Below are 55,906 nucleotides of genomic sequence, written 5' to 3'. Positions count from 1 at the left end.
TAAACTGTCATCATTCAGTGAAATATGATCAATAATCAGTCAGTTTCTCCTCACTTCACAGCCAGCAGGGGGAGCCCTGCAGGGAATCCATTCCACTGAACGGCCTCGTCACTGGGAATCCAGTCCAGGTTTTCCCCCTGACCTTAGACTCAGTCCCTGCTGCTGTCATGAGAAGAAGAGCGTGAACTGACTGATGAAGAATGGATATTTTAACCGCAATAAACATAATTTATGTTGTTGTTCGTTGCTCATATTTCTGATTTTTTTGGTGTTGTTTGTATTTAAAGCCCTGTGACGTAGGAATTTTTGTTCCGTGTGTTGCTCGTCGGACTGTTCAAGAGGGGACACATGCATGAGCACGGAGGTATGGAGGGTGAGAAGTGTGGCGTTTCAGTTTTTTCTTTGTAAACGGTCACTTCTCTTTGGAATAAGGACTTTTCATCAAGTATTCTCACACCTGCACGAGCTTTTAGCAGCCAGAGAGGAATTTATTGACCTTTATGTTCTGTTAAGTTGTTCATTTATTGAATTTTCTGAGGTCTGAGGAGGAGAGAGGGGGGAAGATGGAGCAGCTCGCTCCTCTACAGGAGACAGAGACACGGGGCCCAGACAGGTGAAGCTGGACAGATTCCCACAGGATCGTCTCTGGATGGACTTTAACAGCATTAAATCTTCCTCACTTCAGGCGCTGTCCGTGGTGCTGAAACCCCAAAACACTCAGAAGGGACCTTTCGTCCAAAACCTGCTCCCTCTGACATGACAGGCAGTGAAGAGACAAACCGACTCAATTCAAGGAGGCAACGATTGTTGAACCTGTAATTCTGCATCGTGTTATTGGAAAGAAATGGCTCCATCTTAACGAGTGGCTCAGAGAAATGACGTCTCGGAAAAGTTAGATATTCTAACTGCATCGTCTCGCTGTGAAACCTGCTCTGTGTCTCCAGGGATCTCTGCTCCGCCGTGAGGAAGAACCAGTGAGTTTTAATCAGCCTCAATGTTTCACTGCGTCTCCAGACTTTAGAGCTTTTAGATTCATTAAAACCTTCAAACTGGACGGATGGGATCGATTTGATTCTCTGTTTCACATTTGCTATGAATTTGTCATGTTTGGTTTCCTTTATTTGGTTTTTCTCTCTGAGAACGGGAAAGTCAAATTTAAAAAACACGGATTAAAAGAAGTTTTTTTTCTTTTTTTTTTTTGGGAGGTGGGGGGGTCTGTAAATGTTGCTGGGCTGATTTTCTTTTTGCAGTTTGATTTGATACAACTCGCATGAGCTCTGCCCTGTTATTTAAATTAAAGGATTACTAAAAAAAACAACAACAAAACTTTGTTTTTCCTGTTCAGCCTGCGTCCAGGTGTGTGTGTGTGTGTGTGTGTGTGTGTGTGTGTGTGTGTGTGTGTGTGTGTGTGTGTGTGTGTGTGTGTCCTGATCCTTGCTGCTGTTTTCTCTCTCAGCTGACTGAAGATGTCTGGTGTGGTTGAAGAGGAGGACGGATCAGAGTGTGAGGACAGGTCAGAGACATCAGCTGCTGTTCTTTCTTCTTGTTTCCCTCAAAGTAAAGAGTCAGTTGAAATGTTTGCTGTCATGTCTGGAAGTTCTCTCAGCGTTCCTCTACAGGTTGGACATGTTTGTCTCAGAGTCTAATGAATGTGTGTAAACTGTAAAGCATTGAGTGTGTTGTGACAGATTCTCATCCAGTCAGAATGGAGACACTTCGTGACTGAATATGACTTTGAGAAAACTCCCAGAGTTCCTTGAGCTCCTCACCAGCTGCTGGTAAAAGTCCATCAGTGATTCAGAGCTGCTGCTGCTGTCAAGCAGAGTCTCAGTGTGACTGACCTGATGGAGAGTTCAGCAGCCACCCCAGAGCCCAGATCTGCCCCCAGGCAGACTCCCAAGTGCCGGTCCAGAAGAGGGCAGAGGAAAGCCCCAACAGGGACCCCCGGCAGCCCCGGGGGCCTCAGAGCCAAGACCGGCAGAAGCCACTCCCTTCCACCCTAAACCCCCGCTCCCCCCGTCCAAAGGCAAAGGAACACCGAACCCCACATCCAGCATGGTCCAGAATTCTTTATAGAATTCTGCTGGATAGCCATCTGGACCTGGAGCTTTATGATTGGGCATATGCTGCAGAGATTTATGGAGTTCATCCGCGGAAAGAGGAGAATCCAACACTGTTCTATTTTCATCTTTCAATTTTGGAAGATTGATATCATTCAAAAAGTATTAATTTCCTCATCTGTTATGTCTAATTGCAATTGGTATAATCTTTGATAGAAATCTCTAAAGATGTTATTGATCTTGTCTGGGTCATGGCTGATGTTTCCTTCTCAATCTTCAACAGCTGAGATTGTGTTTTTCTCCTTGTTTGTTTTTAACTGATTCGTCAGGAATCTTCCAGATTTATTACTGTGCTCAAAGTTCTCTGCACGGAGTCTTTGCACCAGGAATTGTGCTTTTTTATCGTTTTTGGATTGTTTATCATGTTAAGGGAATTAGAACAGTTGGCAAAAAAACAAGAGAAAATGCTGTGAAAGGGGGAGAACTTCCATTCCACTCCCATCTATCTAAGATTTTTACCCAAAGTAATCACAAGGTTTGTCACATCAAACTTCTTCATCCAGATTCTATATTAAATAAATGATATTATGACAGGTAAAAGGAAAAATGTAGGATAATGAGACCCAGTCATGAATATCAGGCCAGAACTGATCAATGGTTTCAGCCTCAGACAAACAAAACCTGGAAGGATCAACATCAAACTGAAGCCTTCATTCATTGGTACCAATCATTGGTAGGTTATATAGCTGACGCCTTTTTAAAATAAGATTCCTCGAATTTACATTCAGTCCAATCGATTGAGATCCTCGACCTTTAAGAAAGGTAGAGTCAAAGAAAACTATATCGTACTTAGAATCATTCTGACGATCAGGATATTTAGTCAGAGTTTCCTTGAAGAGCTAATTTTGTACTTTCTGTGAAAGTTTTCAAAGGAAAGCTAAAGACCCTCTGAATCCAGTAAATCACAAACAGAATTAAGACCATTTTTAACCCAGTCAGCTGGATTCAAAGATTTTATATTGATAGTAACAACCCTGTTGTTCCATATGAGAGAACTTTCATGAGAGAAGTTGTAGGTAAAGATCATTTTTCATACATTAACACCTGTTTTTGGAAGTTAGAGAGCTTTATAGGGCTTCTGGACACTTCAAAATCACATCTAAACTGGAAGGTATTTCCCCCTATTTTATCAAACCACTCATTAGGGATCTGGTACCAGATTGAGAAATACAGTCTTTGAGCCATTTGATTCTAAACGCTCACGTTAACGCCTGATAAAATGTTTGTTGGCGTTATGGAAGCAGTGCGTTAACTTGTTAATGTGCCCAGCCCTAGTTTATATGAAGCTGAATATTTGTGTCTTTGCTGTGTTGTGTTGCTCAGAGTAAATGTTGCTTGGTGTCCACAGAAAGAGGAAGAGGAGTGATGTGTGTGAGGAGCAGCCAGAAAGATCCAGAAGCGTCGCTGCACCAAGTAAGAGTGGACATGTGTCTCTGAGGGACTGGTTTGTCTTCACTGAACTTGTTGTTGTGTTGTAGACATGAAAGCTGGTTGTTTGTGTGCAGTCTGACTGTTGTTGTTGTCTTTGAGCAGGTGTTGGTCTGCAGCAGCTTCTAGAAGAACATAAGAAGAGTCTGAGGAGGCGATGTGAACGTGTGACTGAAGGAAGTGATGAAGCAGGAGGAGGAAGCCTCCTCAACAGGATCTACACTGAGCTCCACATCACAGAGGGACTCAGTGAGGAGCTTCAGAGGGAACCTGAGCTGAAGCAGCTGGAGACAGCTTCCAGGAAGGAGAGCCTCCATCACACTGCCATCAGGGTTCAGGACATCTTCAAAGCCTCGGCCCAGCAGCTCAGACACATCCGAGTGGTTCTGACCAGCGGCGTGGCCGGCAGTGGAAAAACCTTCTCGGTGCTCAAGTTCAGTCTGGACTGGGCCGAGGGCCTGGAGAACCAGGATGTCAGTGTGCTGGTGGTGCTCTCCTTCAGGGAGCTGAACCTGCTGGGAGAGCGGCCGTACAGTCTCCTCTCACTGCTGGCTGTTTTCCATCCCACGCTCCTGAAGCTGACGGCAGAGGACCTGGCTGTCTGCAAGCTGCTGTTCATCTTGGACGGCCTGGATGAAAGCAGACTTTCTCTGGACTTCAGCAGCAGCCAGCGGCTGCTTGACGTCTCCCAGCAGTCTTCAGTCAGCGTGCTGCTCACTAACCTCATCCGGGGGGATCTGCTGCCCTCGGCTCAGGTCTGGATCACTTCCCGACCGGCGGCCCATCAGATCCCTCCAACATGTGTGGACAGACTGACAGAAGTGCGAGGCTTCACTGACGCCCAGAAGGAGGAGTACTTCAGGAGGAGGCTGAGTGATGAGGAGCTGTGCAGCAGAATCATCTCCCACATCCAGACCTCCAGGAGCCTCCACATCATGTGTGGAATCCCAGTCTTCTGCTGGATCACTGCTACAGTTCTGGAGCACATGTTGAGCAGCGAGCAGAGAGGAGAGCTGCCCCAGACCCTGACTGACATGTACTCCCACTTTGTGCTGGTTCAGACACACAGGAAGAAGCTCAAATACCATGAAGGACCTGAGACGGGTCCACAGGAGCTGACAGAGGCTGACAGGGAGCTTCTTCTGAAGCTGGGCAGGATGGCCTTTGAACATCTGGAGAAAGGAAACATGGTGTTCTACCAAGAAGACCTGGAGCAGTGTGGTCTGGATGTGACTGAGGCCTCGCTGTTCTCTGGAATCTGTACTCAGATCTTCAAAAGAGAGTCTGTGATCTTCCAGAAAGTCGTATACAGCTTCATCCATCTGAGTGTTCAGGAGTTTCTGGCTGCAGTCTTCATTTTCCACTATTTCACCAGTGGGAAGACAGACGAGCTGAAGACCTTCATCAGAGAGGATGTTAAAAATAATGATGAGGATGATGATGAAGATGATGATGCTTTCCAGTCTCTGGACAAATTCTTGAAGAAGGTCCTTCAGAAATCCCTCAGAAGTCAGAACGGCCACCTGGACCTGTTTGTCCGCTTCCTTCATGGCCTCTCTCTGAAATCCAACCAGAGACTCTTAGAAGGTCTGCTGGGTCGGACAGAGATCAGTCCAGAAACCATCCAGAGAGTCATCAGGAACCTGAAGGAGATCAACTATTATCAAATGTCTCCAGACAGAAGCATCAATATCTTCCACTGTCTGACGGAGATGAAGGACCTCTCAGTCCATCAGGACATCCAAGAGTTCCTGAAGTCAGAGAACAGATCAGAACAGAGACTCTCTGAGATCCACTGCTCAGCTCTGGCCTACATGCTGCAGATGTCAGACCAGGTCCTGGAGGAGTTGTACTTGGATAAGTACAACACATCAGATGAGGGACGACGGAGACTGATCCCAGCTGTGAGGAACTGCAGGAAGTTTAGGTGAGTCCACATGTCCTGATCAATATCTCAGTGATGTTTGTAGGAAGTACTTCCTGTAGTTACTCTGTGGAGATGTTCCTCATTGATGGAATGGAATGCTACTTTATTGTCATTGCAACAAGTTACAGAAGTTACAAGTTACAACGAAATTACTGGGGTTTAAAGACACTTAGGCAGCCAATTACCGCACTCCATCTTGAAAAGGAACCGAGTTAAAGGAACTCAGACAGAATTGGGGGGAGGTAAGGATGCATCAATTCAGTTCACTGTTCCAAAGGGAGTCATGATTAGAAGTGAGACACCAAAAAGAAAAAGCCAACCTGTTCACATACATAGATAGCAAGATGCATAAGACTATTGCTTCAGTCCAGCAGATCAGCGGTCGCAGCTTCATCATCAGAACACGTCATCACCACTGGTCGTCAGCAGAAACGTGTGGTGGAGACGTTGAGAGTGGGGGAGGGAGTGTGTGTGCCGTGTATGTGGCATTTCAGTTCATCAATACATGTATGTGTGTGTGGTTTGGCCCGCCTCCCCTTTGCACACCAACTCAGATAGTAGTTGCCGGGACGGCCTTGAACGCAGCAGTCCAAAGGTGATTTGAGTTGCAGCTGGGAGTGAGAGCTCGGGATAAATAGATAGATCGATAAGCAATCATTCTGACCGTCAATCTTTAGGGTGTGTTTAGAGTTCCTGGGGAGCCAGACACAATCAGAAGGTATCTTCTTTTGGTGGAAGGAGCCATTTGACCTTCCTTTGGTCGGTTCTCCACTTTTCAGACGTGGTGGCGGTCTTCTTAATCCTCCAGAGGATCAGGTCGCAGCACCGGCCAATCAGCAGCAGGCCGATCATCATAAATCCAGAAATGTAATCATCCACAATGTCCTTGACGGACAGGGGTGCCAGGCATGTGTGCATGCGCCACCCCCCGGAAACCACGGTCTACTTGTACGCTCTGGCCATGGACACATCCTCTGATGGTGTGAAAAAAGTATGTACTATATTACATGTCAAACCAAAAGATTTATGGCCCCCCAATAAACCCCTCCCCTCGCCATTTGTCCACCATTTGTCCACCGTATGTCCACTGCGCATTTGTCCCCCCACCCTCCCAAAACTTCCTTCCGTCTGAGGTCTTTTGAAGTTTTTACGACGGGTTAGGTGTTGACACATCTGAAGGGATGAGTAGGAGCTAGACAGACGGTTAGAGGGGGGTGAATTTATATTGCACTTAGAGATGGCGGAGAAACGTGTCATGAAGAGGTTACATTACAAGCCGAGTCATCATGGTAGTTTCGGTGGGGTAGAGCGGCTTCATAAAGCGGTTCAAGATGAGACGGGAAAGAAAGTCAGGGTGGAAGATGTGAAAGACTTCTTATCATCTCAAGACGCCTATACTCTGCATAAACCGGCTAGGGTACATTTTCCAAGGAACAGAGTTTTTGTTACAAGACCTCTCAAACAATTTCAGGCAGACCTTTGCGATATGCGAGCGTTAGCGGATGAAAATGACGGGTATAGTTATTTACACACGGTCATCGATGTGTTTTCGAAATTAGCGTACGTGCGAGCTTTGAGAAAGAAGACTGCAGCTGAGGTGGTGTCTGCCTATGAATCCGTCTTTTGTGAGAGCCAGACGCCTGAAAAACTACAGACTGATGCAGGAAGAGAATTTTTCAACAAAAGTTTCAAGATTCTGATGAGGAAACACAACATCATACATTATGCCACAGCCAGTGATCAAAAAGCCTGCATGGTTGAAAGACCAGAATGTGGAGATATTTCACTGCTAAGAACACGCGTCGGTACGTGGAGGTCCTACCAGACTTAGTGAAAGCTATAATAACACTCACCACAGCAGTATAAAATGCGTCCGGCTGATGTGACGAAGGGCCTTCAAGTGTTTCACAATTTGTACGGTACGCCTACACACGAGACAAGAGAAAAAAATAAATAAAGACAGGATTTAAGGTCGGCGATGTTGTCAGAATATCCAAGTTGCGAGGGGTCTTCAATAAAAAAATACGAAAAGAGTTTCACGGATGAAGTATTTACGGTGTCAGAATGCATTGTGCGTACTCCGCGTATATAAACTCAAAGATTATGACGGCGAAGTGATCGAAGGTTCATTCTGTTGAGCCGGAGCTGCAGAAAGGGAAAAAAATAGACTCATTAACATTTAACTCATGAACATTTCTCAATCATACAATTTTCAAACAGTCTGTTTTGATATTACATTTTACTCCAAACAGATAGGTCCGGTGTCTGTAGCACTTTAGATGGTTACATGACCTTTTTAAAGCTCTCCAGAGGTGAACCTAAAAATTATGATCTAAACAAGAAACTCAGGTTTTATCTTAACATATAAAGCAAATCATCAAAGTGTTACTATTTGTGACCTAGAAGATAACCAAATCTGCTCCTAACTTGAAATTTTAAGTTACTGCTCTCAAAACTTTGAACATGTCATGTCCTTGTGATAAGCATCGTGAAATTCTCTGATATTCCCAGTTAACGTGATCACTGTAAAACCTTCACATCCACCCAAGTTCTAATATATAGATCTGAAAATACAACTCAAAAGGAGGAAGGTTTTTTAAAAAGTGTATAAAATACAGAAAAGGTATAAATGAATAGTAAAATCATTCAAAGACAGAGTCTCATTCTAAATATTCAAAATAAAGCCACACAAACTTAATCAGGAAGCGTAGACACGCGCTTGAATAAAATCAGAAAAACTGGTTGATAATTTTCACAAACTCAAATTCCATTTTCTGTACAAGAGACAATAATGATGATGTTGTCGATGGACGCCAAACAAAACCGAGTCAGCAGGTATTGTCAGCTTTGGAAGCTGCTGTCTCACAGCTGCAGCGTAGACGGTTGGACTGTCTGAAAAAAAAAACAACAACGTTAATCCTGTAAAGCGATATTGTTGGGTCACAGAAGGTGAAACTAAACAAATCCTATGTATTCCTGTGTACAGCAGACACCAATACACAAACTGTGTACCATTTCGCTCTGGCTGCTATTGATACTAAAATAGCATAACATCTGGTACAACCGGAGTTAAAGGAATGATGCTGACATTTTTTTCTCCCTCGGATCCTGTGCAAATCTGCACTTCTTTGTTCCTGGTTTCAAACGGGATTTCTTGGTGTGGTGTTTGGAGACAGACATGACACTCCTCGTTTCAGCATTGATTGAACACTGGTCTGATCCCCAGTTCTTTTTCCATTGATAAGAGATACTGTTTAACTCAAACAGGATATTTCGCATAGTTAATTGTTGCTTGATAAGGTTCCACATCCAGCAATCCTGCATGATTTGCAAATACAGATTTTCTTCTCCTTTCTAACAAATCCACAGAAACATTACAAAAGAACAAAATATGACAAGCCCTGTAAGGGCAGCATTTATATAAGAACGAAGAAAGAACAAAATAAAGTGCTTAGGTTAAGAAAACAAATACAATCATCAGCATTACATACCTTTTCCTGCAGCAATTTCTTTTCTGAACAGTCTCAACCAGCTGCACAAGAAAACAGAATTTCAACTCAATATACATTTTCTCACTCTTTTTCTACTCTGACAGACAGTAATCACTCCGTACTGCAGTTTGCGCCACTGTTTTAGGTGGTGTAAAGATTAGTTGTGCTTCCACTCTTGCCTGTATCTTCTTGATAGCACTCCCTACATATAACGTGACTCTGTTGCTCGTCCGATACTTTAAAACTGAACCATCTCTGAATTACTGAGCCACTGTTTTTTTTCTTTTACTGAATGGGGTTTTTATTGGGGTGTTGTTTGGAGACACACAATGACTCCTCGTTTCAGCAGTGATTGAACCACTGGTCTGATCGCCATTTCTTTTTCCTCTGATCAGGGATACTGTTTTAACAAACAGGATATTTGCATAGTTAATTGTTGCTTGATAAGGTTCCATATCCCAGCAGTCCTACATGACTGCGTGCTGTGTCCATAATTTAGATGGAACAGACGCTCAACTGACGAGGTTGTAACAACACATCCAACTGAACTTCTGCTTTCGTTGTATTTTGCCAGGATTTTAATGAAAAAAAAAAAAGCAAGTGTCCTCATCATATACGACCAAACAATAAATTTTTAGTTGCTTCATCATCTGGGTTGTCTATGAAGAAACTGGAACAATGTCAAGCATTTTAGTCGCTGTCCCAGGGATCGTTTGTAACTGCACTTTGAAGGTTTTTACGATGGGTTAGTGTTTGAGGAATGAGCAGGAGCAAGACATACGATAGAGGGGGTGAATCTATATTGTACTTAGAGATGGCAGAAAAGCGTCCCTGAAGAAAGGTTAGGGTGGAAGATGTGAAGATTTTATCATCTCAAGACACCTATACTCTGCATAACCGGCCAGGGTACATTTTCCAAGGAATAGAGTTTTTTTTTTGTTACAAGACCTCTCAAACAATTTCAGGCAGACCTTTGCGATATGAAGACGGCTCACCTTTCCTCCTCTCCTCTCTTTCATCATCTGGTTGTATATGAGAAACTGTATCAAATGTCCAGCATTTTAGTCGCTGACTCCGTGATTCATTTGTAACTGCACCGATGAATGGTTCAATGTTTCCGTGCTCATCTTTTAATAATAACATCAGTCCCTCTGGAGAGAGACAAACAGTATTTGTGGACTTTCTACTAATTCATCCTTCTTCGCTACTCTGTCCGAGAATGGTTTATCTACTGGTCTGCTTGACAGGATGCTAATGTTCTGATTCCCTCTATTTTGAACAGTCGAGTCACAACATAACATTAGCAACCAGAGGCTGCTTTTTGCCAAACAGGGAAATACTGTCCTACGTCTGTGTAGTTTGGAATGTTTTCCTGTTACTCCACTCTGGAGCACAAATTCTATAGAATCTAATTTGATAGCATATCTTTTTCCTAATAATGAAAACATTTCTAAATCACAAACACATGTTGAAATTTCCAGCATCTCTCTCAACCGGTAACAGTTTTGACAGCGGTTCTCTTGGTGGGACACCAGAAATTGCTGACAGTTTGAACAGTGTCATTACTTCATGGGACAGTATATCTCCTGTTGATGAATACAAGAGAGAAATGCACCTACATTTCCGAGAACTTTTTTGGTTTCCCTTTAATGTTGAAACAAATCTTGGTATTTCTACCGGTGTATCTGAAACTTGTGCCTGAATAACCATCATTATTATTATTCGATCACCGTCAGCATCCCAGTTCTGTCGGCCTCTTCATTGTGTAGAAGTTTTTCTCCACAGAAAGGAAACTGCTCTCTGTTCTGGTGTAATGTTTGTCTTTGGTACTTGTTGAGTTTTGGCCTTGATTCAACACTTGTGGCACTCCGGAGGGTCTAGCTACTTTAGCTTCATCTCTTTTTTTTTTCCTTTGCTCACAGTCTCTGATCATTGAGGTTTCTTCACCCTTGCCAGTTTTTGATCATTAGTATTATTATAATAATGTTGGCCCCTAAATCGTTGTTGATTTGGTCTCATCCTGTCTCGTCCTCATCCTCTGAAGCCTGGTTGTGTTGATACAAACGGTCTATACTCTCCCAGAGTTGTGTATTGTACAGCACGAATCTTAGCTTTTTTTTTTCTTGATTTGCAAACAATCCAGTTGCATCTAATTCTCTAGTCCTTTTCCGTAATTCCACAGGAATCAATGAAAACACGTCTGGCGCTGCTAATTCTTTAAAGTATCAGCATCCTGTGTTCCCAGTCCATTAATGATCATTGACACAAAGAAGGGTTCAGCTTTATGCGACACTTTTGATTTTGCCTTTTCTTTCCAACATTTAAGAAATCTTTCTGCATATTCAGACACCTGTTCATCAGTTCGTTTCTTACAGTGAAGTACCCGTGTTATCACATCTGCTAAAGTAAGAAGCTTTTCCATAACTTGTCTGTATTCGTTCACCATAAAGTCCACTCATTTGAGAACAGGAATTCCAGAGTAGTTTTTCAGCATGATCTATTTGCACAGGGGGGGTTACTGACTCCATCGTAAGAATAAAGATTGCTTCACTAAGGAGCAGGAAATGGCTGTAGTACAGGCCTGCAAGAATGCCCCGGAATACAACTGGCCCCCAAAAAACAGCAACACGGGTCGATACTCAGATGCTTTAAAGAACATTCTGTGAGAAGACACGGAACGAGGGAATCTAATCGAACTTATTTTCTTTCATCCGTTTGTCACTTCTCTGATTGACCTGACCATACTAAATACACATTGGGAAAAAACTCTGTGGGAAAACCACAAAAGCGTCAATTGACGCAAACAAATGGCTTCAGCACCTCTGCATGGTGAGGATGTAAGGCCTTATTTGTACTCACTTCCAGAATCAGCACCTGTAGCGAGCTTCAAACACTCACAGCCAGACCGAGCGTCTCTACAGGCCTGATGTGCTTCTCACCTCCCAGAGAATCATCGTCAGCGTCCAAGTTCCTTCAACTCCTTAATCAGACACAAAATACGCGTCTCTCTGCTTTCTTCACCTGCAGTGATCAAATAATAATAATAATAACAATGATGGTTCTTCAGACACAAGTTTCAAATACAGCAGTAGAAAATACCAAAGATTTGTTTAAACATTAAAGGGAAACCATAATGTTTCTCATAAATGTAGGTGCATTTCTCTCTTTATTCATCAACAGGAAATATACTGTCCATGAAGTAATGACACTGTTCAAACTGTCAGCATTTCTGGTGTCCCACCAAGAGAACCGCTGTCTAAACTGTTACCGGTTGAGAGAGATGGCTGGAAATTTCAACATGTGTTTGTGATTTAGAAATGTTTTCAATATTAGGAAAAGATATGCTATCAAAATTAAGATTCTATAGAATTTGTGCTCCAGAGTGAGTAACAGTAAAACATTCCAAACATACATCAGACGGTAGGACAATATTTCACTGTTTGGCAGAAAGCAGCCTCTGGTTTGCTAAATGCTGATGTTGTGACTCGACTGTTCACAATTGAGGGGAATCAGAACATTTGCATTCTGTCAAGCAGACCAGTAGATAAACCATTCTCAGACGAGTAGTGAAGAAGGATGAATTAGAAGAAAGTCCACAAATACTGTTTGTCTCTCTCCAAGGGACTGATGTTATATTAAAAGATGTGCACGGAAACATTGAACCATTCATCTGTGCAGTTACAAATGATTCCTGGGACAGTAGCTGAAATGCTTGACATTTGTTAGCAGTTTCTTTCATAGACAACCAGAGGATGAAAGAGAGGAGAGAGAACGGTGAGCCCGTCTTCCTATCGCAAAGTCTGCTGAAATTGTTTGAGAGGTCTTGTAACAAAAACTCTGTTCCTTGAAAAATGTACCCTGGCCGGGTTTATGCAGAGTACAGGTGTCTTGAGATGATAAAAAGTCTTTCACATCTTCCACCCTGACTTTCTCATGGCACGCTTTTCTGCCAACTCTAAGTACAATATAGATTCACCCCCCTCTATCCGTCTGTCTTGCTCCTGCTCATCTCCTCAACCACCTAACCCATCGTAAAAACTTCAAAGTGCATTTACAAACGATCCCTGGGACAGAGACTAAAATGCTGACATTTGTTACCAGTTTCTTCACAGACAAACCAGATGATGAAGATAGCAACCATAATTTTATTGTTGGTCGTATGATGAGGACACTTTGCTTTTTTTTTTCATTAAAATCCTGCAAAATACAACGAAAGCAGAAGTTAATTCAGTTGGATGTGTCGTTACAACCTCCGTCAGTTTGAGCGTCTGTTCCATCTAAATTATGGACACAGCACGCAGATCATGTAGGACTGCTGGATATGGAACCTTATCAAGCAACAATTAACTATGCAAAATATCCTGTTTGTTAAAACAGTATCCCTGATCAGAGGAAAAAGAAATGGGGTCAGACCAGTGGTTCAAACAGTGCTGAAACGAGGAGTCATTGTGTGTCCCAGACAACACCCCAATAAAAATCCCATTCAGGAAAAGAAAAAAGCAGTGGCCCAGTAATTCGGAGATGGTTCAGTTTTAAAGTATCAGACGAGAAACAGAGTCACGTTATATGTAGGGAGTGCTATCAAGAAGATACAGGCAAGAGTGGAAGCACAAGTAATCTTTACACCACCTAAAACAGTGGAGCAAACTGCAGTACGGAGTGATTACTGTCTGTCAGAGTAGAAAAAGAGTGAGAAAATGTATATTGAGTTGATATTCTGTTTTCTTGTGCAGTTGGTTGAGACTGATCAGAAAAGAAATTGCAACAGGAAAAGCTAATGCAGAGCTGATGTTTGTATTTGTTCTCAATCTAAGCACTTTATTTTGTTCTTTCTTAATTCTGATATAAATGCTGCTGCTCTTACAAGGGGTTGTCATATTTTGTCTTTGGTAATGTTTCTGTGGATTTGTTAGAAAAGGGAAGAAAATCTGTATTTGCAAATCATGTAGGATTGCTGGATGTGGAACCTTATCAAGCAACAATTACTATGTGAAATATCCTGTTTGTGTTCAACAGTATCTCTTATCAATGGAAAAAGAACTGGGGATCAGACCAGTGGTTCAAACAATGCTGAAACGAGGGAGTGTCATGTCTGTCTCCAAACACCACACCAAGAAATCCCCGTTTTGAAAACCAGGAACAAAGAAGCATAGATTTGCACAGGATCCGAGGAAAAAATAAATGTCAGCGTCAGTCCTTTAACTCCGGTTGTACCAGATGTTAATGCGGTCTTAGTATCAATAGCAGCCAGAGCGAAATGGTACACAGTTGTGTATTTGTATTCTGCTGTACACAGGAATACATAGGATTTGTTTAGTTTCACCTTCTTGACCAACAAATATCGCTTTACCGGATTAACGTTGTTTGTTTTTTTTCGGACAGTCCAACCGTCTACGCTGCAGCTGTGAGACAGCAGCTTCCAAAGCTGACATTACCTGCTGACTCGGTTTTGTTTGGCGTCCAGCGACAACATCATCATTATTGTCTCTGTACAGAAAATTGAATTTGAGTTTGTGAAATTTATCAACCATTATTCTGTTTTATTCAAGCGCGTGTCTACGCTTCCTGATTAAGTTTGTGGGCTTTATTTTGATATTTTAGAATGAGACTCTGTCTTTGAATGATGTTACTATTCATTTATTACCTTTTTCTTGTACTTTTATACACTTTTTTAAAAACTTCCTCCTTTTGAGTTGTTATTTTCAGATCTATATATTAGAACTTGGTGGATGTTGCAGGTTTTACAGTGATCACGTACTGGGAAATATCAGAGGAATTTCACGATGCTTATCACAAAGGACATGACATGTTCAAAGTTTTGAGAGCAGCACACTTAAAATTTCAAGTTAGGAGCAGATTTGGTTATCTTCAGGTCACAAATAGAAACCTTTTGATGATTTGCTTTATATGTTAAGATAAAACCTGAGTTTCTTGTTTAGATCATAATTTTAGGTTCACCTCTGGAGAGCTTTAAAAAGGTCATATAACCATCTAAAGTGCTACAGACACCCTGGACATATCTGGTTTGTAGTAAAATGTAATATCAAACAGACTGTTTGAAAATTGTATGATTGAGAAATGTTAATGAGTTAAATGTTAATGAGTCTTTTTATCCCTTTCTGCAGCTCCGGCTCACAGAATGAACCTTTCGATCGCTTCGCCGTCATAATCTTTGAGTTTATATACGCGGAGTACGCACAATGCATTCTGACACGTAAATACTTCATCCGGTGAAACTCTGTTTTATCGAAGGCCCCTCGCAACTTGGACATTCTGACAACATCGCCCGCCTTAAATTTCTGCCTTTATTTTTGTTTCTCTTTGTAAAAATTCTTGAAAAATTCTCTTCCTGCTCAGTCTGTAGTTTTTCAGGCGTCTGGCTCTCACGAAAGACGGATTCATAGGCAGACACCACCTCAGCCGCGGTCTTCCTTCTCAAAGCTCGCACGTACGCTAATTTGGAAAAAACGTCTATGACCGTGAGTAAATAACTATACCCATCATTTCGTCGGCTCACGCCCGCATATCGCAAAGGTCTGCCTGAAATTGTTTGAGAGGTCTTGTAACAAAAACGCTGTTCCTTGGAAAATGTACCCGAGCCGGTTTATGCAGAGTATAGGTGTCTTGAGATGATAAAAAGTCTTTCACATCTTCCACCCTGACTTTCTTTCCCGTCTCATCTTGAAACCGCTTTATGAAGCCGCTCTACCCCGCCGAAACTACCAGGATGACTCAGCTTGTAATATAATCTCTTCATGAGACGTTTCTCCGCCATCTTTAAGTACAATATAAATTCACCCCCCTCTATCCGTCTGTCTAGCTCCTACTCATCCCTTCAGATGTGTCAACACCTAACACATCGTAAAACTTCAAAAGACCACAGAAGGAGGAAGTTTCGGGGGGGTGGACAAATGCGCGGTGGACAAACGGTGGACAAATGGTGGACAAATGGCGAGGGGAGGGGTTATTGGGGGCCATAAATCTTTCGGTTGACATATAATATAGTACAAAGTTTTTTTTGCTGTGCACCTGTTTCGTTACCAAGGAAACCAACCGCAGCCTCAGGTCTCAAAGAAAAGTAAGAGAAGAGACAATAAAACATTGTTAAAAGGAATTATGCACGCAGTGCACGTGAGATCCACACGTGAGTTCTTCACGCCCGGATCTAACCAGTCAGGATGAAATCCAAACTGGTGAGTTCCATACAGTTCAACTCCTGCTGCAAACCACATCCTGCCTCACCTCTTGCAGAAAAGCTACTTTTTACAGAAGCTCACAAGTTGGATTCCACTCATAAAAATACCTTGACAGTGAAACACAGTCAGCATGCATGAGCAGGAATATATGATAACATGTGATTAAATGAGCATACTGATATTACTGAAAACATCAATGAAAAACAAGTAAAAAGATAAAATAACAATAAAAAAAATATCCACTGTGGCCCGATATACAGCAAAGCTTTTTTATTCAGCAGGGTTCACGAGTGAGGAGCAGAGAGGAATCAGGAGGCTGAGCCATTCTGTTCTTTTATATACGCTCCAGGTCATTCTCTTCTGTTACTGACCAAAAGGAACTTGCTGGTTTCAGAGTCTGTTATTGATCCATGAGCTCAATCAGTTTGAGTTGAAAATGTTTGGAAACCTGGAAGTGTAGCAGGTTGGACACTACATGGTCAGATTTATTACTAAATGATGTTCCATTCAGGTCAGGATTGTCCTTCCAGCCTCTTTTCTGAGCAGCAGAATGTTTGAGGTTCTGTGGAGATTATTCTGGACAGTATTTGATCTGGTTCTGGATTGTGGCAACAACAGTAAACAGTGCATTTACACAAAAGCAAAGTATATTTGTCCACTCCCATGTTGATGAGAGTTTAGGACTTGAAAATGTTCCTTGAATGTCCATTTTAGAGTAGATAAAAAAATGTGTGATCAATTTGCGATAATCGAGAGTTAACTATGGACGTTCATGCAAATAATCGTGATTAAGTATTTAATTGATTGACAGCCCTAATGTATGCACTGACGGCTGACAGGAAGCACCTGTTCGCGTTCCGGGGTGAAACATCCTTCACCTTCGTGCTGAAATACTCCGCGCTGTTGTGATGGGCGCGGACTTACGTGGGACGGCACCTTGGAGCTTCAATAAAAGTATCAGAAAGGACATTTTCTCTATTGAAATCTTTATTTTTTAGTCCTTGTTCTCTCCTTCATGAACACATGAAGCCAAAGTCAGACCAGAGAAGATGAGCTGAAGCTCTGGGGCTCTGTTTCACACGCGTTAGTGCATTTCATCCAGCAAGCCAAACTGGTAGTTTGGTGGATCGGGTTGCATCGAGATGCGACCAGGCGGATGTTGTCGACAGGTTCAGCTTGGTGCAGTGACCATGTCGTGCTAAATCTCTGCATGGAAGGTGGGCTGAAAGCTCGCCGGCTCCGACCTGGTCTATTCTCGGTGGCAGGCAGAGTGCTGCTGTGGTGTTTTGGCGTACAGGCGTGCAGTGAGCACACATCACCAAACTCAAAGCCGGGTTTCCAAGTGCTCGTGTATTCTTTACTACTGTACAACATCGGACGCCGTGGACGCCACTTTGACCTCCTGGAGGAGACATTACAGGACTGAAGATGGAGAGAGGCTGATGCTGCAGGTCAGCAGGTGGAGCAGCAAGAGCAGTGATCGAGATCAGCTGACTGCACAGCTCTGCCCTGAAATGGGGAGGATGAGCCTCCTGTTTCTGCATGTTTTGGCCACAGTTTCCTCGCTCACATTAAAAACACCACGAAATCACCCATGGAACAAACACGTTACTTAAAGTGTCTCCTTCCTCCTGCTCCTCGAGCGCTCGGACTGCTGTTTGGAGGAGGAAGAAGGGAGCCTGGGGAGAGCCGTCCCTGCCCTGGTCCAGGCTCTCCACGGCCACCTGCAGCAGGCGGGGGGGTGGATGTCCCCAGTGGGAGGAGGCGTTCGGCTGCATCTGTCAGCCTGTAGAGGCTGGAGTCAGTGGAGGAGAGATGGACTTTCAGGTCGAGGAGCCGGGTGTCCGTGCCCTCGAGCCAGGCATTCAGAGTTCCGAGCTGCTCCACCAGCTACCCCCACCCCCCCCCGCCCTGGATGTTAAGAAAGGTCTGGTCCTACCTCTGGACGTGGGCCTGTTTCTGCTCGCTCCTCCCACCTCTCTGTACGATGACGAGCTGTCGCTCTGCCCCCTCCTCCTCCTCCTCAGTCCCCAGTTCAACAACCATCCTCCTCCTGTCCTGCTGTTCAGTGTCATCTATTGGGTTTGGACACAGAAGCTGGTCATGTTGCAGGGCAGGTGCGACACGCTTGGTCTATGAAAACAGTCCTTGATGTCAAACAGGACGAATCCAACACAGTGTCTCCTCTCATAGCAGCTTCCTGTCTTCTTTGTCTCTTTACAGAGTTTGTCGCATTGAGTTACGACACTATCACCTCTCTGATCCTGACTATCAGGTGATCTCCTCAGCTCTGAAGTCTGACCCCTCCCATCTGAAACATCTGGACCTGAGTAACAACGATTTGAATGATTCATCAGTGAAGATTCTGTGTTCTGGACTGGAGAGTCCAAACTGTAAACTGGAGACTCTGAGGTCAGTTCACTGTCTGAAGGTAGAATCTGTTGGAGTCAAAGAATCCAGAGTTGTCCAGTCAGAGTAAACTTTGCTTTGTTTCCTGGTGTTTGTTGTTAAACTCAGCTCCTGTGTGTCCATGAAAAAGAGCAGAAGTCCTCGGTGTGTAGCTGCTGTGTGAGCTGGAGATCTGAGATGTGTGTGAAAAGAGCTCTTCTCCTCCTGTTGGCTTCAGCTGTTTGGACTTTACATTTCTAAACTCTTCCAGTCTGATCCTTCTTCAGCTCTCAATGACTTCAACATCAAACTTTGTCCTCTAATCTCACTTCTTTCTCTCTTTATTCAGGTTGAAGAACTGCTGGATGTCAGATATCAGCTGTTCTTCTGTGGCCTCAGCTCTGAAGTCCAACCCCTCCCTCCTGAAACATCTGGAACATCTGGAACTGAGTGTGAACCCTGATATCCAAGATTCAGGAGTTGAGCAGCTGTGTGGTTTTCTGGAGAGTCCACTCTGTGGTCTGCAGACTCTGAGGTCAGACTCCATGTTTGAGTGTTTCAGTAAAGTTGTGTTGACTAAAGGTCAGACATCCGGCTGACGAGTACTCGTTTAAAACGAGTATTCGGCTCACCCGAATAACAATTATGGATGATGTCTGTTTTTTTAATCCTGTCCAATTCGTCATATTAGTCCAGTCTGAATCTGCACCGCAACCGAAGATACCGCCAGTGTTCTCTCATTGCTGTTTATCTTTTTTTCTGGGATGGGGATTGTGATGTGTTTGAAAGGAATTATTTCAGAGGATATTGATCTGGATGAGAACTAGAAGCACAATCTTAATTTAACTTCTATCTAAGCCCGGGCCACCCACCTCTGTGTGATGAGGGACTTAAAGAGCGGCGCTCAGTTGCTCTGTGTTTCCTGTCGGCTGATGAGTTGAGTTGGGACCGGTCCCAACTCGGTCGCCCGACTGCGTCCAGTCGGGCTTAAGTGGCTCTTTTTGGGGTTTTCACGTGAAGAAAGAGGTCCAGTCCGTCCAGACCAGACGCTCTGGGCTGCAAAGGGAAAGACCGAGCTGCCGGTGCAGCGTGGCTGGCTGCAGGGGAGAGCGGAGCTGTGGCGGCGCTGCGGTCCTGCTGGGTCTCGATCCACTCCAGGGCAGCTCCTGCCGTTCTGCTCGGCTGACGAGGAGAGGGAATCGCCGGTGAAGGGGAAGATGGATCCATTCCGTCGCGTCCCACCAGTGGGACGGTTCAGGCCTTGATTATTCCGTTAGTCGGACCGTGCGTCCACTTTGGAAAAAAACAAGAAGACTGCTGAGCTGGGGGGTCTCTCAGCCTTTTGACTGACGGCCTCTCAGCCAATCAGGTAGCGACCTGGATGGCCACTTCCGTTTTGGGAAGCGGCTCTCACGAGCGCTCTTCGTGAGGTGGGACAGTGGTATTGCATCACAATGCCAGGCTTTTCCCCGCTGTGGCTTGAGATGGGCGCCATGTCCTCCTTGTCTGGAGGAACAACACGGATGCGAGCACATGGTGGGGGAGGGAACAACCATTTTGTGTTTCTGAGAGCCACCATGGTGGTGGCCCCCTGGTGAGAGAAGCATCTCCTCTGTCTGAGCTTCAGTCCTGCCATGTGGCCATGGTAGTCCTTGTTCTCTGAGGAGGTCTGAGGAAACACGACTGCTTGTCATGTTTTAGCTGGTCTGTCAGATTAATGTTTTCACATCGATGAGTCCCCAACATTTGTAGTTCTTCACATGTTTTTACAACATTTAATCATCTTTATCTGTGTATGTGCTCAAACATCTTTTTAAACACATTTTTAACATCAGTATGTTTTTAACATCTTTTTAAAACACATTTTTAGCATCTGTTTTTAACATATTTTAACAGGGTTTTTTCATATTTTTTGTGTACGTTCGATTTCTGGCCTCTTTGTGCAATTCTGGAATCAATAATAAACGCTCAACGTCAGTCAGAGATGTTGTTATCATCACTGCGCACCAAGTACAAGAATGGGCTCTCACAGAGAGTGTCCAGCACCTGTTGCTTCACATCAGCTCCATGTCAGAGATGCGGCGCCGGATGGTGTCAGAACTCGGGTACGGCATCCCAGCTTGGCAGCAGCAGCAGCAGCTTCGCCCATTAGCACCGAAAACAGGGAGGAGCAATGTCTCTCCAATGTTGTGGGGTTTCTTCGCCTTCGCAATTGCGTAACGCTATGATAGGTATGATGCTTCGGTTTCCTGCTATTCACAGTGCCAAACGCTTCCATGACTTTCTTCTGTGACTGCAATTCATAAAGGTTCCGATCAAAAAAACTCCCACGACTTGGTTGTTAATACTTTGGTGCTTGGTTTCAATATGACGCCGGAGTTTACAAGTTTGCGCCTCTTTGCAGATAACACACTGGTTTATAGAAATATGGGAGAGAGAAGAACATCTGTGACCCTGCTGACACATCCCAAACTAAAACATAGAACAAAAACACACAGAGCGGTGTTCTGTTGAGTAGTCTGGAGACTGAGACTGGTCTTCAGAACTACATCACTGCCTTTCTCTGTTCAATATGAATCATTATTGATCATTAAACACTCTATAATTTGATTCCCCATCACTCCATCTGAGATGTGTGTGAAAAGAGCTCTTCTCCTCCTGTTTGGCTACAGCTGTTTGGACTTTACATTTCTAAACTCTTCCAGTCTGAACCTTCTTCAGCTCTCAATGACTTCAACGTCAAACTTTGTCCTCTAATCTCACTTCTTTCTCTCTTTATTCAGGTTGAGCAACTGCAATTTGTCAAAGATCAGCTGTTCTTCTGTGGCCTCAGCTCTGAAGTCCAACCCCTCCCTCCTGTAACATCTGGACCTGAGTGTGAACGATCTGCAGGATTCAGCAGTTTCTCAGCTGTGTGGTTTCTGCAGAGTCCACTCTGTCGTCTGCAGACTCTGAGGTCAGACTCCATGTTTGAGTGTGTTTCAGTAAAGTTGTGTTGACACTAAGGGCTCTAAATTGGTGAACTGCGCCCGGTCTATGCACGGTCTAGACGGGCTGTGGCGGGCTGTTCGGCGCAAGAAGTCAACGGGGCGTGTCCACAACATTTTGCCAATTTCGTGAACGGCGCAGAGCAGGGCAGTCACGCCTCCGTCCCCGCCCACCGGCGCAGGTGGCGCAAGAGGGAGGAGAGAAAGTGGGTTTACACCCAGCTGAGCACAATTTGACCACTCAAATGAACACTACTCCTCATTTTTAAATGCACTGCAGCAAAGCATCTGCTAAATTAACACGATGCAAATACATTTTATTTCCTGGCTGCTCGCTACATCCCAGACGATCTGAGAGGAATAAACTTATTTCTGCTTCTTTGTGTCACAAGTCAGGTTCAGATGCACATAAATAATATATGAAAAACTATCTGTCTTGCACCTTTAAAGACTTACTGACTTTATTGTATGCATATGTGTGTACAGATTACTTATTGATTAATATATGAATATGACACCCCCGACCCCCCCCCCCAGCCCCCCCCCCCCCCCCCCCCAGAAGCTGAAAGACAAAACAAAAAAAGAAATGAATAAGTAAGTGAAATAATAACTTCTTCTTGCTGCAGCCAGGTTCCCTCCTCCTCAAAATCACAGGGAGAAATGATGATTAACGTGCCCCATGCAGGGCAATCCACATAGAATCACACCGAAATGTCTTGTTTTTAGTTTTATTAGATAAATCCCCACAGTTCTTGACAATGCGAGATATCAACTGGATCATACCGAACTGCAGCAGAACAGAACGCCTTCTCTGTAATGCACGACATCCCTTCACCAACATGAACAGTCCGCCAGCGCTGCCAGAAGAGTGTCAACCTTTGTGTTTCGAAAAATGAAGTTTGAAGCTATGGAGTCACAGACAACTGACTCTAAAACACTTACTGTAGTTCCTTTTTTTCTTTTTTTTTCTTTTTTTTTTGCCTGGAGAAGACCAACAGCGGTGCAAACGTGGTGCTACAGAATGCGCATTTTGGGTTACTTTATTTTTTTCAGTTGGCCTCCTTTTGGTCGTTTCTTTCGTTTTACCATCCCTTATTATTTTATTTTCCCTAGATTTCGGCTTAGGCCATGGGCGAAAATGGTTAGAAGCACAGCCCTCTCTGTGTAAAGCTGTGTCTGTCAACACTAAAACAGCCAGCATTACACCCCCTCCAAAGGCCGCAGCGCCCAGCCAGACCGTCACACATTTGCAGTGTTTTTGCGCAGGAGAACAACAGGTTGTTTTTCTGTAATCTAATGTATTAAAAATGAAGATAAATAAGCAAAATATGAAGTCAAAAGGATCAGCAAACCTTTTAATGCCTCATGTCTGCTTTATTAATGCCTCAAATCAGGTTTTAAAATTATTTAAAACTTTATACAGTGCGCATTTCCGCAGCGTTACCTCTCACTCACATTCTGCGCGCTCGTTTCTCTGATAAACACACACACACACACACACACACACACACACACCACACACACACACACACACCACACACACACACACCACACACACACCACACACACAAAATGGTTGTATTATTAACCGTCAATAATAATCAAGAACATATTAAAATTAGTAAAATAAGTCTCCCCGGCTGCGCACCAGGACGGACACCTCCCCACACCGACCCGTCCTCACCCTGCTCATTTGATTCTGGGACTGCAGGCTCTACAGGACAAAGTGTGTTTTTCCGAAAATGCATTCGTTCTAAAATTAATTTTGGAAACGAGAAATACATGGTTTGCTGTACTTTGATGGAGGATATAATATTTTACCTGAATCTGTAACTGGCACCTCTGGAGACGCTGCAGTGCTCCTGCTGTCAATACCATGTCACTGTTGTGTTGAATTTTATTACATTTTTTTACACGATTTTATGTTATTATTATTTAGTTGTAAACTGACAGCAGCCTGCAGTAATTCTCTATACTGGAGGTGACGCGTGAGCGCTTCCATGCGCCACTGCAGGGTTCTGTGCTGGACTGTGCAGCAGCTGGAGGTCGATCGGGCATTTTTTGGGCATCAGGATTACATTTTTTTCGCTGTTTGGCCCGTGGCTGTTCTGACCTCTGATTCAGAACTTTCCTCCTCTTCACTCCAGTAAAGATCGCTGAAGTCCGACACGTCTCCGCCATCCGATTCCCCTCACTGACCTCCTGTATCTTTGCTAAAGCTTCTTCAACTGAATATCTCTTCATTACGCCTCTTTTATTGTCTTTCTTTGGAGATTTGGTTGATATTTTTGCCGTCTGTCTGATTGTCTGCTGTCAGAGCTCGCTCCCTGTTCAGATGCGGCATATGAACCAAAACAAATCAATAGCAGAAAAAAAGCCACGCAAAGTGCGTCTTTTTTTTTTTTAATCTTTTTTGGAAGTATAAATGCTTTGTAACAGGTGGTGGGGCCGTCAGGGCCTGCAAAGCCTTCTCTGCTGGCCTAAAAATGATATGAATTACAGACTGAAAATTAAATTATATATATAAAGTAAAAGTATAAAATATATAAAAGTAAATTATATTTTGTCCATAAATAATTAATAAATGATTCCAAACGGTATGTTCCAGTTCCTTTCATAGTTTTCCCGTGGTTGCGCTGCTTCCAGACATGTTTTTTTCATATTAAATCATTTAACCAATCAGATTTCAGGCATCATCTGTTGCTAGGGTCAAAGAAATCTGCCTCGAGGCCTTCGCTATCCGTGATGGCGCAGTGAAGTAAGTGAAGCGTCAAACAGACAGCTGCTTCAACCAAACAGACAGTTGCTTCAACCAATCAGATTTCGAGTTGGCGACTCAGCGCCTTCTAGCTTCTAACAACAGCATTCCAGGCCCTCTGATTTACATTCACCAAGAGATACAGTAGGGGGCAGTATGCACCTAAGTTGTTGGTCGCCTACCTCAATTATTCCAAAGAAGAAGAAGAAGAAGACCTGAAGAGAAATAAAACTTATGCCAGAAATACCACAGGGCAAGCTGGACTTTCAGTCCTGGCTTTATGGGGACTCAAACGCACCGGATAATCTATATGACAGAGCAGTTGAAACTCTTTTTGAGGAAGGAAAGGAGGATGTATTTTGTTATCAAATAATCGAATTTTGGTGAGTAACATGTTCTTCTTTCCTAAATAATAATGCTGCTTTATTAAGTTGTTGATGCCGATTGTATGCGCACAGATGGTAGTAGGAGACTTGTGCACTTCAGCAAAGGCATTATCTGGCTGCACAAGTATCTATCTGCTGTGCAGCAGCTCTTTATGTGCATATCTGCATAATAAGATTTTTTTGTAGACAAAATAGTTATTGAGAGGTGGATTGGTTCAGGCGGATCTGTTCTGAAGGCGCTAGTGTGAAATGCACGGTCTCCGCCACTGCTTGTAATATTATGTGTGTCATTGTTAGGACCTTATTTGCTTCAGAAAAACATACAAGACACATATTTAGGAAAAGTCAAAGAATTAGAGGACAGGGGAATTATTTTTAACAGATTTATTTGAATTATAAAAACCCAAAAGGTCTGTCAGATCGTCCTTGCTGTTCTGGTGTTTATCACCTGCATTTAGACGGAAAAAACACTGCGCAACAGTTGCGGGTTTGATGATTCATATTGTGGGTGATATGACACATGGTGGTTTTTTGTCCAATCCCATTGAAAACAATCGTATTAGAAGCATCTGAATTTAAAGCGATCCAGATTCTGTCCTCCCAGGTGAAGCGCATTATTCAGTTTCTGTGACATGATGAAAAGATCTCTGTCCCACTTTACAGGATCTGATGTTGAGCAGTCTTCAGCCCTGAGCAGAGTGTTTTGTCCTGATGGATATCTGCTGAAACAGGTCAAACATCTTCAGGATGCGCTCAGCCGCATGTTCTCTGTAACCCTCCGCTCCACCGGCGAGGCTCCAGACGCTGCGGCGCAGAGCTCAGCCAGCAGCCCGCTGACAGCGGCGCTCAGCGGACCCCCAGTCCGCGGTGCGACCCGCTGCTCAGCCCAGTCACCACGTCTGGTCCTCCACTGAGCCGCTGCTTGCGCGCCCATGTCTCTGGACAAAGGACCGGATCAGAAACACGCAAAAAAAAAAAAAAAACAATAAAAACAAAGCACTCAAAACATAAAACAAAAATCCTCCTGTCAGAAACAATAATTCAAATTATTTCTGTGCATCTGTGTTTCCCGTAATTATTTGGCTCTAAGAAATGATATTGGGGTCGGGACAAACGGCTGCGCTTGATGCGACATCAGTGCTCAAACTCAAGTTATTTATTTATTTATTTATTCATTCATTCATTCACTCACTATTATTTTCCAGCACAAATAGCTTCTACACAATCACAGGAGCTCTTCAGGCTCAAACCCAGCAGTCTAAACACAGGAGGAGGAAGCGTTGAGAAAGAATGTATTTATTTCATCAGTGATCTTAATGGCACTGACAAGCTGGAAACCTGTCTGTGAGGTTTTCTCAGACGAATTATCATCAGATCTTCCCTCCCCTGCCTGCACACCTTCTGCACAAAATTATCACTGCGCCCAGCTGATTCTGTCGACACCTCCCCCTGGTGCGCGGCCACGCCCATCTCGGCGCAAGAGCAGCGGACCGGCCAGAAACCCATTCACGAAAATATGACTGCGCCACCGCCAGTTTGGATCTCTGCATTGCGCCATGAAAATATGGCCCTAAAGGTCAGACATCAGGCTGATCTGAGAGTGATCCACACTGAGGATCTCCAGGAGAAACGGAGCTTCTTCTCTGGTCTTTAGTCCTGTGACTGTGGCAGAGCCGTGTGCAGCTCCACATTTCAAAGCTTGCTAGAAGAAGAAAGGAGCTGCAGTGGATCATTGACTGTGAACCTCTGACACGCTCCATGTTGACCTTCAGCTTTCAAAGCAGGCTGATCTCTCCTGGATCAAGCTGTCACTGATCTCCCAGCTGGAGCTCCAAACTCTCAGCAACTCTGCAAACTCTGGACTTGTTGGCTTTCTGTCCAGTAACCTTGGCTGTGGACATGTCCTCCACTGGACTCTGCTTCTGTTGGTCTTCACATCAATTCTGGGACAACGCATCAACGTCATCGATGACTCCACTCAGACCCGTGTTTCAGGGCTCATGAACAGACATTATGTTTTCCTATTTCGTCCCTTTCTGGTTTTTTTTTTGTTTTTTTTTTCCATTTAAGCCCGACGGTCCCGAGGTCCAGCAGCTGTATGAACCAGCTCATATGTATAAAAAGTTAGCAAAGTGCTGTGGCGATGCTTTCTTTCAATTGTTTCTCAAACAAAAAGCCACTAATGCCACTAACTGATCACTCCAAATGCTCCGTAACATTAAAGAATTGGTTTTTAAACAACTTTAAATCATATGAAAAAAATAACCGTGGCCACCAACATCAACAACATCCGGAGCAAAACACAACAGAACACTAGATCCATTTGCTCCACCTCAACATCGTGGTCTCATATGAAACTAGAAAAGCTGCAATTTCAGATGACACCAAGCAGAATATCTTCTGAGGCGACCACCTCACGTTAGTCTCTAAACAGAAACCAGACCTTCACATTACAGCCGTCACCTCAGATTGCATGTTTCTCACTCACTACTTCACCAAATCCCAAACTACTAACACCAAAAGCAATGTATTTTATGTCCTTACCATTTTGTGGCCATTTCCAGTTCACCCACGTTATTCTCTGACCAGAATTCAGTGTTTTCCTCTGTCATATTAACTCATTGACTGGCAGCCATGTTCAGAGCAGACAGCTCCATCCTGCCAGAGTTTGGGGATTTTTTTCGCTGAACTTTCAAGGCCCACAGATATTGAGTTTTAGGACTACATAAACATCAAAACAAAAAAAAAAAAACAACTTTAGAGTCCTTTCTTTCATCAGCAAAAAAAAGGGAGTTTCTATATTTTTGAGATCTCTAGAAATCAGCAGTAGAACATAGTGTGATTTTAATGAAAACACCTCATTTTGACCAAAAACAGAGAAAAGGAGCTTTTTCTGCAGAGAAGCAAACTGAAGCAGAACAGTGACTGACATCGATTTTTAGTATTAGTGACAAACATCTGAACAGTTGTTTACTTTTCTGAGAGAACAACAAAATACAGGAAAAGACTTTTGATAACAAAATAACTACTTTCTTCACAGATTTAGAACACGACACACAAAAATAATCTATTTACAGATGTGTGTCTGTGTGTAGCGATGGGATCCCTTCGCCACGTCTTCCATGGAGGAAGCAGAGGCTGAGGTCCTCAGAGGTGGACTCGTCCATCACCCAAGCTGAAGTCACCGAGGTGGTTGATAAGCTCCTCGGTGGCAAGGCACCCGGGGTGGATGAGATTCTCTCTGAGTACCTTGAGTCTCTGGATGTGCAGGGACTGTCTTGGTTGACACGTCTCTGCAACATCGCGTGGCGGCCCGGGAGAGTGCCTCTGGATTGGCAGACCGGGGTGGTGGTTCCTCTTTTTAAAATGGGGGACTGGAGGATGTGCTCCAACTATCGGGGGATCACACTCCTCAGCCTCCCTGGGAAAGTCTATTCCAGGGTACTGGAGAGGAGGATTCGACCGATAGTCAAACCTCCGATCCAGGAGGAACAATGCAGTTTCCGTCCTGGTCGTGGAACAGTGGACCAGCTCTGTACCCTCCACAGGGTGCTCGAGCGTTCATGGGAGTTCACCTGACCACTTCAGATGTGTTTTGTGGATATGGAGAAGACGTCCCTCGTGGTGTCTTGTGGGGAGTACTTCTAGATGTACGAAGTACATCTATCTGCCGTCTTGTCTCTCATATTTATTTTAGTCATGTTCGTCTTTGCTGTTGCTGCTGTCAGTCGTGCTCTACAGGAGTACGATTGAGAGCATTCTGTGCTACTGCAGCACGGTCTGGTTTTCCAGCTGCACCGCTGGAAACAGAAGGGACTTGGTCCTGTGTGGTAAAAACTGCACAGTGGATTGTGGGTGCACACAGCTTCCCAGCCTGGACTCTGTCCATGTTAGCCGACTGAGGTAAAAGGCCAGCAGCATCGCCAGAGACCCCACACATCCTGGTCACAGAGAGTTTGCCCCTCCACCATCAGGGAAAAGATTCCGGACATTAAAAACAAAAACCAGCAGAGTGAAGAAACAGCTTTATCCCCAGAGCTGTGGCCTCTCACACCCCCCCTCCCATCGCCACACCACTCAGACACCCCCCCGGTCCGACTCATCTGTGCCATAAGAACCCGACTTCAACACTGGACCACTCCGGCAGCACTGACCACTTCATTTTGTTTGTACATGGTAATTGATGCTTATTTTATTATTAATTTTAAAGAGTGTTTTTGTTATTTACTTTCATTCTTATCAGCACTGCTGCCAATTGCCAGGTTCTTCCAGACAAATTTTCGTTGTACATCTGCACAAAGACAAGAAAGTCTCTTTATCTTATCTTATCTTATCTTATCTCTTTTATCTTATCTTTATCTTTATGTCGATTCTCCCATATTTAACTTGTCACCTTTTCCTCATGTTTTTAAAAATAAAATATTGAACATTTAAAAATAGTCTGTCTGGAAGATCCAAACTGAGGTGCAGGGTAGTGAAAAAATTCTTTATTTTGACAAGGCGGTTCATGAAAATTAATTTAGTTAATCAAATTATTATCTATTTTCCCTTGTCACGATTACATTCTCCCTTTTTTGTCCTGCATTTCTTGAATTACCTCAAACTTGACAGATATTACTATGGCCATTCCTCTTTAGTGTCCTTCCTTACATGAGCTGAAAAATGTGTATTTCCTCGCATTGTTTATAAAAATGTGGGAGAGAGAAGAACATCTGTGCCCCTGCTGAGACATCCCAAACTAAAACATAGAACAAAAACATACAGAGCAGTCTTCTGTTGAGCGGGTCTCCAGACTGAGACTGGTCTTCAGAACTACATCACTACCTATCTCTGTTCAATATGAATCATTACTGATCACTAAACGCTCTATTAATGTGATTCCCAACACCAGATCTGAGATGTGTGTGAAAAGAGCTCTTCTCCTCCTGTTGGTTTCAGCTGTTTGGACTTTACATTTCTAAACTCTTCCAGTCTGAACCTTCTTCAGCTCTGTCATGGAATTTTATTTAAAAGGTATCCTAGGCCAGTCACGGTGCAAAAAAACCCCACAAAACATATATTCCAGAAAAAAACGTAAAATCCTCAAGTGTATCCACTTTTGGTTCTTGAAGTCTTCCCTCGTAGTTCTCCTCAGAAAAATCAGGCAGAGTCAGAGTCAGAATGCAAAAGGAGGACTTATTCCCAAAAACACCTCCTGGCAGTCAGACCGACCAAAGAACTGACGCGCCAATCGCTCTCCGCTCCATCTATTTATACTATTTCTTGGGAGTTTGTTGCTTCTCAATTGATTCTTCGTCAAGACACAATTGTTCAAAACCATTCGTTGAGTCTTAGTTGAGTCTTCGTCAAGACACAATTGTTCCCCCCTCCCTACAAAGGTCAATGTCCGTGACCCCTTGGGAGGCCCTCTCAGCCTCCAAGTCTCCAATGCCAGGTGTTGTGCAACAAATCATAGTGTCACATTTCTTATCCAATGAGCCTCATTTGCACCAGAGGGAGACAGAGAGACAATTGACCTAAAGTCTTGACTTTAGAAAAAACAAACTGTCCAGCTGCCAAGAGGCTGCCGTAAAACTGAAACATGGCAGGCTGGCGAACAGAAAAAGGATACATGTCTTTTCTACGCCTGTGTCTACTAGCATACTATAACTAACAGAGACATGCATTACATGAACACATGAACAATAGTAAATAACATAATATAATAGCATGATGTAAAGAATATTATAAAATTATTCTACATTTCCCCCCTTGAGACTAACAAGTCTCATACTACAACCACTATAACTAATCAACTACAAATTCTTCATAGCAAACATAAGCATTTGTCTGTAAGCGTGTAACGGCAGTATTTAACTGCGGCACAAATTGCACCTTTCAAAAATGTTATGTGGTTTCAGCACACACGTATGAATATACTAAATCATCTACATAAAATGATTAATAACATGATACACACTCCCATAAATGATCATACTGAGATTATATACTAACTTCATGCAGAGATTATAATACTAAAGGTTAACCATCCACTATCAATCAATCTCCTGACTGAACCTTCCCAATAGAGGGATACAAGCAGCAGTACACTACTCAGTGAAGCTTGGGGTATTATTGGATGCAGCGGGAACCGCTTCCTGCTGCCAGCGGAAATGCTGAAAAGCAAATCATCTTCTGCGAGTGGCGAGTATAGACGCACACAGCTCTGTGGTGTATCTTCCAACACCTGAACATCTTTCATCATCTCTCGTACGTCATTCAAAGGCATGGTGGCAAGGTCCTCCCAAGTATAAACACAAACTTTCAAAAACCAGGATCCTACACGAGCATTAGTGTCGCTATCGCTGACGTCGCTGCCGTCAGATGATATTCGGTCATAGGTTGGGGAGAAAGGTGTCTCCCTGGGCTCCTCAGGGGTTCGGGGATCTGTGGGTGTTGTCGGCGTTCCTTGCTCCTGCGCTGGAGCGCATCCCTGCGTTGGCATAAAGGGAGGGGAGGTGAGGAGAGGGTCTCCTTGTACTGGTGACATAGGTTGGAGGGGATGCTGGTAGTAGGTCCTCGGAGGCTGATAGTGGCATGGAGGTGGAGCCCAGTACACGCCGGTGGACTCTCGTAGACGAAGTCTGCTGGGTCCTGGTTGTAGATCCCCAATCGTCAGTTGCCATGGGGCAGGCTCCGGCTGGAAAACACTGTCCGACGTCCTCTCCCCTGTTTGGTCTCGAGTCATCGATGGTATGTTGTCCAACACGGGTGTATTCCGTCAATATTGCTCTCCACCATGATTTCCCTATAAAGACAAATAACCCATTAAGCATTCTTCTATGGGTATCCACCATAGGCATATCGTTACCTTTTTCCTTTTTTTTTTCCCATAAACATTTTCTTCATTGTTGTTCCATACTACCCCTATCTGGAGTTCTCCAGAAGTAGCTAACACTCCACCTACTGTGGGGTGAGGTAACATAGCAACTTTATGGTCACAACAACCCATTGGTTGTATTAAACTTCTCATAACCTATATCTTAATGGTCCTTCACCGGACTCTAAATCTCCAGAGCCTATTTGTTTCTAACTTAGTTGAATCCTCACGAATCACTCCTTTGCCTACTTGGTAACAAACCTCTACTCCTAGTTTCTTTGCTGCTTTGTTGGAGATCAGTCTTTATGATCTTAGTTTCTGTCTGGCTGTGCCTAATCTTGCAGGAGAGGCGTCATCTTTTCCCCTTCCTGTAGCCGCCTCTTCCCTGCCTGGAGGTATTACCTTCCCCTTCCTTTTCAGGTGGTGTCTGCTGATGCTTGAGGGCAGTCTGTCAGCCCTGCAGCAGCCGTTAAAATGGAATCAAACAGTCTTACCCTCGATGTCCAGTGCAGTGCACTTGGTCAGGACAACTTTGAATGGACCTCCACGTCTCAGTTGGTTCCATTCCCTCTGAAACCTTTTATGTATACCCCCTCTCCAGGTCGCACCATTCTAGAGATGTGTGATTTCAGCCTCTCCATCTTCTTTAGCCCCTTTTACCTGTTGAAAAATCACCTTACAAATACAGGACAATTGTTGAACATAACTTCTCAGCTGTTCATGAGATAGACCTTCTTAAGTCTTCAAAAAAGGTGCATGCATGGGTCTCCCTATGCATATTTCATGCAGTGTTAGATGGGTTAGTGTGTTAGTTTAGTTAGTTGACAACACTTAGCAAAACATCCTTAGACATCTAGTTTGTTCTCTCTGTTTGCTATGAACCTTAATTCCCTTAGATTTCAAAATTCCATTTGCTCATTCAGCTGTTCCCTGCAACTGTGGGTTATACACATCTAAACTTCTGCTGGATCCCAAGTAATTTTCATTAATACGTTTTATTACCTCCACCACAAAGGGGGATCCATTGTCTGAACTACATGTGTCAGGAAAACTAAACCTTGGGAAAATCTCTCTACACAAACTTTGCTACAGATCCACTGTCTGGTGCATGGGTTGGTTACTTCTTCCTCCCATCTGCTGTGGCCCATCCAGGGTGTTCATGGTCATACCCCTTAAGCCACACCGTTTTTCCTTGCAGGACTGCCTTGTCCTGTGCTGCTATAAGAAAAAGATAGAATAATTAAGGTTTTACAATCAACTGCAAATAGTATGGGGCACATACTTACCCCTGCTGCCTTTTCCTCTTCATCAGTTAATTGATTACCTTTAAGCTATTATGTTGTTTGGCTTTGATGGGCAGGGCATTCCAATCACTGTAACTGCCATCGAAAGTAACATTACTTGTAAGAGTTTGACAATGTTCATCTACATGGGTGTCCTAAAAGCCTTTATTTCTGCCAATTGGGGCAGAGCATGGTTTTCCTCAATTTAATACTTTTATAATTCCAAAAAGGTGCCATCTGGCTTTAGTTCAATTATGGCAAAACCCACATGGTTGTGCCATGGCATCCTTAAAACAAGATCCATCCATAATTAAAGTCACATCAGCCGTTATTGGTTGGTTGTGTAAATCATCACATTCCCTCATAAAGTTGTCTGTTTCTTATCTACAGTCATATTGGATACCCTCTTCCGGAGTTACCATTTTAGTGGCAGGATTCACCGCGGCGCACCGCTGGATTGTGAGCTCAGGAGCATCAAGAATAACTTCATTACCTAGAACTGGTGCCGACCTGCAGGTCCTTTTTTAAGTTAATTGGTCTGCAGCTTTTTCAGTGCACGTAATGGAGCGTTTTTTCTTTCTTTCTTTTTTTTTTCCCAGCATAGTTATCCATGAACCATATCCAGTCATCCCCAGACAGGAAAGCATTTGTCCCTACTGTTTGTGGCTGCGGAGCTTGAGTTACAGCCTCTATCTGATGGAGCTATATTCCTCTTTCCTATGTCATCTACATACTGCATTACTATGCTCGCAACATCCATATGCTGTAAAGCCTGTGCTATATCCTGTTAAAAACTGATGGACTTCTACATAACCTTGTGGAAGTCGAGTATACGTATATTGTTGTTTCTGATATGTAAAAGCTAAAAGATACTGTGACTCCTTATCTATCGGCATACTGAAAAATGCAGAACAAAGGTCTATTACCGTATACCATTTAGTATCTGGTGGAACATTTGATAGCAACATATGTGGATCAGGGACAACGTATGTGGATCAGGGACGACAGGAGTCTCAGCATCGACAATGGCATTGACAGCTCTTAAATCATGAACCAACCTATCATCTGTAGAATTGTTTTTTTTCTTGATTGGAAGATTGGTGTGTTACATTAACTTTTGTTTTAACTAGCACTCCCATTTCTAGTAATCCTATTCATGGTTGGTTCAATGCCTTTGATTGCATGTTGCTTCAATGGATACTGATTTCTGTATGGCAGTCGAGCATTAGGTTTTACTCTTATGCTGATGGGTTGTGCTGATTTGACTCTACCCACATCAGTCTTATGTCTTGACCATACTTCCAGTGACACTTGTTGGAGAATTAGCGCTTCGTCTTCTTCGAGAGTTGACTGAAGTTCTCCATCTGTCTGATCCAGTAGATCAGGGTTGTTGGTTTTCTCCCCCTCTGGTTGTTGGCACATAGTGCTTGAATCTTCCATTTCCTTGTCAGGGAAATCCACATACCCCGTCTGGTATTGCACATTATGTTGGCTTGTAGTTGGCATAAAATTGTTGGCTCCATCTACCTTGAAAGATCATGGGGTTTTATGCCATGGGTCTTCAGTCAGGTCTACAGCATCAGGCATAGCTGTAGAGGCCTATGCAGGATTCACAGATCCTATTCCAGCCACCACAGATGAACTCATTGCAGCGTGGTTGGAATGTCATCTGTCTCCACTGTCTGCAGAGTCTCTTCTTTCCAGCAGGCATCTCTCTGCCTGGTAGTTGGTTGTGTAGCCCCCTTCTTATCCCTCTTCTTGGAATTTGATAGGTGGGTGGAGCTATTAGGAGCTGTGGGCCGGCGGGTGTCAGCTGTCTCCGCCCGTCCAGCCAAATCCATTGCAGCATTCCTTGCTCTTGATTTACTGTCACAACTTGCTTGCACTGTTCTCCAAGTTGCATTGCCGTCCATTTGTTTGTCAGTTCTTATTCAGATCTTCTTCTCTTCTGTTGCTGAAATTCATCTTCATAATGCTTGATCTTCGATGCCATTTCATCACAACATTTCTCATCAAAGACTCCTAGAGGCCACTTTGCCCTTCGGGAGTTCTGTTGTTCTATTTTCTATACATTTTAGAATTTCTTTTCAAATTTTGGGTGCTGTCATAAGTAGCTGTGCCGGACTCACTTCTCCCGTTGTCTCTTGATCCATTTTAAATCCCATGACTCTTTCCAACAGCTTCTGTGTCTGTGGGGGTAGTTTATATTAGTACAATAAATTATTTATTTATTTCTTTTCTTTTAAAACTGCTGTTCTCAATACTAGTTCTCTAATATAATCATTAGGCATGCTGCGGTTCTCGGTTTTGAACCAAACCCTTCGGTACACCATACATAGATCAATTCACCTATAAACCACGGTCTGTCGTTGCTTAATTAATTAATTTCTTACAGCTGGCCACCTACTTGCAGAACAGATCTCTAGGGCTGTGTTCGAAACCGCATACTGTCTACTACATCCTTACATACTACTATCCATCCTGCATCCTGCTTACTCAGTCCATCAAACAGTATGCGAAGCGTTTACACTACAGCATACTACATAATAACCCACAATGCATTGCACTTCTTCCATGAGCAGAAATCGATCTGCTAAAGCTGATTTCACTTTAGCTCTAAACTCGTCAAATGTATAACTTCATCGAGATTTTTTTTAAAATTAGGCGACAAAGTGGTGGTTTAGAGCCCGAGTGTGTCGTTTATTTGTCCGAATATCAGCCGTTTATGATTTTGTTCGGACGAATTCAGCGAAATTCAAGCCAGCCGCAGTGAGCAACGCACTTCCGGTTATTTTCACCAAAATAAACCACCCCTTTCCCTTTCTCATGCAAAACAACCTCAGTGATAAATCTGTGCTTTTACTTTGAAAACAAGAAGGCAATCTTTCAGCAATATATCTCGCTTAACGTCGCCGTTTGGACCGGTGTCCCGTTAACGGACCACTTATGATGCCAATTATGATGCTTTACCGACGGAGAGTTTTTTCGGCTCTTCAACAAAGATCGGCTCGCCGTCTTCGGTACATCGTGGTCGCTTTCAGCATGGACTAGTTCTCAGATGTAAGGGTTTTTTTTTTTTTTGTTTTTTGTTTTTACTATTTTTAATCATTGTCAATCCAATCAAAATCTCGTAATATGACATACCTACGAGCACAAACAATGGAGGGAAGATTAAATGTAGAACCATACTCAGCTTGCTAAATGTACATCATGAAGAAACAGTCATTGTGAACTGAATAAAGTTTATTCAAATGTCCGTCGCTTTGCATCTTGGGCAATTTCAGTATGGTAGTGAACACACGATGTATACTCAACATTTCTGGCGAATGCAGTATGCATCCGGGAACTTCTCGCATACTCAAAATCGCATACTGCCAGTGTAAACACACTGCATACTCAATAAGTTAGTATGAGTAGTACGTAAGTATGCGGTTTCGAACACAGCCTATGTCTGTCTGCCTGCATGAATAAGCACTCTGCTAAAGAAATCCCCACCCTGCAAGTAGCTGTCCAATCACTGGCTCTCACACCCCCCTTCTGCCTCTGTGTGAAATCTGAGCCAGAGGAGCAAGAGGAGCTCTCACCTACAGATCGCAAATCACCCGTTTCAGAAAGCCATGGCGAGTGAAGGAGTGGAGGAAAACGAGAAGGAAAAGTTTGTCGAGGCATTTTTAAATTTAAATCTGTGTATTTTTCTTCATGTAGTTACATTCAAAACTTCAAAAAGAAAAGAAAATACATTTCGTTTAAAGTCTTTTCTCTCTCTCTTTTTTTTTTAGTGCCTATATGCAAAAATACATACTGAAATGAAACCATAAGCCTAAACTGAGATACGAACCTATCCATGGGAAACCCGTACCCCTAATAATCATCCAATAACTCTTTGCTCCCGTCACTCTGCATCTTTCTCACCAGTTGGGCAGATTTACCTAACTCTCACCTTCCTTTCTGTGAAACGACCGGACCATCCAGCCGTGGATTTTACTGCCATTCCGTGCTGAAATAGATTACTTAGCAGCAAAGTGGCCCGCCTTGATGGTACTTCACTTCAGCTGCGAAGATAATGCATCCAACCCCCCTGCATTCCAGTGGCTCCTGATCCCCGTGTCCAGAGCACGTCGGGGAATTCCCCCTGTACTTGTTAGAATAACACATCTGGTCAAATGCCACAGTTTTCTGAATTATTTCCTGCCGATTTTGCCACAATTCAACTTCAGTTTTCGTTTTTATATCTACATTCTATCCAATAATAAGTTATTTCATGCATCTCAATATCTCTCCATTTCTTCTATGTTCTCAGGAGAGTAATAAATACTCCTTATCACTGCTGCCTCTTCTCACGAGCAGTCACTCCCTCATGGTTGACTCTATTCTCAGCGTACTCTTTTATGCAGCCCTGTACTATAGGGTTCTAAATTTGACTCTTAGTTTCTGTCATCATCCCAAATACAATTTCCTATCTATAATTATCCATACCGTCTCATAATAACTTTAACGTCACAAAAGCTGCAGTATTTAAAATACTCTTTAATCGTCTCGTTTGAAGGCGAACCTGCTGTAACTTTTCCACCTTCTCAATTTAGTCAGTCTTCCTTTTCTGTCTATTTACACTATTTATATCATTTTGCTAAAATACCCTATGATTACATGCGCATTTTATTTACATATGTATTTTTTGGCCAAAGTTTCTGCTCATTTTACCATGCTCTCCTTCAAACTCTCACAGACAGTCTCATACTCACAGTCACCCCTTCTCCTTTCCTCACATCTTTCTAACACTCACTTGCTCTTTTTACACACACTCTCAGACATAGACACAATTACCTCCTCCGCGTCAGAAGGTTTTTTGTTTTACAACCACCCTTTCAGCCCCAAAATTCGCTTTGGCGGTCCAGCTCACAGCTGAGCTGACAAATTGACCTTTGGCGGTAACCGCAGTTGGGACAGATCCGTCCGTGCTTGACCCTCTCCTGGAGTCTCTTGTGTACACTTTCTCTCCTCTCCTGGGAGGTTATTTATGGCAGAGATTACCCATTCAGCCCTAAGGTTAAATTACACAGAAACAACACACTCACATCCAGAAAGTGACGAGTGCTATTTACTTAAAAAAAACCTCGGCAAGCATCTAGACATAAAAATTATGAGTAATTGTTACCTTAATTATTCCAAATAAACATCACTTAACTGCAAAATTCTTTCTTGTTTTAATAAAGATCACTAAAATATTAAAGTACTTAATCTTTCTAAAATTGCCTAAATTATTTTTCTTTAATTTAGTTGAGTAAATAATGTGTGTTAAACATAGCGTTTTGTATTTAATATTCAAACAAGCAAATTTGCATGCATTTTACTCCATGTAAAATTTAGAACATTATCTAAGTATTGATTTACAGTTGTTCCTGTCTAACAAACCCTTAGCAGTATCCGCATCTCCACACTGGCGCCTACTCCCCTCTTAGGAGAATTATCCTCAAGCGGCTCCTACTCTTATACTTAGCCGACCCTTCTCTAGCCACGGTGTCGCTTCCCCCTCAGAAGTCAGGACACATAGCAGCCTGAAGACAGTCCGCGCATGCAAGCGGCCCCTTTTGAACCTTAGCAAGCAGACTCTTTCAGCACCATGGTCGTTACTCTTACGCGGTTTGGTCGTTTTTTGCATTCTGACTCCGAACTCCCCCTCTGAATTTCTTTTAAATCAAATTTTCTTTTTTATCTTTAAAATCACTTTTTAACTTTAATTAGGTTTTTTGGATTAATTTAATCCGGTTTAGATTTCACCTGGGCAAAGACCTGACATAAGCACACAAAAAATTTAGACACAGAATAAATTAATCTGCTTACCTTATCAAATTGTTGTGGCCACAGTGTGCTGAATCGGTCCTCCTCCACAGATAAAAATCCCTCTCCGGTTACTCCTCCTGGCTGGCTCGCCAATAATATGTCGTGGAATTTATTTTAAAAAGTATCCTAGGCCAGTCACGGTGCAAAAAACCCCACAAACATATATTCCAGAAAAAACATAAAATCCTCAAGTGTATCCATTTTGGTTCTTGAAGTCTTCCCTCGTAGTTCTCCTCAGAAAAATCAGGCAGAGTCAGAGTCAGAATGCAAAAGGAGGACTTTATTCCAAAAACACCTCCTGGCAGTCAGACCGACCAAAGAACTGACGCGCCGATCGCTCTCCGCTCCATCTATTTATACTATTTCTTGGGAGTTTGTTGCTTCTCAATTGATTCTTCGTCAAGACACAATTGTTCAAAACCATTCGTTGAGTCTTAGTTGAGTCTTCGTCAAGACACAATTGTTCCCCCCTCCGTATAAAGGTCAATGTCCGTGACCCCTTGGGAGGCCCTCTCAGCCTCCAAGTCTCCAAATGCCAGGTGTTGTGCAACAAATCATAGTGTCACATTTCTTATCCAATGAGCTTCATTTGCACCAGAGGGAGACAGAGAGACAATTGACCTAAAGTCTTGACTTTAGAAAAAACAAACTGTCCAGCTGCCAAGAGGCTGCCGTAAAAATGAAACATGGCAGGCTGGCGAACAGAAAAAGGATACATGTCTTTTCTACGCCTGTGTCGACTAGCATACTATAACTAACAGAGACATGCATTACATGAACACATGAACAATAGTAAATAACATAATAATAAGCATGATGTAAAGAATATTATAAAATTATTCTACAGCTCTCAATGACTTCAACAAAAAAACTCTGTCCTCTAATCTCACTTCTTTCTCTCTTTATTCAGGTTGAGTCAGTGCAGGTTGTCAGAGATCAGCTGTTCCTCTGTGGCCTCAGCTCTGAAGTCCAACCCCTCCCTCCAGAAACATCTGGAACTTCTGGACCTGAGTTGGAACCCTCTGCAGGATTCAGCAGTTGAGCAGCTGTGTGGTTTTCTGGAGAGTCCACTCTGTCGTCTGCAGACTCTGAGGTCAGACTCCATGTTTGAGTGTGTTTCAGTAAAGTAGTGTTGACACTAAAGGTCAGACATCAGGCTGATCTGAGAGTGATCCACACTGAGGATCTCCAGGAGAAACGGAGCTTCTTCTCTGGTCTTTAGTCCTGTGACTGTGGCAGAGCCGTGTGCAGCTCCACATTTCAAAGCTTGCCAATCAGAAGTAAATCAGGGCGGCTCAGAAGTCTTGTATGAGTGATGCTTGTCGAAGTTTAGTCTGCATGGGCTGATGTTATGTGTGGATATATATTACAACCTGAAAATGGACAACAGTGTTGTCCCAAATAGACCCTTCCCAGATAGACGAAACCATTTGTACACAGCCAAAAAGCCAGTGTTAAATCAGCTCTGAGAGAACTAAATTTAATCGCAGGAAAGTGTGTATGTGCGTCCACTATTTTCAGTGTTAATTTAACACTAACTCCAGTGTTAATGTTTTTACACTCAGCTCTAGTTATTTCAACACTCCAATGAGTTCAAAACTAACTCTTGCTAATGTGTGTGTAGGGTCAATAGTACTCTACACTAGTGTCATTTTTATAAAATGTTACACCGGCACCAATGGGTGTGAAATTTAACTGCCAATAAACCCACCTCCCTGAACCACCACAACCACCCACAAAACCTGTCACAAAAACACAAGGTAAAAAAAACTTCTTTAAAAAAAACTTATTTAATGGCCATCACACACATTAACAATCTGCATGAATTCACATATAATTACAGTATGTAACAAGGTACACTTGGGAATCAGTATCATATGAAAATTGCCTGTCACAAGGTCTGTAATATACCAGGTCATTTACACAGATCATTGTGAAAACCTCATTTTTCTCCTCAATACCAAATGTATTTCAGTGATCATCAAAAAAAAATCTGAGACTTTACATATCAAGTGATAGACATTGTTGTCTTTAACAATTATGTTGTCAGTCCTGTTGAACATGGCATTTCATTTTCAACTCCAGTAACCACATGCATTCCAATTTGAAACTCTGTGCCGTCGTCTTTGACCCAGGAAGTGGTGAAAATTGACGATACATCAAAAGCCTCATTCAGTACCTCTCCACCCTCTGTGCTGCTGACCAGGACTTCAGAAACAGGACCAAACTGTAATCTTTGGAAATAAAAGTTCTCAAAATGAAATGCTAACTGAAACTGATGTTTCTTAACCAGTGTCTTAGCAATGTTTTTGAAGTTCTTAACAATGTCTTGACGTCATTATGCTTTCCTTCAAATCGCATGCACCAAATGTGCATGAGTGGTCCAATTCTTCTGATACAGCTTGGGTAGTGGATCATATGGTGATGTTTTGGAATCAAATTGTACTCCGGAAATATGGATTTAAAAAGTTTGTGATGTTCAAAAATCAAATGCTTCAAGTCAATACCATGAGTTACAGTTGGTGAAAACACAATGTTTACAATTTGAATTAAAAGGAGTAACAATTGCCAATGGGTCCTCTCTGTTAACTAAATCTCCAAATATCAGTGGGACATTGCATAGGAGGCACCATGACTGGATAGCATTTCCAAGATCTTTGCTGTGGTCATCCAGCTTAAGCCCACCTGGCCTGTTCTTTCTCTGAGTATATCCATAATTAAAGCTGATGATTCTTTCAGACAATAAACTCAGGGATATTGAATTTTTGCTCAAATACTGAAACAAAAGCTTCATCTCATATTGCACCACTCCTTCTAACAGGTCATGCATTATGTCAACAGCGTAATTGTCTGATGAATGGAAAAACTGGAGGGATTTGAGTGGACAGTCTCGTTTGACACCAAATGCTGATTTCAAAGCAGGATTCTTGGATGGCACGAACTGTTCAACATGAAGGTCTTTTGAACGAAGAGTTAAGCCTGAGTGATCTTCACTGAAAACTGACTGATATTCACTTTCTCAGCTAAACATAACATTAGTAACATAACAACAGTAAGTCGCACTGAATGATTCAACAAAACCAAAAAGTGCGTGTAGAGCTAAATTGTCTCCTGTCACCTGAATGACTGAACCCTTCACAGGTGTAGCTGAAAAGGGCAATTGTATTCCTTCGGTCTCCAAAATCTTAAGATCATCAATAAGTGGCATCAGAATTGGATCAAACCCGTATTTCTTCAGATCCTCTGAATGAATGAAATGAATATTCATTAACACAGAATTGCGCTTTGGTGATAATATTTTTCAAAAAAAATAAACACATCCAAGCTTGTGCATCCCTTTTTTGAACCCAATGGATTGGAAGTTTCAAAGTCATCATAGTAGAGCTGGATCTGAAGAGCAAGTTCTTTCTGAGCAAATAAACTATGATTTTTAAAGTTGGACCCATCACTTATATCTCTGTAAAATCCGTCCTGATGCAGTTTTGCTTCTTGGAAACTGTTACATAGATGAGATAGAGCCCTGGATAGGCTCATATATAAACTTATCATTGACTGGAACTTACCTGTATGTGCCTGTTTTTTTTATCTCTTCTCACATCAAAACGGACCCCAAGAACATGCTCGACAGGTTCTACTATACCATTTTTCTTCAAAATGCTTCATCCTTTTATATTCTGTGTTAAGACATGAAAATGGGTTTTCTAAATGATCAAAACAACCTTCAACTCTATCCAAAGTTTCTTGAGATGTATCAGAAGACAAACAATTAACAAACTTTGCGTGAGCATGGATGTGATTAACCAGTTCCTCCACTGATCCAACCAGACACTGCACAGTACTCTCTGGAACACCTGAGGCTTGAACTTGAGCAATAACAGAGCTGCACATGTCGAGACTCGAGAGTGTTCTTCTTTTCAACTGGAACATGTGTTGTGACTCTCACAGGAGGATCCATATTCAGTGGTGTGGAAGGTCCAGCCACAGGCTCGAATTCAGAACTGCTGACAGGATCTGGATCAAGACAAACTTTGTGTGCTGAAGATAGGTGGCGCTGGTAACCAGACAGGGTTGGGGAGTAAGGGATTACATGTAACGGCGTTACGTAATCAGGATACAAAAAATTGTAACTGTAATCCGTTACAGTACACGCAAAAAATATGTAATCTCGTTACAGGTACTTCTGATAAAAACACGGATTACTGAGCGGGATTACTTTTGAAAATCAGACGGAACAACAGACCAGCAACAACAGACATCCGTGCCGTATACAGACATTGTGACGCTTTACAACACTTTACAGCACTTTACGGCACAAACCACCACACCGTAGATCTATAAACAATAGACATCGTAGATATATAAATGATATGACACCATCGACCGCTGTCTTGGAGCAGCCTCTCGCTCTGTTTAACCGTGAATGAAACAACCCGTGTTGCCACGAATTTTACTGCCTGCTGCTGGAGTCATGGCTGCTCTAGAGAGAGAAACTCATTCTTTGACTGGAAACGTAGACATTTTGTATTTAAGTCAGAAGAGGCCCAGAACTTCTCTTTAGAAATTAAATTCTGTCTCCCAGCTGTGAAAATGCTCTCAACATCCAGGAACTCATCAAACCTGAAGACACATCTACAGGTATGAAACACACCTGAACTCACAGTGAAGCTAAAGTGTTGTTAGCCTGCTGACCTGTCAGTAACCTGCTGCTGAGAACCACAGCCTCACCAGGCTGAACTCAGAAGAATCTGATGGAGGCAATAATATCTTCAGCCTGGATGGAGGATTATTGGAGACTGCATGTTTCCTTCTGTCACTGAGGAATGAATCAACTCTGAACTCTTGAAAAAATACTGTGCAAGGCCGACGTGAACACAAAACACTGCTCCTCATCCTGTAGTGACTACAGCAGTACAGCTACAAAGCATTTGAGTATAAATAAAAGTGTGTTAACACTGTCAATGTGGCTCCTGGTTCTGCTGCTGGACTGTAGAACTACTAGAGGAACACAGTCTGGACTGATGGTTCTGATCCTGAGTCAGAAAGAAAGTCAGATTCTCAGTAGGTTTAGAGGATGTCATCTTGTTGGTATTAATTGCACACTCAGAACACTCACAGCATTTGTTTACTGTGTGGAGTTGTCAATACACTGTGAGGATGACACGTTGTTTCTGTCTTTATTTTTTATGTTTGGTGGTGAAGTAATCTAAAAGTAACTAAAAGTAATCTGGTACATTACTTTTTGATTGAAGTAATTAGAGTAAGTTACTGATTACATTTTTTGACAAGTAACTTGTAACTGTACCGGATTACAATTTAAAAGTAACCCTCCCAACCCTGTAACCAGAATATGTATAAAAAACAAATGAACAACCAGACTCTCCACAATTCAAGCGCAGAGACCTTCCGGGATACATTCCATGCTCAAATGTCCAAATAACACTGAACAACTGGTGTGGTGTGCCTTGCAAATGAAACGTGTACATTTCTGATCAAAATGCAGGGTCTTCAAACTTCACAGTGAAGAAGCCTTGCTCTGATTTCTTTTACCCGGGGACTCTCTTTCACTTTGCCAACGTCGATGCCATACACGGTGGTCTGGATGAAGGTGAAGAAGCTGGACAGCGCATCATCATAGGAAACGGCAAAAGTATAAAGCGCCTTGAAGAGCTCAAAGGCAGCAACTGGGGTCTGCATCCTGCAGGGAATGGCCTTCTGGTCCAGGATGATGTAGAAATCCTGGAGGCTTCTTTCGCCAACACCGAGAAGAAAGGGCTGTTTGCGGACAGTTTCCTGGAGGAAGGTTTCCATGCTTGACCCCACCTGAGAAAGAGAGAGAGACAGGTTAATATTTGATTGTCAGATGTACACAACTAAGGAATTCAAAGATGGATCTAAGAAAGAACCAGGGCTGGTCCCGAATATCTGAATATTCAGTCGCTATTAGAGATGAGCAAGTTCACCACTATCTGTATCTGTATCTGTATCTGTTTACCAACCAAATTATCGGTATCTGTATCTGTACTCAGAGGGGGTGTGGCCTAAACCGGAAGTGGAGTGGTTTAACCAGAAATCGGGTGGGGCAGAAATAGGTACACTATTTCAAGCCTGAAATTGATATGGATTGCTCAGAAGTAGCTATATTTATTGTTTATTTGAAAACTATTTACAGAACAGTCTCAATGATACACTTTAAAAGTTTTTTTATTTCAGTCAGAACATGAACATTTTTAAAGTTATATAAATGATTATTTATTCACACAACAGCCTCTCAGAATAAAGATTTGAATATTTTGGTCACAAGAGTAAAGGATCTATATTTTAAGTGTATGAATGAATTTACATAACAGCTTCTCTGTAATTGTTGTCCGGACTCCAGCTGGAGTCCAAGGAAGGAACAGGCCTTCCTGGTTTGGGACTGCCTCCCACCACGATCCCCACCAGAATCTCCCCGGTGTCCCGGAAACCTCTCATCCCCCCTGCTGAGCTTCCTGGTCCTGTCTGCGGCTGCAGCGCCGATTGTAGAGGACCTCGGTCCAGTTATCATCTCTCTCCCACAGATCACACCCTCCCGGTGGAGCACAAGCCCAAATTATTGTGAAAAAGAAGAGAAAAAAGGAAGAAAAAAAAACGCGAGGGAAAACGAAAATTAACCCCCCCCCCAAAAAAAAAAAAAAACCCCGAGCGTGCACAGTCACGCGACGTTTCGACTTTAAAAGGTTTTCCTCAGGCACAATGCACACTAGACAGAAATTAAATACCGAATTTTAATTTACCAGCACTGATTGCTTTTCTCACAAGGATCCTGTCGTCTCGGTGGAGCACGGAGCAGAATGAAAGACCAATGAGGATTTCCCATCAGCACGAGTACAAATAATGACTGACAATGCTCGGGCTGTACTCAGAATCTGAAAAAATGCATTATCTGCAACGAGTACTCATTTAAAATGAGTATTCGGCTCACCCCAAGTCGCTGTGATGACATTCGGCGATTAATTTTGCGATCCGAACTTTCACCCACTCACACGGTGCGCGTTCCATGCATGCACACCGAATCACGCATACTCAGGGAGCTTTTCCGTGCTCCAGACTGTTTATCTGCCCCTTTATTACAAATTATTTACAGAAAATGAGGTACATACATTGTCAGTCTGTGATCATTTGGTATCAAAGTGTATTTTGACTTTTTTTCTGTTTCTGAAACGCGAGGGCGGCGCCCAAGTGATTAGATACTTTCACTTCTGTCGGCAGACCTTCTCATTCCTCCTGATAGGCTGCTCTCTCCGTCCACCAGTTTTTCACTCTCTGGAAGTCTTTGTAGACGAGCTACAGCCTGACAGCTTCACACAGTTACTTTTCAAAGTGGCGTCCGACGTGTTTTTGTCGCTCTGGTGCATGCGTATACTGGCGGCTAAATTGAAAGGGAATTTAAATAGACAATGTAAAACAGTGCAACGACAACTTAAAGGACAAGTTCGGTTTTCAGCAGTTTTCACGTTGCTTACAGAATGAAGTACAACAATATACTCACCGAGAAGGCTTTCCTGATCAGAACAGTGCTTCGGGAGAAATTTAGATCCAAAATCCAGCGGTGCACATCCCTATAGTGTCCAAAACTCATTAGTTTCACCAGTATTTCATCATGGTCCGCTCACGCCACTCCTCCATGACAGCCCTGTGTCGCAGGATATGTCTTACCATATATGCAGATATATGTTCAATGTGAATGTACTACTTGGCGTTCACGCGTATCTACGCCTATAACTAGATATCTATGTCTATATCTAGGCGGTAGTGTGACGAGAGCTACGGAAGCCACAGTGTTGTTTTGTGTGTGTTTTTTTGACTGCCGATGCTGCCCATGAGTAAAAAGTGATAGTAACCCCTGTTGATTTACACCAACACTAAGAAAATAACACTGGCACATTTGCTGTGTAAAAGATGCATTTCAGGACAAATTCTGGTCAAAATTGTTGTATTATCAGCTCATTGCCACAGAACCCCTGAAAATACTTTATTTGTCCTCCGTTTTGATGTGATCATGAGCCATTTGGTACGTGTCCATCTCAGACAGATCCAATCATAAAGATGAATTTCAGGAGAAATTCTGGTCTTCATCATGTTGCTTTAAACTTCTTCTTATAATTCCTCAAGTGTTTTGGTGAAGTCCGCACGAGTATCACGGATGTTTTTCATTTTCTGTGGGCAACTCCAACAGTGTCCTTCACCCCCCATGCTCTCAGGCTCGAACCCTAGTTCATAGTTCAATGTATCTCATGATATCAACAAATTGGCGAGTTCCACTGAAAAGGGGCGGAGTCATGTGATGTTTTCGATCCTACTCTTGAATAATTAATACCTATCTCTAGTGTTGCAGTCCAGACCACATAAACCGAGTCCGCGGTGTGTCCAGACTGTGTCAAAACCGAGACCATATCAAATTTAACTGAACCATTTTATTCAACACTGATTCAATGTAGTTTTTAAACAAGTGTCCTGACAGCCTGTCTGGTTCTGTCCAAGACACACAGCATTTAAATCTCCTTTCCACCATCTCAGAAGCTGAGACGTTGTTCCGCCTCGTGATGTTGGAGGATGAATGAATCGTTCAAAACTCGCTGGTTCATTGGTGGCTAACAGCTAAGCTAACAGCAGGCTGCTTTTATAGAGTGTGGCCCTTAAAGCAGCAGGGAGCTCACACAGCACAGCAGGTTATTTACTGATGCAGAGGTTTTCAACCAGGTTATGGAGGCAGTTTGGAAGGAGCTGGATACAAGTCATTGTTATTGGACTGCATTAAAAAAAATTGAAATCATAAAAATTTCTCAGTGTTTCTTAGCTGTTTGTGTGAAGATTTTGCTCGTGCGCTATGTTCACTCACATCCTGTGCACCTCCTGGGCCCCCAATCCTTAAAACCTAGTGACGCCTCTGTCTGTCAACATGAAGACTCACTGCTCACTGATCACTGAGCAGAAGCAGAAATCATTGGTGAATCATGTGACAGCAGTCTGATTCTTGGCTCTTTCAGAGTGATCACACAATTTAATAAGTAACACTGCCTCATAACGCCTGGTCTCCAGACTGAGACTGGTCTTCAGTGCAACACTACCTCTCTTGGTTAAATATGAATCATTACTGATCACTACATGCTCTATAAATGATTGATGAATGATGAATGATGATTCCCAACACGAGATCTGAGATGTGTGTGAAAAGAGCTCTTCTCCTCCTGTTGGCTTCAGCTGTTTGGACTTTACATTTCTAAACTCTTCCAGTCTGAACCTTCTTCAGCTCTCAATGGCTTCAACATCAAACTTTGTCCTCTAATCTCACTTCTTTCTCTCTTTATCCAGGTTGCAGGACTGCAGTTTGTCAGAGATCAGCTGTTCTTCTGTGGCCTCAGCTCTGAAGTCCAACCCCTCCCTCCAGAAACATCTGGAACATCTGGACCTGAGCTGGAACCCTCTGCAGGATTCAGCAGTTTCTCAGCTGTGTGGTTTTCTGGAGAGTCCACTCTGTCGTCTGCAGACTCTGGAGTGAGTTGACTTTGTGTTTGAGTGTGTTTCAGTAAAGTAGTGTTGACACTAAAGGTCAGACATCAGGCTGATCTGAGAGTGATCCACACTGAGGATCTCCAGGAGAAACAGAGCTTCTTCTCTGGTCTTAGTCCTGTGACTGTGGCAGAGCCGTGTGCAGCTCCACATTTCAAAGCTTGCTGTAGAAGCCATAACGTAATAACTACCCATAATGTAATAAATTTTGCCTTTTTTAAATGTAATAGGCCCATAACTATAACGTAATAAAAGTCCTGAACCTATAACGTAATAACTTTTGACCAATAATGCAATAACTTATTATGTTATGGGCCTGATGCAAAAAAAACCCTTTGAAAATGTAGAAACTGAGCCGATAACTGAATAACCAGCCAAGAGTGTAATACATTTGCAATTTTTGACAATGTTATATGCAAATAACATAATAACTGACCGTAATAGCGTATAGAACAGGGGTCGCCAATTACATTTGGCGGCGGGCCACTTTTTTTGGGGGCACTTCAGTCACGGGCCAAGGGGTCTCCAGGCTAGCGGACTGGGGGGGGGGGGGGGGGGGGGGGGGGGGGGGGGGGGGGGGGTGGGTCAGCGGTCGTATTTCACGCGCTGCATTCGCGCAACAAATGACACATACCACGCTTAGACGCCCGGTTTATCGCTGGTGTGAATTCATTCGCGGACGCGTCACGCTGGAAACAAATATGCAACACAGAACATCCTCGCAGAAAACATCACAGCTCCTCACTCACCGCCTCCTGCAGCAGCAGTGGACAGGACTCTTCTGTCTGTCCCACAGTCCTGTGTGCAACCGGCTTTCTGGTGTCTGTGTGTGTGTGGTGTGTGTGTGTGTGTGTGTGTGTGGTGTGCGCGCGCCGAGCGGCGCATCCTGACGATGGTGCGGGTTTTGTGTCTTTTTGTTTTTATGACCGTTTTTACTGTTCAACACTTTTATGAATATGAGAAGTGCAAGTCGACGGGCTCGCGTGTTTTTTTCCCTGGAAACGCTCGCCGCCGGCCGCTCGCCGCGCACCTCCCTTGCGCTCTATGTTCACCAGACGAGGGGCCACTCTCTTTATTTCAGTGACAAACCGGAAACCACAACGAAACAGCACATCTTTCAAAGATTGTCTATTGCAACACAATGACAGATATCGCACTCCAACAGGGGTGCGTGCGTGCGCTGGAGGGCCCGGGTAATGCGTGGGTTTGTGCGCGCGCAGGTTGGAATCCTCTCGCGGGCCGGATTGAACGGTTCGGCGGGCACATATTGGCCCGCGGGCCGCTAATTGCCGACCCCTGGTATAGAATATCAGTTAGTGCCTCAAAAAAGTCTAATTTTGTCATGAAAAAATGCAATCTTATTTAAACTCCATAACAGTTGTTCCTTAAGGTGAATTAAGGAGTTTTTCAACTTTAAAAATACTTATTTTTCCACCATAATAGTTACAAATATTCAATGATGAGTAGAATGTGCCCTGACATGTTTATTGCAAGCACCGCTAACAGCGCTAAATTGTCACTTGAAAGAGAGTTTGAGAGCGTTTCACTAAGCTGGAGTTATGTAAGGCCTGCAGGGCCCGTTGTTTCGCATGAAACTTGCAAACCTCTGAATGCACCTTTAAAAGGTGCATTAAGGAGTTTGCAAGTTTTATGGGGGTTCTAACGTGTTTTAGTTCAGGAGCCACATCCAGCTCAGTTTCATCTTGAGTGGGCCGCAGCAGTAAAATAGAGACAAAATAATCTTTACATTGAAGCTTTAAGTTTTTCTTTGTTGTGCTGCAGAGTATACCTGATGCAAATGTGTATTTTCACAAACAAAACAAGAAAATGTTGACAATCTCACCATGAAGCCAACTTTTAAACCTTTGAAAATACAGTGAAATGTCAGAGAACTTCTCCTGTAGCTGTTGTAATATGCATGTTTTTCCAAACTCACCCTGACAGCCAGAGCCTTATCCCCTGTTTTGCTGTGATCATGAGCCATTTAGGACGCGCCATCTCAGACAGATCCATTCATAAAGATGAATTTCAGTACAATTCTGGTCTAGATCATGTTGCTTTATACTTTTTCATTATTTTTCTTTCACGTGTTTGATGAAGTCTATACGAGGATCACGTGTATTTTTCAGTTTCTCTGAGAAACTCCAACAGTATCCTTCACCCCCCATGCTCTCGGGCTGGGACCCTAATTCATAGTTCAGTGTATCTCATGATATCAACTAATTGGTCCTGATCCTGAATTGAGTCTGAACCTTCTTCAGCTCTCAATGACTTCAACATCAAACTCTGTCCTCTAATCTCACTTCTTTTTCTCTTTATTCAGGTTGTGGAATTGCAGTTTGTCAGAGATCAGCTGTTCTTCTGTGGCCTCAGCTCTGAAGTCCAACCCCTCCCTCATGAACCATCTGGAACATCTCGACCTGAGTAGGAACCGTCTGCAGGACTCAGGAGTTTCTCAGCTGTGTGGTTTTCTGCAGAGTCACTCTGTCGTCTGCAGACTCTGAGGCAGTTGACTGTCTGTTCCTGTTGTAGAAGGAGAAATGTTTGTCAGCAGCTGTGATCTGAGACTCTGATCCTGCAGTGAGAGAGTGGACTGAGCTCAGCAGCAGCTGACTGGTGTGTGTGGACATAAGGAGGAGTGTGAATGTTGTGCTGACATGTGGATGATGTGTGTGATGAAGATCCACAACAACAGAACAGCTCATTGATCAGGACTCAGTAATGTGGAGCTGCTCATTTCTCCATCAACACATCTGATTGGTTCCTCCTCATTGATTCTGCTGCTTTCTCTCTTTATTCAGGTTGAGCAGCTGCAGTTGTCAAGGATCAGCTGTTCTTCTCTGGCCTCAGCTCTGAAGTCCAACCCCTCCCACCTGAAGAAGCTGCACCTGCGTTACAACCGTCTGCAGGCTCCAGATGTGCAGCAGCTGGTTGATCTTCAGCAGAGTCCAGACTGCAGCCTGCAGACTCTGAGGTCAGTAGATGGTTGGAGCAGGGTTTCCGCCAGACCTTTTCAGTGTGACCCCCTCAGTGTGTTGGTGTGACAGTGGTGGTCCTTCATGAGCTCTGAGCTGCTGACTGCTGCTCTGAACAGGACTGAAGTCCTCACTGCTTCACAGAGACTCTGATCATCTCCTCTCATCTCTCTGCAGCTGGAAATGAGAGCAGAGCTTCATCCAGCAGTGAGTGACAGAGGAACCAGCAGAATATCTGCAGTGTGAAGAGCTGTGAGAGTCCAGCATCGAACCAGGGTTCCTCTGGATGTGACTCACTGGTTAACAGGAGAGTTCCATGTTAAAATGGTTGCAGATCTTTTGGTAAAGATTCATACTGTCTTCGATTACTTAGTAGCTAAAAAGGTTCTTTTAAATACAGATAGTGAGAGTAAAGTTACCTCTACTAGTTTCGGTCACATCTGGTGACCTTCCTCAGGAGGCGCGTCACGTGATGGGAAGCGACGTGTCAAATAGGCTGCTGGCTCTTCTGATGTTTTCCAGACAGTAGGGGGAAATTACACCCCCTGCTGTCTGAGGCCTTCTCCAGGACTGCATCCCACGTGCGTGACAAGGGTGCAGATCTGTTCCAGACAAAGACAGATGGTGTTTGACTCCATGAATCAGTTTATAAAAATGACAGACTTCAGAGCTTTGCTTCAGTAACAGTGAAGCTCCTTTTCTGACCAAATCAAATGATTCTGGATTCCATCAGTGGATCCTGAACACTGTTTCTCATATCCAGGTCTGGAGTCAAGAAGTCAAGTCTGCTTCAGAGAATCTGCCTGGGATTGGAAAATAGTTTGTTGCAGAATTTAAATCAAGTTGATGAACAAGAAGAAAAAATGTTCTGCAGCTTCAGTCCTTTGAAGTCAGTCAGATTTGTGTCGTGTGTAGAGAAACTTTCCTGATGTGTCAGAGGTCAGTGGACTGGTGGAAACATGGAGCTGCAGACGTCCTCTGGGTTCAATATGCCTGTTTATATGTGTGTGTGTGTGTGTGTGTGTGTGTGTGTGTGTGTGTGTGTGTGACCCCAGAATAAATGAATATGATCCAGCTGTTGTTCCCTCTGACTCCAAAGTGTCATTTCCTGCTCATCAGGTCCATATTCTGGGGTCATGACCTCCAGTGGCCTCTTGCTCTTTTCCAGTGATCCCTGAAGGGAAGCCTGGCCTCCAGAAGAGGAGCAGCTTCCATTCTGCTGGGACTCAGTCTCCCACCAAGCAGCTCACGTCCTCCACCTAGACCACCACATGGGGGCAGTATTGCCCTGTTTTCTGTCTCCCCCTTCCTGTGTGCATCAATGAGTCAGAACATTTGGAAATACAACTCTCCCTCCAATGTCAGAAATGGTGACTTCCTCCAGTTGTGATAATGGAGGTGGATGGATTATTTCTTTGTGTCTTGCGTCTTGAAGTTGGTATTTCTGACATAAAGACTGAAAAGAAAGTCGAGCCCATCATGATAGAGGTCCATTATTTTCTGCACTCCTTGTTGTTCCATAATCTAAATCCCCATCTTTATTACCTGGAGTGATCCGACAGATCAATGGATACTTTTTAAGTGGAGACCGGGGACAGCTGTGACACAGGGACAGTTGTAACACTCTCAGTTTGACCAGTCAGGAAGGAGCTGTGGTGCTGTCCTCAATACGGCCCATGCCAACTTCCAAAGTGAGCTCACAGGTGAAGTTTCATGTCCCTATTGTAAAAGCTCTCTGTTTTAGACAAGAAAAACTATTTTTCAGGCAAGAAAGTAAAAATTTTCTCCCTAAATATTTTTTTCACAGTGTCCTTTGTGTTGCAGATGCAGTTCTTTCACTTACATAAGAGCAATTACTAGTTTCTCTAGTTCAGTTTGATGTGTTACAGTCGTGCCAGCTTTGAAGCTAAATGCTAAAACTGGTTAGCTTTTTACTTGGCTGCCTGGGACGGGGATGGTTGTAACACTTTTTAATAAGAAAATGACATTATCCTTGTCACATTTCCACCACACTGTAGTCACAAATTGCAGCCCCGAGATCGTAGCGTGTATGATCTGTTTAAAAAATGTATCAACACAGCCAGCGACGCCTGGATGAGGATGAATCCTGCTAAAACCACGAGCATCTACAACATCCTGGATCTGGTTAACACCTGCACTTTGCTGCGACACCAAACAACACACAATCTAGATTTCAAAGTACACAAATATGGCCTTTTAAATCTCAGATGATGACTCTTCAGCTGATTAAAACATCTGCATCGTGTGTTTGGAGCACTTTGGTAATTCATGGCCAAAGGAAGCGTGGAGCAGAGATCAGCAATGTAGATGTTGGGCCCATGAAGCCTGCAGCCCAGGCAAGGACAGGGACATTTGCCACAATCGCCTGTCTGATTAAACGGAACGGCAGTTTACATGGTTAATAGGTTCAAGAGAGGTTGTTGATTTTTCCATAGATCTCTATTTTATTTATTTTGTGATTTCTAAATGTATTTATTTATAGTATATGTTTGTATTGTATTTAACTTGCACTTTTAGTTATTTTTATCATTATTTCTGTGTTCTTGGATTTGTATTGTTCCTTCTTTAAAATTCATCATAGCTCTTGCATATAAATATTAGTGTGGGTCTTTGTTAAGCACAACAACTTTAGTGTTACAACCTCCCCCAGTACCGGGGTCGGCTGTAACAACATACCACTTTGTATTTGACAATAATTTACATAAATTGTCATGGTGTCTTAAAAGTACAACTGAATGTACTTTATAGAAGACAAATATGGGTACTCCATGTCAAAATCTGAGATCTCCAGCACAAACAACAGCCGAGTTACACTGCTCAAGCAAAAAGTGTTACAACTGTCCCCGCTCTCCCTACTGACATGCAGAGTTCCACTCTGAGGCTGTGTTCTAAGAAATGGGTTCTTTGGATGTTTTTCCACTGTCTCAGTGTCTGAAGAGTACAGATCCAGATTCAGTGGTAACCCTGAGGTGGATTCTTCTTCAATGCAGGATTTATTGTACAGAAATAGTTTTGTAGCGGCGGCCTGGGGGGAATGGCTGAAAGGCATGTGGGGACATGTTCTGGGAGGGGGTTGTTTTCATGATTGTGTTCATGTTCTTCAGTTGTTGTTGTGTTGTGCCATAATCAGTGATGTTCTTCAGCATTTATTGTGTTACTCTGGCCGGGTTCTGTGGTTTATGTTACACTTGGAGTGGTTTCGGATCCCGCTGCTGCAGAAGATGCTGTGTGTGTGATGTGTTTGGGTGCCTGTAATAAAATCGGAATTGTGAAATCCCAAAACTCTCCTCATTTCACCTTCGTCGACGTTACAGTATGATGCTGAGGTTAGTTGTGCTGCTGTAGAGAATCACCTGAGGTTAGGATTTCACAGGCACGTAATCATCATGTTTTACATCCAAGCTGTAGTAATTCATGTTGTCATCATGCAGTCATTGTAATTCCCGTTCTCCTGCTCTGATTGTAATAACAATTTGACAAAGTGATCCTGGCTGAAATGGAGCGAAGCGTTAGTTCAGACAGGCACGGAGTCAAGCTGCTGGCCGAGCTCTCATGCATTAGAGGCCTTATCACGCAACCTCACGCCAGGTGATCGTTCCCCGCCCAGCCAGACCAGCTGATTGTGATTACGGCGCTTGTATTTAAACGCCCCGGTCTACCTGAGCGTCTGGCTGTCATCTGCACGCTGCTCGTAACCCACCTCCTCCCCAGCTCCTCCTCGTGTTCTGACTCACCACCTGTCCGTCTATCTCCTTCTTTTCCGTCCCCTCACCCCACCCTTGAGTAGCAGAAAGCCGCCACCTCTGAGCCTGGTTCTGCAAAGGTTTCTTCCTGTAAAGGGAGTTCTTCCTTTCACAGTCGCTCATGCTGCTCATGTGGATCTGTTGGGTTTCCCTGTAAAGGTGTCCAGACTCAACCACGCTGTAACGGGCACTTCGTATAAGCTGACTTGAACTGAAAATCATGCTTGCTCTGTTCTGGGGGTTCTTGTAGCCGCTCTCCCTCCCTCTTACGGCTCTTGGATGGCGGGGAGGTGTGCTGTATTTCCCACAGGCGTGGGGAAGGGGAGGGAGGTCCCAGAGCAGAGCCACCGCCAGAGTTAAATTGGTCACGTTAAGCTGGTTGTTCCGTTGGTCTTCATTCACAGACACGTAATCATCATGTTTACATCCAAGCTGCTGTCATTCATGTTGTCCTCATGCAGTCATTGTTACTCCAATTCTCTGTGGATTCTAGTTTGGAAATAAACTGTCCGGGTTCCTCACAGTTTCTCAGAAATCACGTGACTGTGAGGAACACACACACACACACACACACACACACACACACACACACACACACACACACACACACACACACACACTGGGTTGCCAGGTCTGCACTTATCCTCTCGTCAGACTTCTCTTCTTTCCTCCTCTTGTACAGACTCGTTTTATTGTCGGTTACTGAAGTGAATCCAGTGAATCAGCTCAGCCGGTGGTGCAGTGGAAAGCACTCTCACCTCACAGGGAGGAAACTCAAAGTTTGAACCCTGACTTTTCTTTGTCTGCAGAAACTGAGTTTATGATTAATTGGTGATTGTTGTTGTGTGTGTGTGTGTGTGTGTGTGTGTGTGTGTGTGTGTGTGTGTGTGTGTGTGTGTGTGTGTGTGTGTGTGTGTGTGTGTGTGTAAGTGAGGGGTCCAGAGAGAGTTGAGG

The 55,906-nt window shown here is 43.3% G+C and overlaps 1 long non-coding RNA gene and 1 pseudogene across 1 annotated transcript; both read left to right on the top strand.

The window, feature by feature from the left end:
• Positions 1 to 3,703: 3,703 nt before the first annotated feature.
• On the top strand, positions 3,704 to 51,182 carry LOC115381166 (NACHT, LRR and PYD domains-containing protein 12-like; annotated as a pseudogene).
• A 189-nt stretch (positions 51,183 to 51,371) lies between these two features.
• Positions 51,372 to 51,837, top strand: LOC115381916 (uncharacterized). The gene is made up of 2 exons (XR_003930485.1): positions 51,372 to 51,515; positions 51,782 to 51,837. It is a non-coding gene; the product is annotated as an uncharacterized LOC115381916 (long non-coding RNA).
• Positions 51,838 to 55,906: the final 4,069 nt, after the last annotated feature.

The sequence above is a fragment of the Salarias fasciatus genome, chromosome 3 (genome assembly GCF_902148845.1).
Source record: "Salarias fasciatus chromosome 3, fSalaFa1.1, whole genome shotgun sequence".
NCBI classification, from domain to species: Eukaryota; Metazoa; Chordata; class Actinopteri; order Blenniiformes; family Blenniidae; genus Salarias; species Salarias fasciatus.
Note: the sequence above shows the minus strand (reverse complement) of the source record. Positions and strands in the feature narration are given on the sequence as shown.